General features: G+C 38.9%; 3 protein-coding genes across 5 annotated transcripts in view; 1 reads left to right on the forward strand and 2 right to left on the reverse strand.

The window, feature by feature from the left end:
• Positions 1–4,340: 4,340 nt before the first annotated feature.
• Positions 4,341–12,236, reverse strand: LOC146457080 (uncharacterized). 2 transcript variants are annotated; one of them, XM_085092379.1, is made up of 5 exons: positions 12,122–12,236; positions 9,516–9,592; positions 8,385–8,568; positions 6,149–6,252; positions 4,341–4,643 (listed from the first exon to the last, which is right to left on the reverse strand). In XM_085092379.1, the coding sequence occupies exons 2-5, from the start codon at positions 9,540–9,542 to the stop codon at positions 4,422–4,424; spliced, it is 537 nt and encodes a 178-aa protein (XP_084948505.1). In that variant the 5' UTR covers positions 9,543–9,592; positions 12,122–12,236; the 3' UTR covers positions 4,341–4,421. The 2 variants fall into 2 exon arrangements, with proteins under 2 accessions (XP_084948505.1, XP_084948506.1); XM_085092380.1 differs by having other exon boundaries at positions 9,516–9,636; positions 12,122–12,212.
• Positions 12,237–16,466: 4,230 nt separating this feature from the next.
• On the forward strand, positions 16,467–50,257 carry LOC146457081 (uncharacterized). The gene is made up of 5 exons (XM_085092347.1): positions 16,467–16,539; positions 17,414–17,482; positions 41,074–41,257; positions 45,157–45,263; positions 49,912–50,257. The coding sequence occupies exons 2-5, from the start codon at positions 17,456–17,458 to the stop codon at positions 50,119–50,121; spliced, it is 528 nt and encodes a 175-aa protein (XP_084948473.1). The 5' UTR covers positions 16,467–16,539; positions 17,414–17,455; the 3' UTR covers positions 50,122–50,257.
• Positions 50,258–54,859: 4,602 nt separating this feature from the next.
• Positions 54,860–72,089, reverse strand: part of LOC146457082 (uncharacterized) — a 26,820-nt gene continuing 9,590 nt past the window's right edge. The window contains exons 1-5 of one of the 2 annotated variants that reach the window (XM_085092345.1): positions 68,220–68,331; positions 61,017–61,128; positions 59,110–59,299; positions 57,632–57,735; positions 54,887–55,397 (exon numbers count right to left, since the gene is read on the reverse strand). In XM_085092345.1, coding sequence (XP_084948471.1) covers positions 55,179–55,397; positions 57,632–57,735; positions 59,110–59,299; positions 61,017–61,043 — 540 coding nt within the window. In that variant the 5' untranslated portion in view covers positions 61,044–61,128; positions 68,220–68,331 and the 3' untranslated portion in view covers positions 54,887–55,178. Of the gene's footprint in view, positions 55,398–57,631; positions 57,736–59,109; positions 59,300–61,016; positions 61,129–68,219; positions 68,332–72,089 lie in introns of those variants that run through there. The other variant, XM_085092346.1, reaches the window with a different exon arrangement.

Genomic DNA, 72,089 nt, shown 5'->3' on the forward strand with positions numbered 1-72,089 from the left:
GTTTGTTTTGGCTGCACCTATAAGCTTTAATAAAAAAATGGAAACATTTCACTCTTCGTTCGCGGCGATGTTGGCAATGGTTTAAATCAGTACACCTGGACTTGTGGTCACCGCTTTAGCATGGGCAGTTGGCGTCACATTAATACCGATATCATCTCGTTTCAGTCTTGAGAGGATTGGCTTGTTACTCACTTCATCAATAAATCAGAATCGACGCATGAAGTTGTCGTTCGTGAAGTGCTTAGAGCATATTGACGATTTTCCGGGTTAGCCCGCTTTTGTTTCATGAAATCGATCTATTTCTTTCTGCATTTCCTTGCTTCATCACTATCGAACAGCATAGCGTGCAGAACTATACCCTTCTATATAACTGAGAAGGCAGCATATTCACCTGCCACATACCTTCCTAACACAATTCAAGTTCAGTACAGAGAATGTAGTGACAAATGAGCAAATGCTCTGTGGCTGAGATACCGGGTCGACGTCACAAACTTGTTAGAACCCAGTCTCTCAACTGCTCCTTTTTGTCTTCAATATGGCGGAAAACGGCCTATTTTGGGCGATTTTGTCGTCTGATAAAAACAAAACGAAACATGGAATACGACTTATTTCTTCGCAAAGCGTCTTAGACATGCATAAATTTTCGAAATTCATTAAAACTGTGTAAGGGTGATAGGCACTTTAAAAACAAATAACGGTGAAGGATTTTCTAAGCATTCGTAATCATCCACTGAAACTGCAAACCGATCGTAATCATGATTGCCGTTTCTAGGAGCGCACAGAAATTAACCGGCCCCTTACGAACAGCAAAACATCTCTGTATTGTAGCTAGAAAAAAAAAACTGGATAAACATTGTAATAAGAACGCTAAAATATGTCATTGGTCGGTAGTCGTAAGGAAGTGTAAACATTCACCTGAACGAGTGTTTACAATTTCTGCAACGGACTTATACGAAATTTTGTAATATCATATCCGTAAAGAATGCCTCTGTGGTCTTTAGGACATTTTACAGATTCCCTAAAGAATACGTTGACGGTCTTTACGACCCTTTGCAACAAGCGTAAACATTGCGCTTATAGTCTCTCTAAAGACGGGTCGTTACGCATACTGCTTTCGTTACATAAAATGGCCGTTTACGCAAATGTAGAGAAGTACTCCGTAAAAATCTGTAAATTCGATCCTTACGTCTTCTCTACGGCGTCATTATGGATGAGTAAATTTGAGATTTCATGCAGATGTGTCTCCTGTTGAACAACAAATTTACCCCCTAATTGAAATTTACCGGTTACGAACTGACATTCGTCTTAGGGGCTGTTGAAATGGAGGGAGGAATATCCTAGAAAGCGAAACAACTTTCCGTTTAGTTTACACGCAGAAATTTCGGTCGGGGTGGCTACCAAGTGGAGAATGAAAAGGTAAAAAAATTTTTTTAGCAGTTGAACGCCCGACTACCGCCATGTTTATTCTTTTTGCTGCTAGTACTAGGATCTTCCGAGCAAAGGTAGTTTACATGGTGTAGGATATCTTCCAATCTCTCAGCTAGGAAGATCCTATCTCTAGGAAGATCCTAGCACTAGGGCCGAGGACAACTTTTTGCATGTAAACCGAATACAGAAAGCATATGGCACCTGGTTGTTCCGCCATCTAGGGTTGTTCCGCCATCTAGGATCTTCCTCCCGCCATGTAAACAGCCCCTTAAATTATCACGATTTTCTTTTTTTACGTACTGCTACAGTATCGTGGAACAACTGATTTGTCGATATACACGAACGATTTACATGGTTACTTACATGGTAACGATGCGAAATACTGTACCTATTTTTATGCGTGCACCGATCTATTTTGTTCTTTGACACGCGTGCGCTTTGTCTTGTTTGAAGTTAGTACGCGACGTAATATGATGAATAATTCTGACAGCTTCTTGTTGTAATACTTTTTTGTAGTAGTAATCGGTTGTAACATTTTCTTGGTAGTAAAGAGTTCAATCCATGGGTTAAATTCTGTTAGATAATATTTACATCTACAAAACTGTGAAACTCCCTCCCAGAAAAATAAAAAAAATACGAAATTTGTACGAAAATGAACAAGTTTAGGAGAGAGATTAAAAATTGTAAATTTTAATATGTTAATCCTTAAAGTTACTCTTAGATCTCTCGCATTTTAGTTCACAAATTATATTTATTTTCCTTTTATGTTTAGTTTTGTATCTATATATATTTCTTTTAATTCTGCTCGAAGACACTAGCTATCAGCTACTCTCAAATTCGAGTGAAAATAAAGTTTATGTATGCATGTTGTGTCAGTGGTAAGGCCCAAGTGACCAAAATCGTGACATGTCGCACCCGTTATAATCTTGGAAAAAAAATGATTGAACTTTCAGCGCCGTTCATTGAATGGTTGAAGTATATCAACTTTGCTGGTAGAGGCTCGGAAAAACTATGCTGAAGTGCCCTTTTTGCTCAAAGAATCGCCAACTATATCAAGTTGTTCCCACTCTAATATTATAATTTATAATCGGGTTTGCCCCGGTGTGAGAACCTGACAGATTCTTCAGTGTGTTGACGGTTATTGTTTTCCTTCGCTGTATTGTTTTGATGTTTTTGTTTCTTTGTTTAGAGTCAGCTGTGAGTTTAAGAAGTTCTTAATCCAAGGTGAAGCCCAAATAATCTTTCCCAACTTTCATTTCCACTCTTGATATTGGACTTGTAATTTCGTATTTGTAATTATTATCTCACTCTTCCTCCTTCTTCTTTTCGATCATTTTAATTTTACTAGTTTTTTTTAGATTACGCTTTACCAGATAATCGTAAGTGCATTTTTAATATAAAATGTCTTGAAAAATCTTGTTTTGATGCTAATGAGTCGGCATCCGTTGGTCTCGAAAAAAACAAAACAAAAACAAAACAAAACAAAACAAAAAAAAAATGGCTACGCGCCAGAAAAGTACGATTTTCGACGCTGCCGGGTGAATTTGAAGTCACGCACACGCACGAGTATTGATGACGCACGTTTTGAGTGCACGCCGAAATTTCCGTGACAAACGCCAAGTATGGTTTACTGAAAGAACTTGCTGAAATAACCCCACACCGTTTAGAATTTAAAATTTCCACTCTAAGTTAGGTATATACTAAAAAGAAAAAGAAAATAGTTTGTCCTACATTAATACATTTTATCAGAAATTACGTTACATGCAAACGACAGTGAATCATTCTACCTCTGGGACAAAGGATGCGGGTTTTTTTTGGAAGAATCGGATTTGTGACCTCAGATCATTTGGATCCTGGGGCGTCAAAGGAACCGACGAATCCTTGTCCGAGTATGCCTGTGTCACTTTCTAGAATAATGCATCATTCTTATTCATTCACCAGGCTGGAAATATACCATCACATTTATTTTATATGGTCTAATTGATGTGGTAGTTTATTTTCGATTTCTTTTTTGCCAAATAAGCAATCGAAACAGGTCACGTGACACGGTGAGTTCAAGTCATCAGGTTCTGTTTTAGTTTAGTGGTCTTTTAGTAAATTTCTGCACAGTTATAGACTTCCCCATGTTTGCATGGTATAACCAATGCCTTAAGCTTGAGCATTGTAAGTAAAACCCTCTTTTAAGCAGCTGCGGCGAATTTTTGACCATGTCAATAGGGGTTTTGCCCGTCGTTGTTTTCCTAGTCAACCCTATCTAGAGCTGGATTTACTTCGTCTTCTTTGGCCTGTATACTCATTTCTTTTCTTCTTTTTGAGTCTAGCGGAAGAGGGGGCGGGGGGGGGGGGGGGGGGCGCATCCGCGAAATCCTCCCATTTCGTCTTGAATACAAATGCCATGAGAATCAAACTTGAACGATAGATGGTACGTCCAAAGATCCCTTCTGTGAGATTCTGCGAATCAGAAGGGAAAGCCATTTTGGACCTGTCATTGGCCCAAGTGACTCAATGTAAGCTCACTTGACACATCGTTATTCACTTCTCCTTGGGTAAGCCCTAAACTGCTTGCTCCACAACTTGTATCTGCAGCAGGAAAATCGAACTTTTTATGTGGATGGCCACTTTCCGATTTTTGTTTTAATGCGTTGATAAGCTACCTCGTTTGCCATGTTATCCAGTTTCAGATAGAAGGTAAACTTATGAGGCCTATTCCCAGACCAAAACAGAAAAAAATCTTGAACTGAATGTCAGGTTCAAGTCGTTTAAGTAACATACTCTTTGGAGCTCCACTCAAGCCCACAGGCAGGAGTTCCACTACCCAGGACTATTTAAACTCTTGCAATTTCCCGGTATATTGGGTGTGTGGGTAGGGAGGCGCTTCATTTCGTGAATGATATAGATGAAACATAAAGAAATAAAAGCAGAGGGCTTTATTAAATAACGCTGATTTCGGCGTGTTTAGAACAGCTCAACGTATTTTCTAGTTCTGATATCCTTTATGCTCGAAAGAAGAAGAACAAATTTCGCTCGTCACTTTGATGTGTTAAAAATAACTCTGAAGAGGTTGGAGAGTTGGTCTTTGCAGCCAGATATTTTGAACTTGTTAATCCGGGCTTTTCACTGATCAATCGATACTGCCCAAAGCTCCCAGCAGGTTTGTCTTTTCGAACAACCGTGAACAAGTTGCTATTTGAGCAATCGGCACCTGCCTGTAGTTTCTGTAAACAAGAAATTAGAATTGACATTGATTAGTCACTTTAAAAAATGATCACAATAGAATCTTTCACTGTAATTGAACAGATATTATAGTTTTCAGTTAGCGCAATAAATTCCCTTGCAAAGGTATATTACAATGTCAGATGCTTATCCGCTACGTCACTGCGGACCTCAAAAAGTGGCAACGAGGACGCCAACGAGAGCGGCAGAAAACAATCTCTTAATTCAGAAAAACGTCGGTTCTGCATGTTTGTTATACGCTGAGATACATGTCTTTGCTCTTCTCCGTAAAACAGAAACCTGAAATTCCAAAATTCAAAGTTTTACAGAGAACGTAAACATGTCGTGGTCTTTTTTTAAGTTTCTGAAATGAAATCCAACACTAGCGGCTTTAGCTTCAGGATATTTTGGCCACTTTATTTGTAGTCGTTCTTGTCTCTGTTTGATGTGCACACTATTTCATTGGAGATTGGAGATTGTGTTTTGAATAGAAGTAGGAAGATTGTAATATTCTTTGATTAAATATGGTACATGATAGAACAAGAATTTTACTTAATGTCTGGGTGTATCAAACCAGATCCAACTCAGTACCAAACGCCTCATTCCCTATATGTTTTTATACAACTTGAGTCATCTATATTAATAATTGATTATTTAAGGATCAACAGACTGGGAAGTTCACTGGGATTTTATGGATTGAGAGAGTATGGCACATGAATGATACACTTGATCCTTCTTATGCTTTTTAAGAGATTTCTTCCCACCAGGAGCCTTTTAAACCAATTCCTAGCCAAGTCATAAATCAAAAGGAGAGAATTACGCCTCATCAGACCTTTTAAGACTGGTTCAATTTTCCCCTCAATGATAGGTGATGACCAAGCGAAGCATGAACAGGAAGTTACTTTAGTTAAAGGGGAAGTATCATGGTGTTTTTGACCTCTTTTGTTAAAAATGGTGAAATAAGACCTTCACTTTGCTACAAAATAATTCTAGAACAACGAGAGGAGAGAAATCAACTCAATTCCTGACAGCCGGAATACCTCGTACACTGTTCCAGCGCATTTTGGAAACAAAAATACGAAAACTTGAAAAACATTAGCCTAACATTTTTCAAGTTTCAATCCACACCGGCCTTCTCTGTCTCTAGCCGGAGGCACTAATCGATAGTTTTATTGTACTGGGGTGATAATTTATAACAAAACTAGACAATTGTTTTGTTGTTTCTGTTGTCAGACAGACATTTTTGAGTTTTGAAATGACATCACATTTTCGTGATACTTCCCCTTTAATACATATGTAACGCTGCATCACTTAAGGAGCTATGCAGGCACCCTGTTTTTTACTTAGCACGAAAATATGGAGTCTGTAGATTATTACAATCTTCCGTCAATTCTTTGAAGCCTCCTTTTCTCAAAACGTACCCTTCAAACTAATCTTATCTAGGCCGTTTGAGACACTTTACCTAGACTATAGATACAATTATACATTTAAAAACAGGCTTACTTACCTCAAAAACTATGTTAGTGGGATTAATAACTTTCAAAGAATATCTGACTTGATTGTGAGTTATCTCAAAGCATGCCGTTCCATTCGTACTCTTCATGGTCAACACTAAAAGAAAAGCACATATATTAAACATAGTCTAAGTGCAACCAACAAGTGAGCTCTTGAAAAATAAAGTTGGCAACACAGAAGGAAGGAAATAGTTATTATACCGAAAGGTAAGAATGGAAATTTGCTAACTGTTTGAAAGCGATAGGGATAATTATAACCGCCACAAATGTCATATGAGGTAGTATTTAGTTGAATTTTCCGTTTCCGTCTTCACTGCTTTTTCAGTTAATTTCTTTACCTTTATTGTGTATAGGGCAGACTTATTACAATTGTAGTTCTTATGGGCTTTATGAAACTTTTATAACTTGGAATCATTACCAGTAGCTTATTGTTGTTGCTATTAGATCAGTTGAACCCATACAGAGTAGGATATGCTAGTGGATATTTCGTCCCCCTTGCATGGTTCCCAAGTGCCTCGACTTCCTCCAGTCAAGACCTCACTGCCATTCCCTTGTAAGCTTAACACCAGTCACAAAAACAAGAAAATTCACTGAGACGAGAATCTTGAGACGTTACTTCAAAGCTTTCATTTGAATTGTCACGGGGCAGATTTTTTGCACTTGAGCACTTTCATAATGTTATGGCGTCCTTTTTTGAAGCTGGACTTTACTGGCAGTGAAAGCTGGCCTGCTACTTTTTTTGCGGGGGACTCGTTGCAAAGTCATAGTGTCGCAGTTATGTGCTTGCGCGCCGTCATTTTCAGGTTCGAAGTGACACCTAATGTAGTATCCCACCTTATCATGAAACAACGAGACTGTTTAAAAACAGCTTTTTTCGGTCTTAAGGAAAAAATTGTTGTGCTGGCATTGACATTGAAGCCGCCCTGCTAGATAACCCTAAAACCCATTAACCCTTTAAGCCAAGCAATTGAAAATGACCTGGGAATTAAAAGTGCCAACCATATTAAAGACCAGAATAGGTCGGAAATTGAAATTCTTTCGGCACCAATCACGGTAGTTGCCGGTATGAAAGTGACAGTCGTGTGCTTGGGAACATGAGGTGCCACTGTCGTAGAGTGGTGAAAGTGGCGCGAAAGAGTCATGAATTCGGAGGCATATGGGTCATTTAATCTCACCGGTTCTGATGCATCATCAGAGAAAGGTGTCAACACGGGCGAGACTGAGCTTGCGAACATCGAGGAGAATGGTGGAGATGAAGCCAAGGTACATAAGTAGCAGCCTGACAGCACACTTATAGATGGAGGAAAGGTATGAAGTGGAGGCCAGGAACCGGCTTAAGGTGCTATGCGAGCAGATGGAAGCTGTCGAAGGGACAGTTGCAAACTGCTATGGCTGCTTCGTGGCGGCAAGCTAGGAGGCTACAAAGGCCTTTTTGGAGACGGTTTACAAGCAGTTTAGGAAGGCGGAGACAGCCAAGAACCTACGCATGATTCAAGGTCAGATATAGGTACACTAACCTAGAGCAGCTTCATGAAGGGTAAGAGCAAGAACAGTTGAGCAATGGCGAAGGAGAAGAAGGCAGCTCTGTGTGATTGCTACAGAGCCATCGAGCTTGCTGAGAGAATTCAGAAGATGCCTAAATCAACCAAGACAGACAGAGATTTTAATGGGTGAATGAGATTTTCAAGGACATTCCATAAGCTATAGGAAGCTCTCCGACAGTTCAGCTCACAGTGCCCATTGTCAATGTTACTGAACTGGAAGAGGTCGAGGACTTCATTGAGTCTATCCTTCTCTATGGAACAGAGGCATGGACCCTCCTTAGCGAACAAGAGGCAAGACTTGACGGGACATACATCAGGGTGCTTAGGATGACCCTGGGCGTCTCGTGGAAGGACTACATGGCAAACGTTGGTCGGGGCGGCGGACTGCAGAAGATCTCCGAGAAGGTTCGACTGAGGAAGATGGGATTTATGGGTCATATCTTGCGGAATTTCGACCTAGGTGACTACCCCGTCATCTTTTGGAAACCAGCCTAAGGGACTGTAGAATAGAAGCGACGCAAGAGTGCTCGCAGTAGATGATTCGAAGACTTGCATGTTGGACAGGAACGATTGGAAAGCGAGGACACATGTGAACTGTGCTGTTGGAGGACCTCCCTCGGCAAAGGCCTGACATACACGAATTATTACTCGGTATAAAAATATTATTCTTGAATGTGTAACTTACCGGCGCTTTTGTCAGTGGTGTGTTGACCAGTGGCTGAAGCTTTACATTGCCCCGTTGTGTTATCACAGTCGTGGATTCTGATAAGGTTTGCACCAAAAGACGAAGCTTGTCTGATTACAGAACTGAGGCAATATCTTGTTTCCGTTGTTAAGCTGATTCCAGCGCCAACGATCCCGGCGAGAACCTTTCCACAAAGAAAAGACTTTGTACAATGGAATTGTGACTTAGAAATGGGACCAGTGAAATGTATAGAGTTCATTGGTGTGTTTACAGCTATGTCAGAGAGAATTGGCTCAGAATCCTCTATTGCAACAACGAGGTAGCATTTATATCTTTTTATTGAATTTATTGCTTTAAGCTTACAAGCTTAAGCTTAAAAGTGGACACAAGTAAAATATGAATAAGAAAAAGCACGAGGGGAAGTTTCACCTAAATGAGCACAAGCGCACTAATAGTGGGGAAAAGACGATGATCTACCTTTAGTTGATAATTATCATATGCTTGCGCCGCATGTGAAATTGGTTATATCGCGCTAGCACGAGCCATTCGGCACATCTCCACACTGTATGAGTATTATTGATCGCTCGTTTTCAGTAGCTTGCGCCATTTTCAAGCGTTAGTATAAAAATGTAAGAGCATTAGAAAATTATTTTTTGAGTAAGTGTAAACCAAGCAGTGGCATAGGTAGACATCTTGATACTCGCGCGCATTTAATAATGATCTTCTTCACTACTGAAAATAAGCATGGGCATTACCATAAAACACATTTTAGAACAGCACCGGAATCACGAGATAATGACAAGCACACGAATAAGAATATAAACATTGGAATGAATTTTACATTATTTTTAGTAGGATAAGAATGATATCAGGCTGCAACATACCAGTGTTGTCTCTTTGCTAGATCTAACAAATAACGGACCTGGTCAAAAGAGGCGGTGTCCTTCTAAATTTAAACTTTTTAATTTTTTCAATATCACAAATGTTAAAAAAAAAGTTTTTGAACCTTTAAATAATTAAAAAAATTGATTTCAGTAACATTCTTTAAGCAATTTCAAATGTACCTTTTCATTTTTGTAAGAAAGTAAAATTAATCTATTACACTTTTAAGTAACAGTGATGCTTACTTACAATTAAACTGACAGTGGTTTTGTTCATGCCGCTGCTTAAATCAGTTCCTCCGGTCTTGCAACTCTTTCGTAAGCTCTCTGATTGTGGTATACAGAAACGATAAACTTTCAAAAATGACAAACTGACAAACAAGTCAGAGAAAAAGAAAACAAGGCGATTACGTTATGAAAGAAAAAATAAAATAAAACAAACAACTAAATTCCCAAAACGTTAAATTAAGAAAGATGGAGTTATTTAACTAGAACGATCAGTTTTGATCAGTTTAACAGTTAAAAGACGTTTTTAAGTAAAGGAAACCATCCCAGTTACACACCGAAATGATCAATGACAGAATAATTCTCATCAAACCCCCTTTATATAAAAACAAACAAACAAACAAACAAACACAAAAAACAAACTAAGTAGAAAAATAAGCTGTATTGCTCACTGTTCCTCAGAAAATGGGGAAGGGGAGGGAGACGGGGGGAAGGGATAAAGGATGACATTTACACCAATTTTATGGAAGACACACTTAAATAATGTAAAGTCGCTATCCATTGTGACCTTGGTCATAAGTAGCTGAAAAATTATTATGCATCTGACCGTCGAGTTTTGCGACATCTGCATCGCTTAAGTAATAGTCCACGAAGAAATGGAACTGGTCGGTACCATCTGGGGGGAATAATTCAAAACTTTTTTTTCTTGCAAAGTGCAGATCTCTAGAGTTTGGAAATATGTAATAGCATTGGATCAGAGGTAGCTTAAGGGAAATTTTGTTACTTTCATTAAATTGTGATTCGATGGACGTGCTAGATTTAGACAATTAGCAAAGTGGTCCCATGACACTGTCTTTATGACATTTCTATCACCTCCATCAACGATGACTCCAAGTGCCATTCAATTTATTCTAATCCTCATCCCTATCTTTATCTAAAGTGATCTCGCTCTCTTACATGAATGGATTGTGTTGTGTCTTAGGGTTTGATGAATTGTACTACTCATTGTAGAGTATGCAGTGAAATTAGAGAAAGTGGTTCAAAGAATTCAAACTGCTCTCACAGTAATTATTTAGATAGTTTAATCCATGATGTTCTAAAGCAATGGATTACCTATATTGAAAGTGCTTGATGTGAAATCTGCCAACTAAAGGTGTTCAAACTGGTAAATACTTTTATCGAAGCTATCTTGAAAATAGCCTGCCAGTGAGTGAAATCTCGGCCATGTCCCCCAAATAATACTAATAGTAATAATAATAATAATAATAATAATAATAATAATAATAATAATAATAATAATAATAATAATAATAATAATAATAATAATAATAATAATAATAATAATCAAATGGATATAAATTTTATTTATCTTTGACTGGGTGGTGCTTTAATAGTTTAAACAGCATAGTATAAGCTGAATTTTCTGTCTTAGTATCCTCAAGATGGGTGATTATGCTAATCTGCTGCCTAACATAGGCACACATGATAACGAAGCCATAAATCAAGGGAAAGCAGCAACTTGAGCAATGCTATCACATTTTTTCCGATTCTACGAATGTATTCCTTTCCAAAAATGATTATGTGAATTATTTCATTTTCCAGAGATGGCAGCGGTGGCCAAATCTTGTGTTCTGGCTCACGGACTGTAACATTTTCACAAGATATTTACTTCGAATTTTATGAAGATGCTTAATTCCAAAACTTATGCACGACGGAGGTAAAACTTGAGTAATGTATTAAGATATATATGACAGAAGCAAAAAAACCTTCGAAAAAGAAGATCAAACGCTGCAAAGTCTAAGGTTCACAATTTTACTCCTTTAGAAGCCAATAAGATTCAAGGAGTCTTGAAACTGCCAAACGATTCCTCTCACACCAGAAAAGAAATTGTGGTTAAATACCAGGCAAATAGACCTTTAAGTAAGAACACTGAAAGCTGGGATACAAAAACTGCTCCTACGGTATTCTAGCTTTAGCGACTAAAATATATCACCACAAGTTCCTTTCCGCCTATAGAACGACATCTATACGATGTAACTTAGTATCCGCCAATGCCCCTTAAAGCTTCAACGGAATCGATTCCTTAACGTTAGAGAAATAAAGCTTTGGAAGAAAACACCTAAATCAGAATTTTTTTAAGTCTTACTTAAACATATTGGGTCAATTATTAAAAGACAGTTTAGACGCTGTTTAACAAAACCACGTTCTAAGCCGTTTTCAATTTTGCCAACAATCATATCTAAACATTGTCTGTTGCTGATGGTAATAAGAAGGCTTGTGTCCCAGACTAGAAAACTATTTATCTACTTAAATTAAAAGAGACCACTTATAGGTTGATTTAGAAGCCCACTGATTGTCTTAAGCCGCGGCTTAAGTTAGACTGTTTAAGTAACTGGCCCATTGTTTTTCTGGAAACCCAACCAGGGGATAAAAAATGTCGGTAACTTACAGAATACATTTCAGGTACAATCGTAATCAATTGTTTGTAAAAGGACGGTTGGTTTTAGACAAAAAAATGTTAACTCATTCATTTCTTTTGTTATCCTTTTTCTAACACATGGTCATCCTCGATTTGTGAGATTTTTGGAATAAGTGAATTTTCACAACCTATAGCTATTAAGTAAAACTTACCGTCAACTTCGAAGTTACCCACAAAAGTGTGTGCTAAACGATTTTGTTCACTTTTGATTTTATTGAATCTGAGGGTTTCGTCTCCGAGCAGAATCTGCTCTCATTTGGTTGAATGGTCATCAGTAAAATGTTATAATAAGGCAGGTTACGTTGCAAACATAATCTCAGGGTATTACGGTAAAATGACATAAGACGACTGAACGCTGTGTTCTTCTGTCACTTATACCCGTCAATGAAAATCAAACTAGCTTTTTGGAATCTTCTATTACTACAAGGAAGAAAGAGAGGGAGACTCTGGCTATTTGAAACCTTCGTTGTTTCCATTGTCTTAACGGTCTGAATGCAGTGTCATCAATCAAAGGACGGTCCCTATTTAAATCTTAGCAAGGGCTATTGAAATACAAAATAGAAATTGTAACGACAGTAATAGAATATCTTCGAGCGTACCGGCAACGGTTTCCAAGTCTGTTTCCGGATCCGTTGGGAGAAATATCCGTAATCCTGTTTTATGAATATCACCAGGAGCCATAATCGGTGATGGAGACCCGGTAAATCACGGAAATCCATGTGTTTTAGCCAAAAAAATTTAATTTTAGAAAAAAATTGCGCCACCATTCACCTCTTTAACACACGCGGATACGCGCAAATTTTCGTGGTGCTACTACCTTATATGGAAAACGAGGAGGAGGTCCAGTTCGGTGGATTGTAAACGTTCCCTCGCTTCAAGCCAGACCGTATTCGACGCTATCAAAATATATAACTGTTAAAGAATTTGTGCGCAAAACGGATTTTTTATTACCCTGTCATGTTTAAGTTCCACCCTCCATGCTTACTAAATTAAAGTATTGGGGATGATTCCAGGAAATTCTCCTGACTATAAAACATTTATTCATTACACTACAAATATATATGTATAAAAAAAATATTTTCCGCAATGCTGATAAAATTAATTTTATTTGAGAAGTCTTTCAACCATTTATTTCAAATTAGTGTTAAGTCTTGAGCAGGCGGGTTAAGGCCATTGTCTGAAGCTAGCTGTTTGCTACGCTCTCATTGACATGAATGTTCGGCGCTTCCACCATATTCTGTAAACTAGTGTCATTTTACAAGTCTATGGTTTTTACGCAATGAGCCGGAAACAGTTTAGCATAAAGAAAAATAATAATGATAATGCCGAGTGTCCGTAAAACAGGTAATGGTTAAACAAGTCAGGGATTACCGCGCGGAAGGTTGCAAAGAATTCAGTTACTTTACGGGGAGAAATTTATTAAGCGAGACGAGTAGATTTCCTTCCCAAATCAGTGCCAATTTCTGGTGGGAAATAAATTTCTCGATTACTTCTTTTTTGAAAAGCTTACTGCTTCTTGTTACGGCTGTATGCTTACTGTTCTCAAGAGGTACTTTACGTGTGACTTGCTAATTTGTGGATGTAGTTTCTATGGTCATCGAAAGGACAATAAAGCTGTAAACACGTTCTTTTCTTTTTTCCAAGTCATTGTTATTTTCAGATTAGCAGGATCAATTCCTCAATTTAAAAATACCAAACTAGCAACCCTAAGAAACCTGAAGAAGTGAAACGAAACTAACGTTAACAAACAAACAACAAGTTTTCATGCATGACAGCGAAAGTGAAAACAAATATTATGCTTAAATAAGAGAAGAGATTTTTTTACTTATTTTGAAGTATCTTGACTAAAACCCTGAAACCAATCCAAATGTGTTAAACTAGGTTCAAATAAATACATCTTTATATACGTGACACCAGTGATAAGCTTTCTTTGTGTCAGATCTCCGGAGCGCGAAGCACCATGGGTAAGACAATTTGGTAACCTATCTATTAGGGGAAATTTTGGTTTTGGTTACGAAATCATTGTCCGTCCGTCTGAAGTGAAACCTCAATTGGTTTTAAAGGGATCAGTAGTTTTAGAAAAGAACAAAACAAAACAAAGCAAAGAAAAACAAGACATATATTTTATCTAAAGTCATTTCGTAGCCTTAGCCGTCCTTTCTTATAACACATTACACATTACATTATGATTTTGGACATTTGGTAAACATATCGACATTTTAGGACCATAAGCAGCTATAGCTAGTAAATAAGACTTACCGCCAACCTCGAAGGTATCCAAAAAAAGTGCCTGCTAAACGACTTTGTCTGACGCCACTAAGCATAATCTGCCTTTATTTAGCTGAATGATAATAACTGAAATATTTGAATTTCGACAGGTCCTCATGATTATATTGTTAATGTATTGCGACTCAAAATATAATTTCATTTCCCAAATATCCTTTTGTGATATCTTTCTTATCATTTCTACGAACACGTCCATTTCAGAATTAATTGTTCTCTGTTCAGAAGCCACGATTGCCTTCTTCATGCAGTAGACGCCATTTCGAAATAAAATTTGGCGAATCAAAGAAAACATTAGCCTAATGCTTGTACATTTTGAATTAAAACTCGCCCATGTGCTGACCATGACAATCTCCCTGTACGTTGAAAGCGGAATATAAATTGCCCAATTGCTGTAGAAATGTTTGGTTACAATGGCTTAATCTAATTCACTAAGGGACCGTTCATTTTTTATGAGCATGGGGGGGCTGGTGGGATTTGGTTAATTGCCACTACGAAACTGTATGACCCCCCCTAGCATGCAATTTTTTTCCACATGGCCCCCCCCAAGCAGAAACTATTTTTTTCTGATGACCCCCCCCCCCCTCCCGCCCAACCAGAAACAAATCATACTCCTAACTTTAACAAAACACTTATGTACTGTTTATATCAAAGATAAACGTAATTGTTACTGTGATTTCTTTACAGTACTATTAACAAGTTACCGTTCTCTACTTAGGTAAAGATTTCTCTTGTTTAAAAAAACGTTTTATAGATAGCAACACGTTTACGGCAACGACAAACCCTAAATTTCCATTTAGATTCTCAAAGAAACTATAAAAATTAATCAAGCAAATGGTTAACGTGAAATTACTCCCCTTCGAGTAGAAACAATTAATACACGTACAGATCTGACTAACAAAATACGGATCGAGGCATACCAATCAACGATTACGAGTCATATTAAACAGAAAAAAACAGCGGACGCACAGATATTCATATTAAAGTACTGCTTTTAAAAATGACAGTTACAAGCTTTTCTGAAGATGGCTTACGGCTCAGATTTACCGTCAACTGAAGTCACCAACAACAGTTCTATTATTAAAACTAATCTGGATGTTCACACTAGGCATACTACTGAGTCTACTGATACTCCTGGGTTCAAATAATTTACTAATCAACAGTCTTTATAAAAGTGAGTACTATTAAAAAAAACATTAAACAATCTATTGATATAGTTCAGAGTACAACCACTTTGTAGAAAACTACTCCCCCAAGGATGATTCAATAGTGAGACTGATACGTTTTTATATTAATTTGAACTTGTACAAACATAGGTGTCTACTTCAGTTTATATTCATTATTGCTTTTCCAACAGATATGCTTCATTTCCTCAGTTGTTGCAATTGTTAATATAAAATGCAGATTTCGACCTCAGTATGTAAAACAAATTAAAAGTGGTTAGGAAAATCGCATTAAATAAAATTGAAATAATATTCAATTTCTTCATCTGTTTCTGTGTTGAGCCACTTTCAATTTCCCCTACTAGCCAATTATTGCTGGTGACCCCCCTCTTTCACTCATTTTTTTTGGTAGCCCCCCCCCTTTAGTGCCATTTTTTTCTCGTGCCCCCCCCCCTAAATCCCACCAGCCCCCCCCCATGCTCATAAAAAATGAACGGTCCCTAAAACTGATCTACCACACCAAACATTTCCCAGATAAAAATCTGAAAAAATAACAAGGTTTAGTGGCGTTTGCTCATATATTCAGAAAAAAAGTGTAAACGGTCAAAGTCGACCGTGACGTGCGTAGAATTCGCCCCACCCTCCCAGTCTACAGATAGTTAAATTGCTCTGATGGCACACCGACTATACACTAAAAAATGAAACCGCGATAAGGCAATGAAAGTATTAGATAGGCAAAGAACCCTTTATTTCAATGACATTTTTTTCTTTACAGCGGTATAAACTCACTGAAAGCTCTTTTTTTATTTTCATTGAGAGTTGCATAGATATGGATTGATAATAAATAATATGAATTGGATTTAGGGCAAATCTAATCGCCGTCCTTTTTACTGAGCTCATGATTTTTGTGACAGAAGAACAGCGCGCCTTGTCATTTCTGTCATTTTAGGAAATATGTCGACATTATCTTTGCCTTGGAACCTGTGACAATTCAAATATTTCAAATAACCTTTCTACTAAATAAGAGCAGATTATGCTCGGTGATGACACACTCAGCTTCACTAAAGTCGCAAGTGAACAAAGCCGTTTGGCATTCACTTTTGCGGATATCTTTGAAGTTGACGGTAAGTTTTATTTGATAGCCGTATGCTGTTTAAGTCTTGAAATAATTATTTTTTTGAGCTGAGTAACATCTCATAAATCAAAGAACATTTTTTACAGAGGAGAAGGACTAAAGGAATTAAAAATTTCAGATGAAAGTTTTGCCTTTTTTATAATGGCCCCTTTACTAAAGTTTGGTTACGGTAATGCCTGAGGTTTAATCTCCAACTTACCGAAATTGCATTACCCTAAGTTTTCATTCCTTTAGTTTTGTTTGCTTTTTTGGTTTCGTGGTGAATCTCATTTTTTCTCCATGAATGTAGAGTGTTATCGACAAGAATTTACGCTTCTGCTGTTTGAAGTAAAGTGTGCAGTGTTTGGCACGAAAATGAAATTGGTTGCCGACCACGATGGCCGCTGGTTTCAATGATTTAAATTAAATTAGGAAATTACTCTGTAGACTGCAAGGAGAAAAGGAGATTTCTTTTCGTTTCTGGTCATTTTTGCCTAAAAAAAGGTTTATTCTCCGATCATACTATTGTACGCGATATGATTAAATTAAAATTAACAGCAAAAATAGCAAACCTATCGTTTGAAGATGGCAAAGTCTTGACGTTTCCTCGCATTTGAGAGATTTCATATATCTCACATATATAATGGCTGTGATATTTCCAGGATGTAAACTGCAATTGAATACCTTTTAATCACTCCAAAACTGTTGGCCTCGAGGGCTTTTGATCTGTTCTTTAAGGACATAATGTTCAAGGGCGGATCCGGGAAAAAAAAAGTTAACCTGATTTTCAAAACGTTCAACGCTACTTGGTTAATGGTTGTAACTTACACTTCCTATACTAACTGTTAGTGAGATGCACAACATATTGAATGCACTTTTGGTAGGAAGCAGTCTCAAGATCAGAGGTCCCTGACTTAAGCAGCAACATGGACAAAATCTACCTCACTTTGGTTGTAAGTACAAATCACTGTTAATTAGGAGATAATTAAAGAATTTAATTGTTCACATTTCCTAAAATGGACCAATTCTTCATTTTGATTTGTTTCAATAATATTTTAAAAAAGTAGAAACTCTATATTACAGGACAATCAGTTTGCATATTATATAGTTGACATAGTGGACAATTGTTATTGATAGCGACGCTTGAACATTGTTATACTACTATAACTTTCTGAGAACTGGGGTGGTGGTGGTGGTGGTGGGGTAGGATGGGGCGTGGGGGGGAGGGGTAGAGCTGAAGGAGCCTGTCTTGCAACCTTAACCGTCTTTATAAAACTTTGGTAATGTTTGATCAAAGCCAACAAAATTCCTGACTTTTTCAAAATTTACCTTGTATTGCTCTAACTGCCTTACACCTTGGGGATGGGTAGAAAAGAACCTGCCTTGCCAACTTTAAACGTGTTAATAACATTTAATACACATTTAGTATTTGATCAAACGCCACCAAATTTCGTGACTTAAAAAAAAACGCTAATCCTGCCGCTGTAATAAGAGTAATAATGATAAAATTTATTCCTTGATATTGCGCAATTTAAGATACTAATTCATTATCAAATGCGTATCACAATAAAACTAGAACTCGCTCAATCTGACTGTACAGTTACCTGGCCTTTTCTTTGTTTCAAGGTTTTTGCAGTAATCTTTGGCGTTGAAATCAGTGCAGCAGCGGGAATAGATGGGTATTTTCTCAGTTCTTACCACCGGTAACAGTTGAATGTCCCAGGAAATCTCAGGATTCGGGATTGTGATCAGACACCATTCCAGTGTAGAGCAATATTCACTGCCAAATACCATACTGACCCAACAGCAAGTAAATGACACATTCAAGGATAATATTAGTTTAATTAATAGTAATTCATATGAAGTAGAATCCCCGCTTTCCGGACACCCTCTTTGCACGGACAGCTTCGTTTCTCCTTATGAAAAAAATTCGTATATTTTATTTTATTTTATTTTATTTCATATGTCCCCCGAAGAAAGACCAAAGATACGGTTTTTAACGTTTTTTAGATCAGTTTTAAGCCCCTTTTAACAAGTTTAATCATGAACACTGATCGCCAAAAGAGCAACATTTTATTTTACAGTAGCCCCCTTAATACGGACCCCGGTAATTGATACGGACGGAGGCCTCTTTTATGGTACCCGAGTGACACGCCCTTGCATTTCTTTCAAACTGTGTGTTTTAGTCTTCGTATTAAAGGGGAAGTACCAAGCAAATTTGCTGTCATTTCAAAACCCCAAAATGTTTGTCTATCAGCAGAAACAAAGAAATAATTGTCAAGTTTGTTGTAAATTATCACCCAGCGCAATAAAACTGTCAATAAGAGCCCCTAGCCAGAGACAGAGTAGGCCAGTATGGATTGAAACTTGCAAAATGTTAGGCTAATGTTTTTCAAGTTCTTACATTTTTGTTTCCAAAGTGCGCTAGAACAGATCACGAATCGTTCCTTCCAAGAATTGAGTTGATTTCTTTCTTCTCGTCATTCTAGAACTATTTGGCAGCTGATTGAGTGTCTTATGTCATCATTTTTAACAAAAGATATCAAAAACCCCATGACACTTCCCCTTTAAGAAAGCATTTGTTGGCGGCGTTCATTCTGAGCGTCTGATCAGGAGCTGCTTGCAACGTCCGTGTTAACAGGGTTCCACTGTGATTATATTTATTTACTTGTTATGTTTTGTTATACTTGTTTTTGTAATATTTAAAACACGAGCAGCAGTGTTTTATCGGGGTCGTTATATCGGCAGCCGAGTGGTTTTAGACCCGATAAAAAACGTGGTGCGATTTTTTGAACGGCTTTAGAAACATTCCTGGAAAAGCGTATGTCAAGAGAGTTCATAACAATAATGCTTTTGTGAACGTTGGAAATTAGCATACGAGAAAAACATTAAACAGCGCATACGAATAAGGTGGAGGTTTTATTGGGTTTTAAAACCACTGCACGGTTTTATCGACCATTTGATAGGTCAATGGGCTTTTGAATTATCAATAAGTTTTTGAATTACTTGTTCGTAACTTTTCGACGGTCAGTCTACTGTCTTCAACGGCTAAAAATATGTGATGAAATAAACCGTAAGGAAAACTTAAATATCTAGAGAAATATGCATAAATTGAAGTGTGCTTATAACTAGATATGATTCAGTCGCTTATTTTCGCTTTTAAATTTCCCGGGTTGCTCTGTTGTTTCACACAAGAGAACGTCTGCTTACTAACAATAGCGGCAACCGTATGACGTCACAAAATCCAATATGGCGGCGCTCGGGAAATTTAAAAGCGAAAATAGGCGACAATCATATCTGATTTTTAGCACACTTGAACGTTTTAACTTTTTAAACTAAAATTTAGAATTTAAACACTATTCCCAGCAATTTGCCGTCCATTTGCTGTCAGGAGTGAAGGTTTCCTTTAAGGGGGCTCGCAAGAGGTTTTCTGGCATTGGGGTGGATCTTTTCATAAATAAATATTTTAGATGGAAGGTTTGCTTTGATTACTGTCATTCTACACCACCTTTGCAACTAGATTATGTTTTTGTTAGTTTCCAATCTAATACATTTGAGTTTTCTCTCTAAGAACTCAACATGAAGACGAGCCAGGATGGTTTTGTATGCTTTGAGATAGTTTACAAACAAGCCACATATTCTTTGAAAGTCATTGAAAACGTGAACATAGTTTTTGAGGTAAGTAAACGATTTGTAAATACATAAATTGTATCAAAAGCGAAGGCAAGGTGTTCCAGACTGCCCCGGAAAAATTGTTATCAAAGGCACATTAGAAGAGCTGATGACGCTTCAAACAACTGAATAATCTGCAGACCCTCAAATTGTCATGTAAAATGACAAACAAGCAAACAAAAAAGCGGAGTCTTCACCGGCTTCTGACGCGATGCAGCTTTATTAAGGATGGTGCTTCGCTTTACTACTACGCATGCGTTCTTTTAACCTCGGGATGGTCCTGGCAACTCTGATTTCTTAACTTAGCTGAAAAAATGTTAACAATTTAATTGCAGTCCACAATGAAAAGTGAAAGCAACCACGTATTTTGCAGGGATAATTAACTTTCCATTTGAAAAATTTCCATAGATTGTTATGTATTTAAATACTTTTTAAAATTATTGCTGCCCATTTATCTATGGAAAATGCGAGGTTACCCACAGTTTTTTGTTTTGGATTTTAATATACCTTACTGCTGTATTTGGGTTAAGATCTGCTTACCCCACATGTGTGTGAAAACTTTGCAACTGAAAAAAAAGTATACCTCTCTATTAAGAGGCAACGTACTTAAGGAGCTTTCTTTTCTTGGTGAGTCGTCCATCACTAAACGGGAGTTGTCACATATTTGTAGTCTCACTTCGAAAAAAAAAGTATTTTATACGTATGGAAACGTTGAAGGAATGTTCGTTTTTCTTAACAATAATAGCCTTACTTGTTCACGTAAACTAACGTTAATTATCGTTGACTGGATGGTAAGGAATGAAATGCATTGTAACTTAAAAAATGGTCCAATTTGCTCAGGTTTTTCCTGTGTATTTTGGATAAATCGTTAATTAATGAAACGTAAATATAGTTACAATTTTTTAGAACGACCTCTGGCTAAAATGACTAAGAAAGCTGGGAACTTTAATTCATCCGTTCCCCCCAAAATTTGGAAAAGATATGTTGATGATAGTTTTTGTATCATTAGAAAACACTACGTCTCAGCCTTCCATGACACATTAAATTCAATTGATACAAACATCTCGTTTACCATCAAGACCGAATGTAACGGAAAGATTTCCTTTCTCGGCACTCTGGTCTCCCATCATCGCTGTTGATGTTTACAGAAAGCGCACCCATACAGACAGATAATTAGATTTTAATTCCCATCATGACAGTCAACACAAGGTCAGCACAGCGTCAACTCTTCTACACAGAGCCCTAAATCTACCCAATTCCTCCGAAGGAAAAAAGCGGGAACTTTATTATGTTCATGCAGCTCTGGATTCCAACGGTTATCCACCTTAGTTTATCCAAAACATACAGGCTAAAAAAACCCGATCCTCAACAACAAATGTATCCACAGAGGAACTTGTTGGAATGTTTTTTCAAGATGGTCGAACCAACCAAGTCTCTCGCTTCTCTCCCTTACATCAAAGGAGTAACTGAACCTTTGACATATATTCTCAAAAAACACGCTGTCTCAGTTGTAAACAAACCATTTACCACACTACAACAACAGTTCCCAGCTCCGAAATTTCGACCTTTGATGGAATCGCAGACCAACGTCGTCTATAAAACTCCTCGTACAAATTGTTCGTGGTGTTATATTTGGGAAACCGGTAGAGCTTTCAATAGCCGAAAAAAAAGAACATTTGAGAAACACCAAAACTGCGGCCAAAGGTTCTAGAATTGCTAATCATGCCTGGTCCAACAACCATGTCATTGATTTTGAAAACGCGTCAATGATTGACAAAGGCACCTTCAGAACCAGAAAAACATTACTAATGCCAGAGTGACACCTAACGCAGATAACAGTTCTTGCCCGTTACCTGGACAATACAACACTCATTTTAACAAACATTCATTACATTTCATTATTTCGGAATTCACGCTTTTTGTTTCAATTTTTCTCACCGCTTTCCTATCATTCATTTTACCCGTCGAAGACTGCAGTTCGGGCAGTCGAAGGCTTGTAGTTTTTTAGTCATTTTAGCCAGATATCGTTCTAAAAAAATTTAACAATGTTTCACCCTGGCTACGGCCCCCCAATATTTTTACGAAACGGAAATAGTTTGTTTTTCCTGGAACACGATGAAAAACGTGGAGTGAGCATTTTTAGCATTTAAAAAAAAATGGATTTATTATCTTCTGTTTTCGCTTTAGATTTTCTGCCTCCCCCGCTTTCATTTTTGTATTCATGGCGTTAAATGTTTGCCTCAATATTCTTATTTAAACACCTCTCCTCTCTGAAGACAGCGATAGCGACTTTGAAAACCCAAAGTGGCTGCTTGCAGGAAAAAGGGGCGATAATCATGTTCAATTTAATGGTTATGAATCGCTATCTCCACTTTGTAAACTAAAGCCCCATTTACACGGCAGAAAATTTTAGGCACGGCTCGGATGAAAGTGGTACGCGTACCAAAAAAATAGTACTGATTACTCATTTACACATCCTTTTTTGTACCGTGCCAAACGATGAGAAATTATGATTTGGTACGGGTGAAAGGCTCAACATCTCGGCCAGCGAACTCGATTCTTGCCTAGTGCGCATGCTGCTTGCTCTGTAAAAACATGGCGGACGAAAAGTTCTTAGAATTTCTTCTCTAAAGAAGACCGCGCGTATCGTTCCAGCAGGAAATTTGGAAATCGACCTTTCTCTCGTCTACTTTACAGAAGAATAGAAAAAGGCGGAGGTACAGGTTGTCATTTATTGCATCAGTTCTCGCTTGCACTTCTGTTGAGCGACGGTGTTGGACACTGACACGAAGTGGTCAGTGGTTCGAGATGGTGGAGACAGCGTTCACAGAAAAAGAGTGGTATGACAAATTCCTTAACATCTTGGTCCTTCCATGCTATCCCGCGAGATTTTCTCGACGACTTTTGCAGCGTCTTCCCGCTATGCGCCATCTTAAATGAATCGCGGGCCGATTTGCACATGCTCTCCCAAATTGGTGTTGACCAAAGGCACGAAGGCTCGTCAGAGAAAAGTTAGTTCTGCACGGCTAATCGTTTACAATGCCCACTTTATCCGAGCTGGGCTAGATTTTCAGGATCGCGTACCAATTTTATCCGTGCTCGGACTACCTCTCGACATGGTCCGAGCACGGGTAAAATTTTGGTCCGGCGCGGATGGCGCAAAGTCGTTTACACGACAAAATCTATCCGTGCCAAACCAAGTTTTTTGTTACGCGTACTTTTTTCATCCGAGCCGTGCCAAAAATTTTCTGCCGTGTAAATGGGGCTCAAGTTTATATTAAGCGCGCGCTAAGGTTGTGGTACGCAAATACGGCGGTCGATAAAGTGAATTCTCAATTTCGCATGAAATGGATAATAAAGTTAAATATTCCTAAATAACTAAGTTTCTCGTTTCAGGACTTCTTTTGTTTCCTTTTTTTTTTTAGCAAAAATGTCATTCGACAAGACCTTCTTTTTATCTTTGCCATGAAACCCAATTAAAGCCACGCATGCGCATTTGAACAAAAAATTGTGACTCGTTGTTTTCGTGGAAGTGAACTTTTTTCTAAGGAACCGCTCATTAGAATTTCGTGACATTTGGCATAAAAATAGTTCCCTAAAAGCGTGACTCGCCTGCAAAGAGAAACCTGAATCTAACAGAGGATATCTTCACAAAACATTAAAATGCAAAATCAATATTTACAGGAGATCTCTTTGTTAAAATCACACAAAAGTAGTGCAACTGTTTCAGTGTTTTGTAAGTTTTTCTGAATACAAAAAGGGAAAAAATCTAATGAGTACATTTTCTAAAAATAGAGGAAACCTACTATTTATGAACGTTTAATAGTTCCCTGCGTTGCCATGGAAACGGTACTTAGCTCAACAAGACGTACGAAAATACATTTCTTCTTAGTTAGTCTTAGACCATACCAATTTTGGGCGTCCAGAAGTACAAAGTTCCAAATAACGTGTTCTAACGCCTGTACACTAAAAAACCGGATTCGGCCACCTCAAGACACTATTTTCAGTCAACAAACGCAATTTGTTATAAAAGTGAAGTCTCCCCTGAACTGAAATACAAAATATGTATACCATTGCATGATCATATCAGAAAACCGTTTATCAATTTCAATTCTATTAGTCCGGAAGATAAGCGTAAAATTGTTCAAATACGTGATACAAGTACCAAATTTCGCATATTTAATCCTTTTTAGGTAGGAAATAATAAGCGATAAGGATCCACTTATGAACTTAACTTATTCACTAGTTTTTTTGCGGTTAATAAGTTCTCATATGTTTCCTATAAGGCACCACAGGACACCCAATTCAGAGGGAGATGATTTTTTATAAAAAAAGAGCCATCCAAGCTATGTTTTCCTGTAGTTTTTTATTTGAAAACTTTTTCCCATAATCTAGCATGTAGCTCCGTACAATTACACGTATTTTGAGTCTGCAAAGTCGTATTTATAAAAGCACAGGACACCTAGCCCGTGATAAAAAAATAACTGAAGAGCCATTAAAATATACTGTTACTTTTTGTAGGTAATATTTTGATCGCAATCTCGCTTACGGCACATTCGCCTCAAAGTGTCTACAATCTTTTTTAACAACACACCGTCACGCTGTCTCATTTAAATTTTGCCTGTTCATTAAAGAAATAAACGAGCCATTTACGCTATATTGCCATATGGTATTTGAAGGTAATTTTTTTTTCACCTCAGTCTAAGCTACTGTTCTATTCGGTTTTTTTTAAGGAAAAAAGTGTGTTTCTCTTTAAGTTTGGTTTACTCTTGATAGCAACTGCCATTACATGTACACAGTGCTGTACAGGGAAGGTTTGCCCTTGTACATTTACAAAGTCCCCGGCATGCCTGCTTGCAGTCGCATCTGATCAGTTCACAGCATGCTTTGGAGGCTTCAGGGAGTGATGTCCAGTGCGGTACCCATCCGTCTGAAGATTTAAGCCAGCCCCAATCAGATGCAGTGGGAAGTTCCTGGATGGAATCAAGTGAACGACCCCAGACATGACCAGCTTGAAATGCTGCTCTCCTTACATGTTGCGCCAGGGCCGCTTGGGTTGGCGGAATACTCTCTATGCTTCTGGTGCCTTGAGAAAACATGGACTGTCGTGCCGTGTTGACGTCCTGGTGGGGGGCTGTTCGGCTATACATTATAACCACGAACCGTTCCAGCACCTTAGATTGCTCCTCGGAAAGCATTGACTGTGGCGATGATAAACTGCGAAAAACTTCGGTCGCCTCGGGATAGCACTTCCATGCTTGAAATGCGGTCTTCTTACCCTTTCCGGAAAAAAATGATACCGTATCACATCCGGTAAGGGCATGAAAGAACGGTAGCCCCTCGCATTGCTGTTCGGTAAGAGAACTGGCTATCTTGTGGATTGGCAGGTAGCGCATGTGCTTGCCGACGCCAAAGGCAACCCACAGCTCATCTAATTCCAACTTGCGCTCAAGTGCGATCGCCAATACAACCACGTCTGTATCAACGGTTCGCACCAGAATCTTCTTCATACCATTCTCAGAGGCATGCTTTACATGAATGAATATACGAGTATCTGCTTCCTCGTGATTACAAGGTGCCAGGCCCGTCTTGTCTATTGTGGTGGAACTGATTACATCCACATCCGCCGTGCTTAATACCACTACATCACTTGCCTCGAGAGATTGAACACTTGCGGCGAGATACTGGAATAACTCTTTCTTGTTGTCATCGAGCCTCAAAGACGACTTCCAGTTTAAAGGAATCGCTGCATTGTCGCACACACGTCTGCGAGCTCCTGTGTCTCTGGCCTCTCGAGTGCCTTGCTTGAGACTGTTTTCCAGGTAGCGATCCCACACCAAATCGATTCTCTTTACATTCTGTGCACGGTAACTGATGACGTAGGGGATAAAAACAGTTTCTGCATACTCCTTGAAGGTTTTGCACTTACCAGGCGACAGCATATTTACAATAGCCGTACCATCTAGAACAACAACATCAACCGAAGGACGCTCCAATGTTGTGTTAACTTCCACGCATGCGATAAGCTCCGATTTTTGTCCTGTGCGCATCTTGCCATTACAAGAAAGTGCAGGTGGACTTGAACTGTTTTCGTGCTTGAAGAATTCCTCGAGATTTCCCTCCCTTGCTTGGCAAGCAATATACAGCCTAGAAAAGAGGCGACAGTAACTCTTGAGATTGGCAAGTAGATTACTGGTCTTACTTGATGGTCGTTTCTCTTGTGTGCCAAACAAAGGTAAGTTGCAAAGTCGTATTGTGTCAGTGATTGCTTTGGACCGCTTAGTAAGTCGCTCCTCAACATACGTGTCATACATTGACTGTCCCTTCTCCTTGGCTGCTGAAACAGCTTCCACGACAGATTTAGGAACGATTTCTTTAGTGTCCAGTACTAGGAGATCGATACTTTCTTCTCTGAAAGGGTTTCCCATCTCGTCAATTACTTCAATCAGGTTTTGAACGTCTTTGGCAAAAGCTTTCTGAACAGATGATACTTGTTCGTGGTGACACGTGTTGGCAGGTTTCGGTACTTCAAATGCACTTTCGAATTCATTCACTGCTCTCGCTATTTCTAGTCCTGCTACCATCCAGCGCCGAAGGGCTGCAGGACTTCCTGTTAGTCCAACTGCCCCACCATCCCCTTCAATCATCTCGTTCTCCTGCTCGTGGTTGTGGTCTAGAGCAATCTTGGAAAATAGGTGCTGAGATTTCTGAACAACGAACTTTCCTTGTTCGAACTCGGCGAATACTGATGGGTGCCTCTCCTTCAAGTTGACTAAATCTCTGATGTGGATGGGTAGCCATCTCGCATAATGAATTTGATCGAGAGCAAACATCCACGGAACAAGCTGTGCAAGACTCTCTACGTACATGGAAAAGTTGCCTTCTCTTATAGACCTGACGAACTCGAGAACTAACAGTTCCAATTCAAGTGCTGTTGACCAGAAAAGAACATGGGGATGTTCCTCACACTGCTTCTGCATCCAGGTATTAAAATCATCTGGTTCCCTGATGGTCTCGATACTAGCCATGTAAGCCCGTCGCTGTAAGATGTAAAGTGCGCATGCACTCACTTGATGTGCATAGCGAGATCTGGTTATGTGCACCGCCTTAAGTATAGCATCTGCCCTTCCACGGGATGTGATGTCTGCCTGGACCAATGCGCTGTCCCACCCACTGTTGGTCAACCAATGTCCGACCATCTTCAGTGAGGCCTTCTCAATGTGAAGCCCACCCATCATCACTACATAGCTGCTCTCCCCATACGTTTCTGCCCTTTCCCACTGGATCTGTTTTGCGAGAGCGTAAAGGGGTTGGTCCATTCCAATGACTGGCGTCTGTCCCGGATTAATGTATGCGATCGCCTCCTTTACTAATTTCATAGAATGTTGGATCATTGCTTTACTGTGTGCGTTGTCTTCAAATAGGGGTAAAAGCGATGTAATAGCAGTAGGTGAGAGAGGAGCGGTTTGCAAAGAAGCAAAGTGAGCAGACCACAACAGATATTCTCTCTCCTCTATCTTTTCCCTCTCCAGCAGTTCCTAGACCTTGGTGAGCCACTGGTACTCGCTTTTCATATTTTCAGTGACGTCATCTGACTGTGGTTTGTTAGTATTACATCCTGCTGGAACAAAATAATCTCTCTTTGATTCTCGTTCCCCATAAGGCTGAATAGCAGTGTATGCTTCGGGTAGATTACACACTGTTTTCCGTTTTGTAAGGTCAGGATTTATAAGAACTCGATTTCTGTCAAAGCCGCCGAAGTCATTAGTAGGGTGCTCGGTAAGAGAAATTGCGGTTCCGTGAAATGAGTCCTTTGCTGTGCGTGAACTCGGATTATGGTCAATGTTGTCCACACTTCCAGTAGTAAACAGTGACTTCTTTAACTTTGAAGGGCAAACCACGCTGTCATCTTCAAACTGCGCACAGACGCTATTTCCTAGATCAGCTGAAATTTGCATCACTCGGTCGTACGAAATAGACATTCCTAATCTGTAGAACTTATCTACTAAAGTTTTCTTCCTGGTTTCGGCGTGGACTAACTGTCCCAGATAGACGGGTAATGGAGGCTCTCTATTCGGATCATGCCTGACTCCTGAAACATCAGACTGCGGGTCCCTGTGACGTTTCACGGCGTTAAAAATCAACAGCTGAGAAAGCGCTACACCTGTATTGGAACCCATTACTGTACCTTGCTCATTTTTGTTCATAACGCTCGGACCCTCTAACATCATGTTAACAAGCGCAAGGAGTAAGTCTGGTACTGCAGAGCGCTGACATTCGGTATCGAATGTACCATTAAGCATTGCTTTTTCGCAAATAGCTCTTTCCTAACAAGCATTGCGGCTTTAGCAAGATACATGGCCTCACTGTCGTAGTCATGAATTTGGGCAAACTGTAAAGCCGCACCAATGTCGGTTGTAAATGCTAGCTTTACCTCCTTTCCTTCCGTATATGCGCCAAGCTCTGGTATTTGTGTGAGCAGGCGATCCTTTAACCTTGTGCTGTTTACACGGCTAGGAACATTTGCCCCGAGCTGTTCAAGTAAACGCGAGTACGTTTTTGCCAAATCTGATAACAAAAAAACCATTGGTTTTGGAGCTTCCTCTATATACATGACAAGTTCAGCTAAAGCGATAGCCTCCAAGGAACTTTGAGAATTGTTTTCATTGTTTTCTTCCTCTTTTGAGGGACTGATGTTTCTAACTCGATTATAAAGAGCTGTCAGACATGGTGCATGGTAGTATGCATCCTGTGCATGCATATCACCAGCTGACAACTTTGACAATAGCTTGTGGTCTTGAAGCTTTGTGGCTGCTGCTTAAACATTGCTATCAATAGCAAGCGTCGCTGCTCTACGAAGATTCGTACCTGTTATGGAAAATATTTCGAATTATCTAAATTATGAATTGACTTGATTTTATTACCGTTGCTTCTTTTATGATCTCACTCTTTTTTTCAGTTTTAAGTTTAATAGATATCATGTCACATGTTTAATTTACACCAGGACTATCAGTGATTTTATGTGATTATCGACTCAGTTTTCTTAAATGTTTTCAATATTTTTAATCTATGATGTCATGCAAAATGCAAAGACAACTACTTTGACGGTCTTTAAAAGAAAAGAAGCGAATATTGACTTGTTGCAATTAATAAAAATTAACAAATCGTCTCTACTTGTAAATTTTCTCAGATATTTCACCCATCCAAGTTGCCGCTTTTCTATTATGTGTTGATGTCCAAAATTAATTATCATGTGCTCCTTACCCAATTCATCACAAAAGAAACATCGCTCTGTGCCATCTTTTGTCGAAGGCTTGGATGTTTCCCCATGGCCAAAGGTTGTACGTCTCGTTTTGACCGGACTTGGTTGTTCCGAAGTCTCCTCGTCCGATTCCTTACTGGCCTCAGCATGCTTCCTTTTCTGAGCTCTGGTCAGCTTCGCACTGCTGCATTTATTAAAGCATGTCTTGTGCCAAGAAGCTTTGTTAACTCTCAGGTTTTCTTCAATTCCTCCTCCATCGTCGAGAAGAGACAAAGGCACTTGAATTGGCCATTCGCCAGCTTCTTTAAACTTTGGAAGATTTTCGGCCAAACTTTTGTATCCAGATCCACGATCTTTTCTTTTATCATACACTGGAGAAACAAGCTTTTCAGTTGTATTGTCAAGCTGGCACAAAACACACAAATCCCAGTTAATAGAAAACCTCGTGCGATCCATATTGCACCTTAAAACAACCTGTTTGTACGTGCAAAATCAGTCAGGCGTTCCTTGCTCACACCAACAAAATCCGTCAGGCGTTCCTTGCCGCTTTTCACACGATTTTTATAATTTATCATTTTAAACGGGCTAAAAAGGACTGTTTGAAGTTAATTGAGCAAAATCTAATTCTTACGTTTATATTTAGGCATTTTGGGCGTATTTTCATTAGTTTTTGGTAAAGATATGGCTTTTTATGAGCCCGCTGTACGGAGCCGCTGACCGCCGCTTGAACACGTCTTAAAACACATGCTTATGATTAGGATCCAGATAAAGTCTCAACGGAATGTTAATCTACAAGGTAAAAGAAACTTATTCCGAAAATTTCACACTTGTATCACTAATTTGAACAATTCCGCTATTTTTTGTCACTAATCTTCCGGACTATATTACCTATTTTTAGAAACTCCAGACAGGTGCTAACTGCACAAGTTACAAGCCAAACTTGTTCAAGAAGGAAAGGGTTGGAAATACACCTAGGACTCGGCTCATTAGTCAAAAACCGGGGCTAAAATGTGCTAAATATTTGGCTAGTACAGATTCAGGGGCCTTGTATTTAGGAAATAAACCTTGTGACGGAGTTATCTTCACCCTTTTTAGACCTCGTACGTAAACCATAGCGTGATACCCTTGTCAACATTAGCGTCACGTCGTCATAGTAACAGTACTCTTATTTAAGCGTCAATTTATTTAGCACCCCACTAAATGGGGGATTATGAATGACTGAATTAAAAGAAATGATGCGACTTAATAAAAGTCCAAAAAAAAAAAAACATTGTAAAGTAACTGAAGTTATTCCCTCTAATATGCGTGACATTCATTGGCTATGTGATAGTCACTTGACATCTTACAATAGAACTGTTTCTGCCAGAGGCCAATGAGAGTGTTACATTGCGAAAGCTATGACGTAAGAGGTTAACAATGAAATGTTAGCGGCGAATGTTGCTGCTTTTCCAAGTTAATTAAAGGGTACTGAGGGTGGCGTGAAGTTATTATAAGATTCAGCGCAGTTCTTTAAAGATTCTTCGGAAGCGAATTTTACTGTTTCCGACGAGATCGGTCATTGAGTGTTTATTATTATATGGCTAAGACTAGTGGCCAATATCACGCGTGCTTTGATTGGTTGCGAGGGAGATCAGAGCAGGGCATTACGCACCCGTATTGCCCACGGGCTGATTACGGATTATTCAAATTAGGGTTAGGCTTGAATTGAAATCCTCTTTTACTTCTTAAAAGAAAGCCAAAGAATAAACACTTTAAGAGTAAATGTCTGTAAGAACCAAAGAAATCTGGGACACAGCTCATACTTTGTACATTAATAGGCCCTTAAAGTACCACACTTATGAAAAGGACATCCATTTTACCAAATAACCACTCGTTTACGAGAAACAAATTTAAATTGATCGACAGCGTTTTTGGTCAACAAAACCTCAAAAAATTGGGAACATTCATTACGCTACTTAATCAGGCAATCGTAACTTTTAAATCGCTTTCATGCAAATCCTGTTCATTAAATGCTTTTTAGTTTTCTGACTTGTAACATAGCTAGCCAACTCTTCTTATAAATATTTGACGATTTTTTTAAAGGAACCAAAGGCTTCTCTTAAAGGCTTCGTTAGGACCTCCAAAAAACTAGCCAAAAATTCCTGCGGTACGCAAAGAATCGCACCGTAAAACCACAGGGATCCCACACAAACTGTGTGACCGTTTGTATTTTGAATTTATAGAGGAAATGTATGAAAATGTCGAAAATCCTCGTATTATTGTACTAGATTGCGATAAATATTATCATTTAACATCAAAATAAACGTATTTTTACCTTAAATGTTGTGTGTTGTCGTACAAAAGGTTGAAGACGGCGATTTTAGCAATTTGAAGGGTTCGGCGTTGAACGTTCACTCGAGTGTAATAGTAGAGAGACAAGGGAGGAGAGCTCCCAGTCGAACAAATCATCATCGCACGGGTTCCAAACCACGCACCAGTTAAGTTGAAAGTCCCTCCTTTCATCTCGTACCATTTGATTTGAAATCCGTCCAAACCTTTTACAGGTAGACCTAAAATGAAACCCAAAAATTTAGCAATCCAAGCTCGATGGAAGCGTAGCTGGACTTTCGTGTGCCGACCGAAAACTGTCACCCTGTTTGCTCCTCGCTGATTGGATGATTTCAAACAATGTCCCTTCAAAAATCCGTCCCGTTAGAGCTTATTCCCAATGTTTGCGTGACACTTTTCAGAACTTACAATGCCATGCCATGATGGAGACGATTCGGGGTGACAGAAGTTACCCCACCTTTTGCTGGTCTTTTCCTGGTCTCCAAATGAATCCTTCACCCTCAAACAAGTAGGATTCCGTCGTGTGGAATGATGTGACAACTTGGTAACCTATCGATAAGGGGAAATTTTGGTTTTGGTTATGACGTCATTGTCCGTCCTTCTGAAGTGAAACCTCAATTGGTTTTAAAGGGACCAGTAGTTTTAGAAAAGAACAAAACAAAACAAAGCAAAGAAAAACAAGACAAATATTTTATCTAAAGTCATTTCGTAGCCGTAGCCGTCCTTTCCTATAACACATTACACATTACATTATGATTTTGGACGTTTGGTAAACATATCGACATTTTAAGACCATAAGCAGCTATAGCTAGTAAATAAGACTTACCGCTAACCTCGAAGGTATCCAAAAAAAGTGACTGCTAAACGACTTTGTCTGACGCCACTAAGCATAATCTGCTTTTATTTAGTTGAATGATAATGACTGAAATATTTGAATTTCGACAGGTCCTCATGATTATATTGTTAATGTATTGCGACTAAAAATATAATTTCGTTTTCTAAATATCCTTTTGTGATATCTTTCCTATCATTTCTACGAACGCGTGCTATTTCCGAATTAATTGTTCTCTGTTCAGAAACCATGTTTGCCTTCTTCATACAGTAGACGCCATTTCGAATTCAAATTTGGCGAATCAAAGAAAACATTAGCCTAATGCTTGCACATTTTGAATTAAAACTCGCCCATGCGCTGACCATGACAATTTCCCTGTACGTTGAAAGCGGAATTGGCCCAATTGCTGTAGAAACGTCTGGTGACCATGGCTTGATCTAATTCACTAAAACTGATCTACCACACCAAACATTTCCCAGATAAAAATCTGAAAACATAACAAAGTTTAGTGGCGGTTGTTCATATGTTCAGAAAAAAAAGTGCGCAGAATTCGCCGCACTCTCCCAGTCTATAGAGAGTTAAATTGATCTGATGGCACACCGGCCATAAAATAAAAAGTGAAACCGCGATAAAGCAACGAAAGTATCAGAAAGGCAAAGAACCCTTTATTTCAATGACATCTTTTTCGTTACAGCGATATATCTCACTGAACGTTTTTTTTTATATTTCCATTGAGAGGTAAATAAATATATATTGAAAATAAATATGAATTGGATTGAGGGCAAATCTAATCACCGTTCTTTTTACTGAGCTCATGATTTTTGTGACAGAAGAACAGCGCGCCTTGTCATTTCTGTCATTTAAGGAAATATGTGGACACTATTTTTGCCATGGAACCTGTGGCAATTCAAATATTTCAAATAACCATTTTACTAAATAAGAGCATATTATGCTTGGTGATGACACACTCAGCTTCAATAAAGTCGCAAGTGAACAGAGCCGCGTAGCAGTCACTTTTACGGATATCTTCGAAGTTGACGGTAAGTTTTGTTTGATAGCCGTATCTTGTCTAGTCTTCAAATAAGTATTTTCTGAGCTGAGTAACGTCTCATAAATCAAAGAACATTTTTTACAGAGGAGAAGGACTAAAGGCAGGAAAAATTTAGGATGAAAGTTAAATTAAAATTAAAAGGAAAAATAGCAAACCTATCGTTTGAAGATGGCAAAGCTTCACGTTTCCTCCCATTTGAGAGCTTTCATATATCTCACATATATATATAATGGCTGTGATATTTCCGGGATATAAACTGCAATTGAATACTTTTAAATCACTCCAAAACTGTTGGCCTCGAGGGCTTTTAATCTGTTCTTTAAGGACATAATGTTCAAGGGCGGATCCGGGGTAAAAAGTTAACCTGATTTTCAAAACGTTCAACGCTATGTGGTTAATGGTTGTAACTTAACTTCCTATACTAACTGCCAACGCAGAGAACTTAGGAAGCAGTCTCAAGATCAGAGATCTCTGACTTAAGCAGCAGCATGGACAAAATCTACCTCACTTTGGTTGTAAGTACAAATCACTGTTAACTAAGAGATAATTAAAGAATTTAATTGTTCACATTTCCTAAAATGGACCAATTCTTCATTTTGATTTGTTTCAATAATATTTTAAGAAAGTAGAAACTTGATATTACAGAACAATCAGTTTGCATATGATAAGGTGAGTAGATAGGAATTGGGGGTTGAGCGTACCGGGAGGAGGGGAGGGTGAGTTAAACAATAGCTGGGGTGGATGAGTAAACAATAGCCTAGAGGATGACATCATCAAAAACGATGACATCATAAGCTAAAAATAGAGAAACCGGGGGGAACGGGAGGATGAGTAAACAATAGCCTAGAGGATGATGTCATAAGCTAAAAATAGAGACAAGGGGTGTAATTTCCTCCCCTCCCGGAAGACAAAGTAATAAGCTAAAAATAGAGAAACCGGGGGGGTTAGGGAGGTAGAACGTCACAATAGCCCCCCCCCGGTTGACATCATCAAAAAGCGATGACATCATCTAAAAATAGTATAGTGATATCATTGAGGTGGAGGAGTATTTTGCTCTCATTATAAAACAATGATCTCATAGTTTAAAAATAGAATAGTCATAAAATAGTTATAAACCTTCCCGCTATGAAGTAGGAAACACAAACTGTGATGGCTTCCAACCAGTTATTTACCATCAATGAGTTTAAATCAATCACTAAGCCTTGGTTGGAGGTTTGAAATTTTTTGCTCCACGGAAGGTGAAAGCCCTTTGGCCTTTCGCAACCTACACTTGGGTAGTGTGAGGTCATTATTTTGCCTGGCGTTCCTTTGGTGAATTTTTGAACGGTGTTGAAATCATTCTCGAAGATAACCGGGGGTTAGGTTGTTTATTCATTTGGACCATTTGAATACAGTAGCCTATTTTCATTGTCCGTAAGCGTATGAAAAAGCGATTACTGCCAAGCACATTATTCACGAATTGTGAGTTTCAGTAGTAATCATACATTTTGATGCTATTTTGGATGCATTTGATCGAGATTGTGATTTTGTAGGTTATAAAAGGTGAAATCATACATCAGACATCGGACGCGTGTTTCGATTCACGCACCGTTACTTAAGCTATTATGTTAATTAAGTTGAGCTTTGTCGGGGATTAAACAGTAAAAACAGTCTTTTGTTGTCTTTTGTTTACCAGATTGCTCCGAATAAGAATATTATTACATTTGATCGATTCCTGGCTGCTTAAATTAATTTGCATGTTATGTTTGGCGCGCACTGGAAAAATAAAACACTCTCAGAATTTACTGAAAATTCTTTATTTAAATCGTTCAACAATTTAAGTACAAAGCAAAGTTCTTATGACAGCGTTAATCATCTTTATCCTCTCCATCGCTAGGGGGATAGAATGTCATTTTTGATGTCCTTTCATCCTTGTGTGTGATTGCGCCACAATCATAACATCGACGGAGAGAGTCCTTCGCGTGCTTTCGTTCAAGAGGAATCTTGTGATCACATATAGGGCAAACTTTACAGTTATCTTCCCAAAAGCACTTAGGACATTTCAGGACTACGGTAGCATATCCATGTGAACCGTTGCAGTGTCGGCACGGATCATGAACTTTTGCCTGAGCTATCGTTGAATTTTCAACTGAGTCGCTACTATTCTCGACCTCTTCTTCCCAATCACTTTCCAGGCCGCTGTTATGAGACTCTTCAGGTTGACTATTTTCAGAACTGGTTTCCTCCTCTTCACTGCTGTCCGACAAGTTTTCATCATTAGCCTCATTACCTGATTCGTCCTCTTTATCCTGGTATCCTCTTTCTTTTTCTAACAAATCGCTTGGAAGTTTTTTATTTTTGATCAGTCGCTTATTCACTCCGAGCTCTGCCAGCCCATCTAGGAAAGTATTGAGCGTACGGGGTTTGGCGACATCTTCGTTATGAGGGAGTAACACATACTCGACCAGCTCTGAGATGTTTGTTACTGGTATTGCGCGCTGGTTTCGGAGTAACAGTCCACTAGGTGTCCAGAACAAGATATTTTTAGAAGTAGCCATACTATGCAATAGCTCAGAAGCGTGCTTTCTGGAAACGGCATTGGAAAGGTCGTTCAAGACATCTTTTATCCGGGGTTCTTCATCGTCACTTTCCTCATCAGAGGTTGAGTAATCCTCCATTTCACTTTCCTTCTCTTTATCCCAATCCATCTTTCTTTTCATATCGACCAGCACCCGTTAAAAGAGGGACACAAATGACCAAATTTCAGAATCCACGGTCTCTTTTATAACATAAGATACCCCAAGCTACTAATTGCAGGGGTCAGTAATTCTTGTATAAACCCACTGCCCTCTTGCACAAGGATGCGTTTCTTTGTCTTGTAAGGAACATTTCGCTGAGCAAGATTTAGAAGAGCATCCTTATGCGAACGCAATATGGCCCTAACTTCTTCAGACACTGGTATGTTTTCTGTAAGTACATTATAAATAACTTGCAATAACGCATGCAACTGTTGTGGAGTAGCTGTTCTCAAGAGAAAATGACGCTGCTTGGAAGGGCAATCAGAAAGGAGCTGAAGGAAACCCCGGTTGTTCTTTACAACGCGAGACATGATCATGGAATGAGTTTAAGAAAGTAACTTCCCCTTTTCTTGTGTAGGATGTGGGGGAAGTAATAGACTTGAGGAGAAGGAGGAGGTGCTGGAGGGAAAAACAATAGAAATGTGGTGGTGGAGTTAAAACAATAGAAACGTGGTGGTGGAGGTGGGGGCGGTGGTGGTGGTGGAGGGAAAACAATAGAAACGTGGTGGTGGTGGTGGCGGTGGTGGAGGGAAAACAATAGAAATGTGGTGGTGGTGGTGGAGTTAAAACAATAGCAACGTGGTGGTGGAGGTGGGAGCGGTGGCGGTGGTGGAGGGAAAACAATAGAAATGTGGTGGTGGTGGTGGTGGAGTTAAAACAATAGAAACGTGGTGGTGGAGGAGGGGCGGTGGCGGTGGTGGAGGAAAACAATAGAAATGTGGTGGTGGAGGTGGGGGTGGTGGCGAAAACAATAGGGGTTAATTCTATGTAAATGTGACACATTCGACGTTTTTTTCAATCTACGTTAAGTCTTCGCCGAAATGACATGAGTTGGTTCTGTTCTTTCTGCGAAAAATCCTTTAGTAGAAAAGATAGTATGCAAAGACACGTGATGTCTAAACACCGCAATGCTGGTTTCACTCCTTTCAGAGCTATGCCGTTTTCTGTAGAAAAGTGTCAGCGGTTTCAATTTGTACATCCATTTACTTGTATGGTTGCTGGGATGACCGGATCGGGAAAGACTGTCTGGGTAAAATCTTTGTTGCAACAGGCTCAAAGAGCAATCAACCTACCACCAGAGAGGATTGTTTGGTGCTATTCGCAGTGGCAGCCTGGTTATCTAGAATTGATGGCAATAATGCCAAATATAGAATTTATCAGAGGTATTCCTTCCAATCTAGAGCATGACTCCTATTTTGACATCCACCAACGCAACTTAATGGTGATCGATGATCAGATGGCTGATGCCGGTGAAGACAAGCGAATCGTCAACCTGTTTACAAGAGGATCCCATCATCGCAACCTAAGCATAATTTACATTGTGCAGAACTTATTTCATCAAGGAAAAGGCAGTCGAAGTATCAGCTTAAACAGTCACTACTTAGTCCTTTTCAAGAACCCCCGGGATAAACTTCAAGTGCTGACCCTGGCTAAGCAAATGTATCCCAGGCACACCGATTTCTTTATTAATCACTATGAGCAGGCCGTACAGAGGCACTTTGGTTATCTCCTAGTTGATCTTAAAACCACCACTCAAGACAACTGTAGATTGCGAACGAACGTTCTACCTGGCGAAGAACGATTTGATAACGTAGCGGTACCGGACAATATCTCGCAGGAACTACTACAGTACCTCAAACAACAGAACGTAATGACTCCCCCAGTAGTTCCAGTAATGAAGAAATTACAAGATTCAATGGATGGTCTTCTCTCACGATCAGACCTTGGAGATGACGAAAGAGCAAAGCATTACATGCAGCTGCAAAACAAGTATTTGACGTTTAAACAACAGTTGAATGCCAGACTCAAAGAATCAAATCCACCCTACTCTGAAGAACAGAGACAAATTTCTAGCAATCATATGCCAGATCAAGAACCAGTGACTGTACAGGCGGCCGCTGTCCAAACTCCCACGGTTATACAGGCGACCGCTGCCCAAGAACCAATCGCAACACAAGCGACGCCCGCGGAAGCGTCACTTCCCTCGTCCATCTTAACGCCCCCTCCCACAGTACCCTCACCTACGCAGAAAAGAAAAAAACCACCTCGAATTCGGTTTAAAAACTACCTGGATGACGATGATCGTCCCTCAAGAAGATCCCGGCGAACTCACAGAAATCATCCATATAAGGCTTCTCAAGAGGATGAATTTTAATTAAATTGTGGCGCAATCACACACAAGGATGAAAGGACATCAAAAATGACATTCTATCCCCCTAGCGATGACGAGGATAAAGATGATTAACGCTGTCATAAGATCTTTGCTTTGTACTTGAATTGTTGAACGATTTAAATAAAGAATTTTCAGTAAATTCTGAGCGTGTGTTTTTTTCAGTGCGCGCCAAACATAACATGCAAATTAATTTAAGCAGCCAGGAATCGATCAACCGTAATATTCTTATTCATAAACAAAGACAACAAAAGACTGTTTTTACCGTTTAATCCCGGACAAAGCTCAACTTAATTAACATAATAGCTTTAGTAACGGTGCGTGAATCGAAACACGCGTCTGATGTCTGATTTCGTCTCTTATAACCAACAAAATCACATAATCTCGATCAAATTCATCCAAAATAGTATCAAAATGTATGATTACTACTGAAACTCACAAATTCGTGAATAATGTGCTTGGCAGTAATCGCTTTTTTTACGCTTACGGAGAATGAAAATAGACTACTGTATACAAATGACTGAACAACCTAACTCCCGGTTATCTTTGAAAACGATTTGAACACCCTTCAAAAATTCACCAAAGGAACGCCAGGCAAAATAATGACCTCACACTACCCAAGTGTAGGTTGCGAAAGGCCAAAGGGCTTTCACCTTCCGTGGAGCAAAAAATTTCAAACCACCAACCGAGCCTTAGCGAATGATTTAAACTCACTGATGGTAAATAACTGCTTGGAACCATCATATTTTGTGTTTCCTACTTCATAGCGGGAAAGTTCTATAACTATTTTATGACTATTCTATTTTTAAACTATGAGATCATCGTTTTATAATGAGAGCAAAATACTCCTCCACCCCAATGATGTCACTATACTATTTTTAGATGATGTCATCGCTTTTTGATGATGTCAACCGGGGGGGGGGCTATTGTGACGTTCTACCTCCCTAACCCCCCGGTTTCTTTATTTTTAGCTTATTACTTTATCTTCCGGGAGGGGAGGAAATTACACCCCTTGTCTCTATTTTTAGCTTATGACATCATCTTCTAGGCTATTGTTTACTCATCCTCCCGTTCCCCCCGGTTTCTCTATTTTTAGCTTATGATGTCATCGTTTTTGATGATGTCATCCTCTAGGCTATTGTTTACTCATCCACCCCAGCTATTGTTTAACTCACCCTCCCCTCCTCCCGGTACGCTCAACCCCCAATTCCTATCTACTAAGGTGATGTTTCATTCAATTATATAGTTGACATAGTGGACGACGCTTGAATATTGTTATACTACTATAACTTTCTGAGAACTGGGGTGGTGGTGGTGGGGTAGGATGGGGCATGGGGGGGGGGGTAGAGCTGAAGGAACATGTCTTGCAACCTTAACCGTCTTTATAAAACTTTGGTAATGTTTGATCAAAGCCACCAAAATTCCTGACTTTTTAAAAATACCTTGTATTGCTCTAACTGCCTTACACCTGGGGGATGGGTAGAAAAGAACCTGCCTTGCCAACTTTAAACGTGTTAATAACGTTTTCGTAATATTTGATCAAACGCCACCAAAATTCGTGACTTTTTTTTAAAAAAAACCCTAATCCTGCCGCTGTAATAAGAGTAATAATGATAAAATTTATCACTTGATATTGCGCAATTTAACATACTAATTCATTATCAAATGCGTATCACAATAAAACTAGAACTACCAATACTAACTAAACATATATGAATATAACGAATAATTACATGAATCTATCTCAGAGAAAAATATAATAATAATAATAACAATCATAATAATAATACAATGAATCTTTTATTTACCTCAAGTCTATTAAAATTAATTATATCGAAAAGAAAATGTATATGTATAAAAAGAGAGTAAATTTAAGTACGACAATATTGAATTAAAAATTGTATGCAAGTCGAAAATAGCGAGTCTTTAACTGTTTCTTAAAGACATTATAATTGTCCTGCTTTCTTATGTTTTCCGGTAAAATGTTCCAGATTTTAGGGTCAGCTTTTCTAAAAGCTCTTCCTCCTGGTGTCTTCTTTCATCGCGCACCACTTTGTTTGTCTAAGACGGGAAAGCGTATGAGTCTCCTTAGATGAGTCAGTCTCCCCTGCGTTATAACTTCATATACAGATAAACATCATTTCAGTAAAAGGAACGGTATTTCTCCAGAATACTAGCAGAAGCTGGCGGGAAATTCGTCAATGACATTAATGACTAATCAGTAACATGGATGAGTAATCAATAGGCCACAAAATAGTTTGTCCTCGATTAGTCATCGATTATTCACTGATCATCGGCAATAATCAATGACTAATCAGTGGATTACTCATTGATTACCCATCGATTACTCAAAGATGTCTTTGATTATTGATGAGATATCTCTGGATCTGATTATGCTCAAGCCCTCGCTCAATCTGACTGTACAGTTACCTGGCCTTTTCTTTGTTTCAAGGTTTTTGCAGTAATCTTTGGCGCTGAAATCAGCCCAGCAGTGGGAAGAGATGGGTATTTTCTCAGTTCGTACCACCGGCAACAGTTGAATGTCCCATCATATCTCAGAATTCGGGATTGTGATCAGACACCATCCCAGTGTAGAGCAACATTCACTGCCAAATACATTACTGACCCAAGAGCAAGTAAAGGACACATTCAAGGATAATATTAGTTTAATTAATAGTAATTCATATGAAGTAGAATCCCCGCTTTCCGGACACCCTCTTATTAGAGACAGCTTCGTTTCTCCATATGAAAAAAGTTCGTATATTTTAATTTAGTATAATTACTCAGGTGATCATAGAGATTCTGTTGATTTGATTGGTCGAGGATTGCGTCATATCCTGCTATAATCACCTCGCGCGAGGTGATCATAGCGGGAGCACTAACTTTCAAAATGGCCGCTCAGCTATTTGTTGACATTTCTGAAAAAGAAGTAAATAGGATGAAAGAAAATTCAATTTCGAAAAGCACTAAAGATGCAGCTAAGTACGAGTTGATACCGTCGAAGGCAAGATATGAACATTTTGCTAATTGTAATAAAAAACCCTTGTAAATTGCATGTTGTCGATCTTGATGACTTAAAATAAAGACAACAAATAAAGTTAAATTCAAGCAAGATTTTCTTTATTAACAAAATGATTTTACAAACAAAACGAGTTTAAGACAGAATTTGAAAGCATGGAAGTAAACAAGATGAATAAATGTCTCTGTAAGTTTTACGTTTCAGTTACGAGAAAAGAAAACAGTTTTTATAATCTGAAAACTAGTTTGTTGTCGGTTCGAGCGGCTCTCGACCACCATCTAAAGTCACCGCTTCACAACAAAATATTTTCATCTGCGAAAACCGTGTACTTGTTTAGTGAAGCCAACAGATGACTTAATTCCTACCTGAGGCAGCTTATCTCCGAAGGCAATTTATAAACGTCCGTTAACCGGCGAAGCCATCATGTCAACAAGAAATTGTGCAATAAAATGCTATCGCTAGCACATGTGATCCCGGCTCGAGTTTTACACCAAACAGCCTGGTTCATCTCCATCTATTTTGGTAAACGGGTCGGAGAAACCCAACATTCATTCACAGAAGTCAGTGCTTCGTCTCAATGAAGCGGTAGTTAAAGAATACTGACCTTCTGCTTGAGGCCGTGTGCAGTTTATCGATTGCGCATGTGATTTCGATTGAGCATGTGATCGGCAGACTGCGCGTCTCTGTACATTGACGCGTGACGATTTGAAACAAACAAACAAACAAACACAATCGACATTTTTCGAACGGTACCTGTTTTTCTCTGATAATCACCTGAGTAATTATACTAAAACAATTATTCGCCTCAGGCTCAGTAAATATTTAACAATTATCCTGCTCAATCTTGCGGAATATCGCCTGATACTTAGCCGACGAGGCCGTAGGCGGAGTTGGCTAGAATCAGGCGATATTCCGCAAGATTAAGCAGGATAATTGTTTTATTATTCAACACATTGATAACAAAGCACAGGTTTAGAGCAGAAAAACTGGAGGCGATCTTTATTTGTCAAAAAAATAAACTTGTAACATTTTCCCGCGCGCGGACGGCCTTGAATGAAAGCGTCAGCTTTGTTCAAGTTTGAATGAAATCGAGAGCGTTTTGCATCAAATTAAAAAATTGAGTACTCGTCTAGCGCGCCAATCGCTCCGGCAAAATTTTCCACAAATTTGTAGCCTCAAAAGCTAAAACCAAACTGTATTTTGAAGCTGCAAAGGATTTGTTGGTCAGCCGGGCCGAGCTGAACAGACTGGAAAAGCTTTTCAACGTTTTCTCGGGTGAGTGTTTCTTTGTTTACTACGCAAGCAATTACACGATCTTTCCTCAGTGTTTTGACAAACGTATCTAGTGCCTTGTTCCTTGCCAGAACTCTGGATCTTTTATGAAACTAAACGGTCTTTCAAGCGGCTCTGATGCTTCTGAGAATAATTACTTTTTACTCCGTCTATCTTTTTGTCTGCCAGAAAGCTGAGAGCTCGGATTTTCTCAGGTGGTTTTCTCCATCTCTTCAAGACGAATCGAGATCTCTGTTTAACGGTTGCAAGAACCAATCTAAGGAAATAAATGTACTATTTGTAATTTCTGAACCCTAGAATACGGGACAATCCAAAAGTCTAGCGAAAAACATATCAAACGTTTTTGCTGAACTGTAATTTGCCAGTTCACAAACACTAACCATTACAATTCTTGACAGCAACCTTGGTTGTCTTTTATGTGTTCAGTATAAGACAGCGTTATTAATAGTTTGGTGATCTTGCGTGGTCGTTTATACTTATTGAAAGCGCTCTGCCATTTTTCTCCCCGACTCACGAAAACTACGTATATCGCAGGATATCTGTTGTGTGCGGACGACATATATTGAGTTCAACATGACCATATTTGGGCAGTGTCACAATGAGTTGAATAATAATGGTGAATATTCCTCTCGACTTCGTCTCGGGGAATATTCACCAATATTTACTTCGCCTTCGGCGAATAATTGTTAATTATTTTATGTCCCCCGAAGAAGGACCAGCGATACGGTTCGAAAATTTGGGAAACTTTTTTAATTTTCTTTTAGATCAGTTTTAAGCCTCTTTTAACAAGTTTAATCATGAACAATGATCGCCAAAAGAGTAACATTTTATTTTACAGTAGCCCCCTTAATACGCACCCCGGTAATTAATACGGACGGAGGCCTTTTTTATGGTACCCGAGTGACACGCCCTTGCACAAAGTAAACCTCACTTCACGTACATTAGTTATCTGCGCACTGTATAAATTGCCTAAACTTTAGTCGCCTGGCTGAGCCACAACTTAAAAATGCCAGAAAGAACAAAGCTACAGACTATTTCAGTATCGTTGTCGATCGCCCTTCAATGCAAACACTGAGAGAACATTGATTTTAATGCGAGGCTATTTGAAGGAGCGTAAGCTTTCACAGTTTGAACTTAAGTTACTGTTTAGGCGCTTCATATCATTAATTCTATTTCTTTAAAATTGTGTGTTTTAGTCTTCGTATTAAGAAAGCATTTGTTGGCGGCGTTCATTCTGAGCGTCTGATCAGGAGCTGCTTGCAACGTCCGTGTTAACAGGGTTCCACTGTGATTATATTTATTTACTTGTTATGTTTTGTTATACTTGTTTATGTAATGTTTAAAACACGAGCAGCAGTGTTTTATCGGGATCGTTATATCGGCAGCCGCGTAGTTTTAGACCCGATAAAACACGTGCTGGAAAAGCGTGTGTCAAAGAGAGTCAATAACAATGATGCTTTTGTGAACGTTGGAAATTAGCATACAAGAAAAACATTAAACACTGCATACGAATAAGGAGGAGGTTTTATTGGGTTTTAAAACCGCTGCACGTCACTGTTTTATCGACCATTGGATAGGTCAATGGGTTTATGAATTATTACTGAGTTTTTGAATTACTTGTTTGTAACCTTTCGACAGTCAGTCTACTGTCTTCAACGGCTAAAAATATGTGGTGAAATAAACCGGAAGGAAAATTTAAATATCTAGAGAAATATGCATAAATTGATGTGTGCTTATAACTAGATATGATTAAGTTACCTATATTCGCTTTTAAATTTTCCGGGTGCGGCCAACTTGGATTTCATGAAGTAACACGGTTGCTCTGTTGTTTCAGACAAAAGAACGTCTGCTTACTAACACTAGCAGCAACCGTGTGACGTCATAAAATCCAATATGGCGGCGCCCGGGAAATGCGAAAATAGGAGACAATCATATCTGATATTTTAGCACACTTGAATGTTATTTCTATTTTTTTAAACTAAAATTTAGAACTTAGACACTATTCCCAACAATTTACCGTCCATTTGTTGTCGGGGTAAAGGTTCCTTTTAAGGAGGCTCGCAAAAGGTTTTCTGGCATTGGGGTGGATCCTGTCATTAATAAATATTTCAAATGGAAATTTTGCTTTGATTACTGTCATACTACACCACCTTTTCAACCAGATTATCAATTTTAATGTTTTTGTTAGTTTCCAATCTAATACCTTTGAATTTTCTCTCTAAGAATTCAACATGAAGACGAGCCAGGATGGTTTTGTATGCTTTGAGATAGTTTACAAACAAGCCACATATTCTTTGAAAGTCATTGACACCACGAACATAGTTTTTGAGGTAAGTAAACGATTTGTAAATACATAAATTGTATCTAAAGCGTAGGCAAGGTGTTCCAGACTGCCCCGACAAAGTTATTATCAAGGGCACATTAGACGAACTGATGACGCTTCAAACAACTGAATATACTGAAGACTTCAAATTGTCATGTAAAAAGACAAAAAAACAAACAAACAAACAAACAAACAAACAAACAAACAAACAAAATGCGGAGCCCAACTCTAATTTCTTAACTTTGCTGAAAGAATCTTAACAATGGTAATTGCAATCCACAAAGAAAAGTGAAAGCAACCGCGTATTTTGCAGGGATAATCAACTTTCCATTTGGAAAAAATTCCGTTCATTGTTATGCATTTTAAGGGCAGCTGGCTGTAAGAATCGAGAACTGCATTTCAGCGACCACTCGGTCGAATTTCTGATATTTCGTCTGAAGATACCCTTGGATTAACTATTTTCGAAAATCATATTTTAAAGTTCCAAGGTATTTTATATTTTGAGAAAATTGCAAGAGTTTGAAATGCGGCCAAGGTGCGGTCACGGGCCGATGAAAACCGCGAAAATTTAGGTCAAAGGACGAAGCCCCGTTCACGGTGTAAAATGACCCAATGAACTTGAAACTTTACACAAACCTAGACCAACCATCTCGCAAGAGAATTAATACAATAAACATTCCAAACTCGCTGGCTGCTTTCTTAAGCATGCAGATTTGTGTACGCTACTCAAAATGACCTTGAAACTGATGCCTATTTTCATTGAAATAAAAGTGCTTCTGGTATGTCATTTTCTCTAAATTAAATCTCATATATCGAAAGACCAAGAAAAGAAATTTATTTGCACCAAGTTTCAAGCTCTGATTCGAACTCTTTCCCACTCAAGGAAGATCGAATATGCGTGCGATACTTGCGGCTCGCAATTCACGTCACGAATTATGAGATCAGAACCGATTCACAAACACTTGACATATGGAGCCCGTGAATGTTTCCAAACATCACATATTGGGCCCTAAAACTAATCAGACGGACTGAAGACAGCCATTCAATGTTTTTCGATCTTTCCTACTCTGCTCTAAAATAATATAGTTATTCCGGTCAGTTAGCCTACGAAACATGTGCAACAAATTTGCATACCATTTCGATGTCGCAGAAAAAAGTAGTGCAAATCATACTTTACAGCTCCTTTATCTTTTTAAATGAGGAAGTTGATCAGTAAAATGGAGAAAAGCGTGTGACTTTGTTCCTGTCGTGTTGTTTTGAGTGTTCGTGTTTAGCAGCGACTGCTCAAATCAATAAGCCAGTGTGACACTGATCAACCGTAACTCGATATTCCCTTCGGTGATGTGGGTAACGCGCACGTGAACTTGTGCGTTCAGGGCGCTTTTAGAAAAGTATTGCTCGTGGGCCAAGCTACGACTACCCTGGTGATGATGACCTTGACGAGCGTGAGGACTGTCCAAGAGATCTGAGAGCCCACACTTTCCAGCCTTTGTTTTTTCCGCGAAAAAAATCGACGTTCAAGTATTAGTGTCAGTTTTTTTTTTACTTACAGTAATGCAGATCCCGGAACGTGGATTTTTTGCGAAAAAAATCTAGCCATAACCACCATCCCCACAATTAATAATATAAAATTTGAGGGTATCAGAGTAGTCTGAGGGTATCAACTTTGAGGGTATCAGAGTAGTGAATTCCCCACTGACCAACGCGACCTCCCCCACCCCCATCCCCTCTGGCGATAAGCGTCAATTGTGGTTATTGTTTACTTTCCCAAACCGGTTTTATCGTTGTTCCTGCCGGTTTCTTTCAATTTTTTAGAAGATAGGAATCTTGCCAGCCCTGGTCTGTCTGGTGATGGCCACGAAAACTAACTTATTGCTAGCGCAAGCGGGTGAGGGCCGTTACTACCTTATTATTAGTGGGCGAGGGCCGTATTTTGCCTATTCATTTTCCAATTTCAGATTTCATGCTATTATTTTTTTCACAGAGTTGAAAGAAACTGGCAGGAACAGCGACAAAACGGTCTAGGAAAGTAAACAATAACCACAATATTATTGACGCTTGTAGCTAGGGGGAAGGGGGAGGTCGGGGGGAACTCACTACTATGCTCTCAAATATACAGATTACATACTTTTAATTGTAAGGATGGCGGTAATGGATGTTTCTTTCTTTCTTTTTTTTTTCGCGAAAAAAAAATCGACGTTCCAGGGTATGTATAATTGAAGTTAAAAAACGAAACGACACTAATACTTGAATTTTTTTCGCGAAAAAAAAAATAATAAAAATCAAAGCTGGCAAGATGAGCTCTCGCATCTGTTGTACAGCCTTTTAGCTTGACAAGGTTTTCATCACCAGGGTAGTCGTAGCTTGGCCCACAAGCAGTACTTTTCACTATTTACCGTTCCTAAAAGCGCCCTAGCTTGTACGCGCAGGATTCCATACCGAAATGCCTGGCCAGGATCACGTGCGCGTTACCCACATCATCGAAGGGAATATCGAGTTACAGTTGATCAGTGTCACACTGGCTTATTGAATTGAGCCGTCGCTGCTATTACACGAACACTCAAAACAACACGACAGGAACAAAGTCACACGCTTTTCTCCAGTTTACTGATCGACTACTTCATTTAAGAGGATAAAGGAGCTGTAAAGTATGATTTGCACTACTTTTTCCTGCGACATCGAAATGGTATGCAAATTTGTTGCACATGTTTCGTAGGCTAACTGACCGGAATAACTATATTATTTTAGAGCAGAGTAGGAAAGAAATCTCGGATCGAAAAACATTGAATGGCTGTCTTCAGTCCGTCTGATTAGTGTTAGGGCCCAATATGTGATGTTTGGAAACATTCACGGGCTCCAGATGTCAAGTGCTTGTGAATCGGTTCTGATCTCATAATTCGTGACGTGAATTGCGAGCCGCAAGTATCGCACGCATATTCGATCTTCCTTGAGTGGGAAAGAGTTCGAATCAGAGCTTGAAACTTGGTGCAAATAAATTTCTTTTCTTGGTCTTTCGATAAATGAGATTTAATTTAGAGAAAATGACATACCAGAAACACTTTTATTTCAATGAAAATAGGCATTAGTTTCAAGGTCATTTTGAGTAGCGTACACAAATCTGCATGCTTTAGAAGGCAGCCAGCGAGTTTGGCATGTTTGTTGTACTAATTCTCTTGCGAGATGGTCGGTCTAGGTTTGTGTAAAGTTTCAAGTTCATTGGGTCATTTTACACCGTGAACGGGGCTTCGTCCTTTGACCTAAATTTTCGCGGTTTTCATCGGCCCGTGACCGCACCTTAGCCGCATTTCAAACTCTTGCAATTTTCTCAAAATATAAAATACCTTGGAACTTTAAAATATGATTTTCGAAAATAGTTAATCCAAGGGTATCTTCAGACGAAATATCAGAAATTCGACCAAGTGGTCGCTGAAATGCAGTTCTCGATTCTTACAGGCAGCCGCTCTTAAGAATTATTGCTGCCCAATTATCTATGAAAATTTTAAGGTTACCCACAATATACATTACTGCTGTATTAGGATTAAGATCTGCTCACCCCACATGGGAGTAAAAACTTTGCAACTGACAAAACAAGTACCTCTGTGTTAGGTGGCCCCATTCACGGTGATTTTGCTGTATTTTGGTCGAAACTGCTCAAATATTTGACGAAAAACCTTTTTGCTAACATGAAATTGCTCTTAGAACACCGCGAAGAAATATTTAAGGGATTTCTCCAAGGAAGAACTAACTATAATCAGTTTTTATCGACTTCTCTAAAATACACAGGAAGAACTTGCCTAACCATTCGCAGCCAAACACTTTTCTGTGCACTTGCAGGGTTATTGTTAAAGAAACTGAACCATTATTTTAATGATTCCATTAATTCAAATTTGTTTTTGGCCATTCAAAGTGGTGACACTAAAAAGGTGACACTGCTCTTTTAATGGGTTTTCTTTTCTTGGTCAGTCATCCATCGTTAAACGGGACATGTGACACATTTGTAGTCTCACTTCGCAAAAAAAAGTATTTTATGCGTATGGAAACGTTGAAGGAATGTTCGTTTTTCTTAGCAATAATAGTCTTATTAGTTCACGTAGACTAACGTTGATTATCGTTAGCTGAATGTTAAGGATTGAAACGTGTTGTAACTCAAAAAATGGTCTAATTTGCTCAGATTTTTCCAGTGTGTTTTGGAGAAATCCTTAATTAATGAAACGGAAATGAACACGAAGAACAAACGTGGAGTGAGCATTTTTAGCATTTCAAAAGAAAAATGGAATTTATCATCTTCTATTTTCGCTTTAGATTTTCTGCCTTCCCCGCCCCCTTCCATTTTGGATTCATGACGTTAAACGTTTGCCTCAATATTCTTATTTAAGTACCCCTGCTCTCTGATGCCAGCGACAGCGACGTTGAAAATCCAAAATGGATGCTTGCAGGAAAATGCGCGATAATCATATTCAATTTTTAGAGCACTTAATCACTAATATCTCCACTTTATAAACTAAGTTTTAAAATTAAGACACTATTTTCAATCAACTAACGCAATTTGTTGTAAAAGTGAAGGTTCCCCTTAACTGAAATACCAAAGACGTGTACCATTTCATGATCATTTTAGAACACCGTTAATCAATTTCAATTCTATTACCTATTTTCAGAAACTCCAGACAGGTGCTACCTGCACAAGTTACAAGCCAAACTTGTTCAAGAAGGAAAGGGTTGGTAACACACCTAGGACTCGGTTCATTAGTCAAAAATCGGGACTAACATGTGCTAAATATTTGGCTAGCACAGATTCAGGGGCCTTGTATTTAGGAAATACACCTAATAACGAAGTTATTTTCACTCTTTTCAGACCTCGTACGTAATCCATAGCGTGATAGTCTTGTCAACATTAGAGTCACGTTGGCATTATAACAATACCCTTATTTAAGCGTAAATTTATTTAGCACCCCACTAAATGGGGGATTATGAATGACTGAATTGAAAGAAATGATGCGACTAAATAAACGTACAAAAATAAACTTTACGTTTTGTTTATTTCATTTGCCAGTGCTCAAAAAATCCATTGTAAAGTAGCTGAAGTTTTTCCCTCCAATATGCGTGACATTCATTGGCTAGGTCATAATCACATGACATCTTACAATAGAACTGTTTCTGCCAGAAGCCAATTAGAGTGTGACATTACGAAAACTATGACGTCACAGGTCAACAATGAACTGTCATCCGCAAATGTTGACCGCTTTTCCAAGTGAACAAAAGGTTAGTGAGGGTGGCGTGTTGTTATCATAGGATTCAGCGTGTTGTTTTGTTTTAAGATTCTCAGGAAGAAATTTAATTGTTTCCGTCGAGATCGGTCATTATTATTATATGGCTAAGGCTAGTGGCTGACATAACGCGTGCTCTGATTGGCTGAGAGCGAGATCAGAGCAGGGCATCACGCACCCGTAATGCCCACGGACCGATTACAGATTATGTAAATTAGCGTTAGGCTTGAATATTAATTAAATGCTTTTTATTTCTGAAAAAGAAAGCCATATAATAAGCAAGTTAATACCTTCGACCAAAAACGTCTGAAATTGAGGCCTTGCCATATTGACCTCGCTACGGCAAGGCCTCAGTTTGAGATTTTCCCGTAACGCCCGAATAGTCGAGGTTATTAAGTTGTTTACTATATGGCTTTCGTTTTAAGAAATAAAAAATCATTTCAGTCGTGGTTTGTGTTTTGGTCTGGTTAAGTTTACCTTTTGTCTGAACCTGGTTATTTTCTTGCCAGGAAACGCGGGCGCCTATCTGCGCATTTACCACTTTGAGCAAAAGCTAAAAGAATGGATCGACATGAAAGAGCTCCATTTCCCCGATCGGATTCCTGTTTTAAGTAAGCCAGAAATAACTCTTACCGTAACTTACGTGTTTCATATTATTTTCTAATTCGTGATTTTCAGTATATTTTGATTACTTGTTGGTCGATTTTCATGGTTTTGTGAGGTTTCTGGGGGGAAGCAAGATGATTCAAAACATTTTCTGCTGACGCGTAAAGAACTTTCACAGGAGAGGAACCTCCTTCTCCCCAATCCTTCCTCGTTCACTTTTCCACTTGCATAAAGTTACTGTCACTTTCCGCGCGTGATTTGAGAAAAAAGCAACTTTAATTCCAAATTGAAGCTTAATTCTATCTACAACGGGCTTTTTTTTTGCTTGTTTTTGTTTTTCTCTTTTCGGACCGGGGGTTGCGGATCCGCCCCAACCCCTTCCATAGAAGCCATGGCAATGACGCTTGGAGGAAAGATGTTTCCTTTGAGGTCCGCAAAGGAAATTTATGACGCCATATAACGTGCTGGTTAGACTGCAAGCAGTCCTTTTCTGGTTAGTCGAGAGCATGCGCTCACAGCGCAGCGAGACTGGAGCGAGGAGAAATAAATGAGAAGAGACTGGGGGAAAGGCGGGAAGGAAAGAGACTGCGCTCTTAACTGTAACCAACGCGTTCGAATTTTTGGTCGCACCAGCAACGAAAAATTCCGATTGGTCCATAAACAATAACTGCTGTCAGACAAGTTGGATGTGTAATTAACTTCTTCACACGTTTGGATGTCAACATTTCAGATCACTCGGAAAATGGCTTCAGTCGTTAAAGAGAGTAGCAGTGATGTCTTCGTAAATTTAAGCGATCAACTCGGAAGCTTAGTTCTCAAAGAGGAACAGAAGCTAGCAGAAGAACAGAAGCGCTCTTGTCAGGAAAAGATGTAATGGCCGTTCTTCCCACTGGTTCGGGAAACCCATCATATATCAAAGCTTTGTAATAGCGAAAACCTTCGCCAACACGGCTTCGATCGTGGTTATTGTTTCGCTTCGCAGTATTATCAAAGACCAATTGCAGTCAAATGACTCTAGTTTAAAAGCAGTTGCCCTCGAGAAGATCCCAAAATTATTGAAGACATTGGCGCCAACAAGTACAATGTAATTTTTGCATCTGCGGAACAAGCTTTGTCGGCAGAATTCACCGCAGGATGCTTAAATATGATATTAACAACAGCTTTCGAGTTGTCTTGCGCCACGTTCTTAATTACACCTCGGGAGTTTGTGTCGTCGATTTCTTTTACTCTGGACCACAAAGAAAAATTCAAATGCACCATAACTTCTAGAGATTTTGGCTTTTCAGAGAAGCTCAGATCAATCCCCAAGCTTGGCGATTCTTCCTCTTTGCTCCTAAAGTTCTGGTCATTGAATAACAATGCGGAGTTGTTATTTATTAGCTGCCATATTTAATTGGAATTTTAATGGGTTTACATGTAACGAATTGTGGGTGGAGTTACCCTGAACGCATCTGTTACAGCTAAGAGCGCAGTCCCTTTCTTTTCGCTTCTCATTTTTCCCGCCTTTCTCCAAGCCCCCCTCCGCTCGTGCGCTCCATTTTTTTCGCGCTCGGCTATTTCGCGCAACCTCTTGACTATTCAGAAAGGGACTGCTTGCAGGCTATGTCATGGTTGGCAAACGGCGACCATCTTGGACTCTGAATTTCCTTAAAACTTCAGGAAAGCGAATTAAGCGAAACGTAATGAAAACCAATAAAAGAACACCACTACTAAGCTAAGTCAAGAAAATTGCTTTTTTTCATTTTTAAAAGTTTTTTCATTTTCTGCTTAGACTACCTGTCAAAAATTGATTGCCATGGTAACATAAAATACAACGAACACTAACCGACCACACTAAATTTTTCCCGGATAAATTTCCAAAGAAGTCCTGAGGTTTCGTGGTGTTTGCGCAAATATCCAAAAAAGTAAGTTATCAAGCATCAAATTGCCCCCTCCCCCCCCCCCCCCCCGAATTCTAGATAGGGTTTACTATATAAGGAAAGCTTGTCGGCGCCATTCTGCAGAACACATGTGCAGTAGCAATATGAGGCAATGTTTTTGGTTAAATATATCTAGATCGGGGATTAAGTAACAAATTTGATCCGGACCGATTTTCAAGTTTTGATACATTTCTTTTCAGTTACTGTACGAATAAGACGTCAAACGATCTGATGAGACTTTTTGTGGAGGACGTAATGACACGACGGCGAATTTTTTCTTTCTCCTTGTAGACGTGGGTGCGTTGAGAAAGAATTCATTTCCAGGAATTTTCACATACATTTGAATTTTAAAGACAGTTGGAATAATGGAACGACGTTTGAAACAACGCGAATTCTTTTGATAGTGACCTTTTCCTTCTGTCGCTGTCATCATGTCTGCTAAGGCCTCCCGAAGTGTAAGTAAACGGCTTCGAAACTCATGACTTTTTTTTTTCCCTAGCGAAACGAGGTTAATAAATTTGTCGGGCCGAGCCGGCCCGAGCGGAGCTAAGCCGCGCGAATTCGAGCAAAAATATATTTATATATATGTATGTTTATATATATCTTTGAGGGTGTCCGCACTGTTGCCTGGCACCAGTGTAAAACAAAGTATGAATGACGTCAGACTGCCTGGCGTCGTCTGGAGCAAAATTTGCATACATCGGAAAAAATATGCGTGCATGATCAAATTTCAACTGCAATGTTCATCAATATTCACTGGATACAAAACTATCTCTCCAGAATCTTTTCCCTTTCTTTTAGAAATCTTTTTTGTGAAAGATTGCATTGAAGAAATTACACTTTTTGTGGCCGCGGTAAAATAATTTTCCGTGAGAAATAAATTCATCGAACACGACAGCGCTGCACGCCCGTTGTACATTACGTCCAGCGTCAGAAATAGATTTTCAACCGCAAACTAGCCTGTGGGACTTCGAAAAGACCATGCTCATCAAAAAAAAAAAAAAAAAAAATTCCTATGCCCCTTTTAATCTCCTCATTTGATGCTACAATACGAGTAAAGAGGGCTTTCCATCCAGCCCCAGCTTCGCGAGGTTTTGCGAGCCACGTATTTCTAGTATAAATTTACCTTGGGTTAATTTGGAGTAATATATCGTGTAAGTTTGGCAGGCTTTTTTTTTTGTTTCTCATAACTCAAAATTAACTTTCGTACAGAAACATTAAAGTTGTACAGGATTTTTTAATGTTGGTTTTGATTACCTTTTGGTTAATTTTGGTGTTCATGAAGTTTGTAGGAAATCTTGCCTCTACCCTCAGGTGGGTCCCTCAAGACGGTTTCAACTGGATGGTGAGCTAATAGATTTAAATTGTCTTTTTAATAATGTAAACTGAAAGTTAAAATTAAAGTGTTTCCATTGAATAGCATTGTGCGCTGCGCATAAATTCTTGCGGCATGCGCGGGCCTATAGAGTTTACGACAGGGAAATAAATGATCGCCATAGAACCTCGCTTACCGATCACTCACGGGCATAAATAACGACACCAGGAGCACGCACGCAAGTAACGGTTTGGGTCAATACTACAATATTCTGATTCATACATTATATGTGTAATTTTTTTTTCAAGTTCTGCGTCGGGGTTATATGTGTCATTCTTTACCACAGGAGCTACAAGAACTGGTTACAGAGACTCATATTTTGGTGGTCACTTGAGTTGATCGCTGTTCTTTCTACTATTTAAATAATACGCACTAGTTAAACAATCGGTTGAAGTCTGAGAGGAATGCTACAACAGAGTTTGTTTCGAGGGAATCACCTTCAAAAGACTATCATTTCTCGTTTAGCTATAGTTTACAAAAAAAAAAATCGTCTCCCCAATGACTTCAACCGGATTTGCCACTTTTAAGTCTAAAAATTGTCGAAATTCGTAGCTCAATCTTAACTCAAACTTATCTCAATCATAACTCAAACTCATTTTATACACAACTCATAGTCAAATCAACCCGTTACGCGGTGAATAGTTGATCCCGTTCTTATCGCCGTATTTCTTTGTTTTGGGAAAGATGATGAAATAAAACAGAAACGCATTTGCTTGACAGTTTATTTCGTACTTAATACGGTCAAGTGACAATATGCTCTACATCTGACGGCGTTTATACCGAATAAAAGTGAAAAAATTTCGCCTGTCAATTGCGTCATCATTTAAGAATAAGGCACCCGTCGTCATTTCGGAAGCTAAATATTTTTTACATGATAATCCGATCTTTTGACTGATAAACCGCGTATATCGCCCTATCCACGCCTCCTTGAACAAGCTTGGCCTACTATTTGTGCAGCTACCACCTGCCTGCAGTTTCTGAAAACAAAGCGTTAGAATCGAAATCGATTAACCACTTTATGAAATGACGTTATATTTTAATATAAGTGAACAAGATATCGCAGTGTTTAGACTAGTTAACCCAATAGGTTTACTTCAACGCCAGATACCTTCTCATTACGTCTCTAGGGACCTTAAACAACGACGTTGACGACGGCAGTAAGAGCGTCAGTAAACGGAAGTTCCATATAATAATAATAATAATAATAATAATAATAATAATAATAATAATAATAATAATAATAATAATAATAATAATAATAATAATAATAAATAAAAAATCACAAGTTAAAAGTAGAAAAAAGAACTATTAAAAACTATTTACAATTCATTTCGATGAAAAAAGGGACAACTTTCAAGCCGAAATTTTTTTCTCATGAAGTTACCATGTTATTCTTATTAAAATCTTAAAAAAGGGAATAAAAGTCAACATCAAATGGAAGGCTACCAAGAAAAATAAAAAAAAACTTAGAAATAAAATTATGTTTTCAATGTTTTTAACGGATGTTTGCATGTTCTTCTCGATGTCAAAGTCAATGTCCGTCAATTCTAGATGGATCCTCCTTGTAGCTTGCGAACCTCTTAAGCATAATAATAATAATAATAATAATAATAATAATAATAATAATAATAATAATAATAATAACGGTTGTGCGCATGCGTTACACGCTGTGGTACATTTTTGTCGTTCTCTGTAAAACAACAACCTGAAAATGTCCAAGTGCAAGATTTTAATTCAAGATTTTATGGTAATGAACATATTACTGATCAGTCAGTTTAATATCTCTCCCTACACGTTAATGCTACCAGTGCAACTTTGCCTTCTTTATATTTGGACCTATTAAAGACATGTATTGGAATTATCATCATAGTGAAGAAACGCTAATCAGTAGTCTGATAAGAATATTTTACTCCGGATTTTTGCGGTGGATTCTCATTAATTTGCGATGACATCATAGTGTGGAGATGACGTGATTGGAAACTATGAGATTATAACCTAAAAATAGGAGAGTGACATCATCGAGGTGGAGGTGTACTTTCTCTTTGCCTCAAATCTAGTTTCGCAGGTATCGCCTAACAGCAAAAACTTACATTGTTCCCTCGAATGAAACTAGGATCTACAATTTCCAAGCTAAAGAATCTGTATTCAGAAGTCTTCTCAGAAGTTAAATTGGAGAGATTAATACAAATAAAAACTTTTCATGTAAGGTGTATCTAATGAGACGACGACGACGCCAAAGAAAAGGGGACTTAAAAATTACATTCGCATTTTCTGAATTAATTCGCAACAGTTTCTACTCATTTATTTAGTGTAATGTGGCCGAACTATCCAGGGGCTAACGTCGTAGGGAGGGCTTTGAAGTTAAGAAAGAGAAAAGATAAGAAAGGAAGTTAATCATCTTGCATTCACTTTCTCCATAGAACCTTGAATGTGGTTGTTTTGCAGAAAAAAAAAAAAAAAAATGTAGCAAAATTTACAGCTCACTTGTAGAACCAGTGTTTTGCTAATTAAAACTATTGTTTTCTAACGTTTTCCTTGCCGTCTTTGTCGTGGCTGTTTAGGGTCCCTAATATCTGATTAAGGCCCTACTATCACACTTGGAGAATACTGTATTTCGAATATCGAATCGAGGACCAAGGCATGGGAAGTTCGGAGGTGAAGGGGGTGGGTGAAGAGTTGGGAGGTTTCTTAAGGGAAATCCGCGTGTGTGTTTCGACTCCTGGAGTCCCCAGACCGAAAAACCGAAAAAATCTTCATTATATGCTTAGATGGAACCTTAGCAGGGAAACAATGGACTCCTAATACCTACATTTGGGTGTCTTAGAATCTCTTAAACAGGAAAGAGGCAATTGTAATAAATTCGAATTCAGCCACGTATAAGGTTTTTTGTCATTAAGAAACGTTTTAAACCGATTTCCAGCAATTCGATTTTTTTTAATTATCAAGAAGTACGTACGAACGTATTTCCCCTAGATAGATGGATGACATAGCAAGGAAATAAGGTTTCTTAACAACGCGGAACAAAGTAATGGCTGGCTGGGCGGGGGAGGCTTATTTTGTATCTCGCATGAAAATATTGAAACTGGATTATAAAAACGTTTAATTGTTTAAGGTTGCAGTTTCCCGAAGGGACCGTTGAACCAAATTTTGTTTTGGAATAAATTGCATACACTAAATATGAAATTATTTATCTCAAAAATAATTAACTCACCTCAAAAACTATTGTCGTGGTGTTAACAACTTTTAAAGTATAATTTGCTTGATTGTGAGTTACCTCAAAGCAAACCTTTCCACTGGACGACTTCATGGTCAATCCTTAAAGAAATCAAACACACACCTATATTTAAACATATATTTACTTTTACAAGCGAACAATGTTTTAGATGTTTTCATTTCCTGTGGTAAGGATCTCCTGAGTTTTGGAGAATAAAATACTAAGGGACGTTCAACATAAGATGCGGTAGAAAGTGTAGGAATTTAAAGGAAAGGGCTTGTTAAGATGGAGACAGTCGGCAAAAACATTGAAAACTGGTAAGCAAAGTGGTCGAATAACTTGGAGAATGTCCAATAAGAACCATGTAGTTTAAAAGCGAAATTTTCAAATCAATTGGTGCAATGTAGATCTTTCAATGCAGGTGTTATTTGGTGGGGTAAAATGAGCTCGAACCAATACATTAATTTTTATCCGCTAAAAAGCGACTTATCCGCTGGATAGAGCCCGCTCTTTGAACAGTTCTTGTGTGATATTTAGTTTCTCCAGATAAAAGATTGTTGCAATGATCAAATCACGTTATCGCAATAGCCGCCTTTATCAGCCGTTTCAGGTTGTCTTGCTATAAAAATCTCCTCATGCGGGCGACGAATCTAATGACTAAGGTAGTTTTTTTTTTAATGTTTGATTGACATTTTCAACTTGACTAAGTTCCTTGTCCAAGGCAACTCCAAGGTCGCGCAATTTGTTGGAAACTTTGGGTAATAGTTGTCTTAGCAAAGAGGAAGTTTCCTTTTCACAAAACGGGAAGTAAACTGAATGACTTCAGATTTTTTGTCATGGTTACATATAGAGGCATGTTGTTGGTATTTCAAATTTTGATCGATGTCATTGATGCAGCTTTTAAGAGCATTCAGTGCAGAAAAATCGTCCATTAGCGTTGATTGCGAAGTATAATTCAGATTCATCGGCGTAGAACATATGGTGTGGATTATACGCTGTCACTTTGTTACATTCACTGAGCTTAAATAGGAGAGGCCCTAGTATTGATCCCCGATCGTGGGGGTGCAACAAATTCCAAAGTGTACGATCAAAAACCAAAAATTGTGTCGATTCTGTGGATTAGTATGCTATGATCAAGCGTATCAACTGCTGCAGAGAAGTATATAGCATCACTGAGACGAAGTCGCTATGGCGATCGATGCTCCTCCAAATGTTATTATCTCAGAAGTGCAGTTTAAGTCGAGTGGTTTCTATGATTTGCAGACTGCATGTTGGAATTGACGCATTCTGGTCCAAATAGGATTAATTTACATTGGCATTGAAATGGCATGCAATGGCCTAAAGACAGCCCGAACAAAGAAGTTTGCCCTTTGGTTACACAGGAAACCACGAAACTAGAAAATATCCAGCAGATCAAGGTGATTCCCTTCAACTTAGCCCACAATAATAATACAATTCGTAAATATGTCACTTACTAGCGTTTGTTTCGCTGGAAGTTCGACCGGTGGCAGTAGCCTTACACTGTCCTGTTGTTTGATCACAATCGTGAATCTTGACAAGGCTACCGCCGCCCGACGGATTGTGTCGTCGGATGAGAGACCACAAAGCAACTTTTCTTTGAGATTGTCCTGAGCTGAGTTCAGAGCCAAATATTAAGACGAAAACCTTTGCACAAATAAAAAAAAGACAGAAATTAGCAGTTTCAGCAAATGTCCACTTTGGACTAAACAAACAACATCGTTCCCACTGTCTCTGGGAACGAGTTTGCTCATTGAATTGAGTAAAATTCCAACACAAACAGCGATATGTGTCATTTTTCTTTCATCTATCATTACAAAAGGCTTAAAATAGAGTTGAGGCGGATGTATAGTTATGGACAGAAGGACGGATGATAACCCTACGGAAGTGTGGCGGAAACACACTGATAAGGGGGAACGGGTTGAGGAGTTGTTGTAATTTTGGAATTTGTAGGTCAACAAATATTTCAAAGATTTGAGTTAGGTTTAATTATTGTCAAAATGCTTGAGAGTCTGCATGTCCGCACTAAAGCGCGAAAAAACATACACAGCACCTTCAATTGTTTATGATTAAAGTTCATTTTAAATGGTTGGTAACGTCAATCAAGCGATAAAAATATGTCTTCAGAAAAGGCGGGAAGAACAAAGAGTATGTTTTAAAAGCCGTGGAATAAGCATAAGCAAAACTGAATACAAGGAAAAGAAAAGTGACTAAATTGTATCCTTGTGTCTGTCCGCACAGCCGGTTACCACTTAAAAAAAAAAAACAAAAACAAACAAACACATGCTCGGTGATTCAGAGAATTCACTCTGTAGTGTAAGATAAGGTGCTACGTCTACCCTTGAAAATTCCTACTGAGAGTTAGTCCTAATGAGGAAATGTGAGACCGAACGAGGAATGAATGAATGAATAACTTTATTTAAACACGGTCATCTCATCAGGACTTAAAAACACTATTTCTGTAATAAAATAAAACTACTATTATGCATTAAAATTATCATTACAAATCTATTTGGACTAGGAGACTGCTTTACATGAGTGCCGTGTAGATAGATTTTAAGAAGTGTTGTTTGTAGCAAGCCCTGAAGGCCCCAAGAGAACTCTGAGGGAATCGACAATCTCCGCATTTGATCATCAGCTGCTCGGCTACAGACTGAGCTACGAGGTTACATGGGAAAAAAGTGGTGGGTGGTGATGGTGGTAATTTCGGCGATGTGAATATGACATAAGCACGAGTGCCATTGACAGAAGGACAATCATAGGAAAAGAAAAGTGTCCTTTTTTTGTGTTTGTGCTGATGTTTTCACTCGTGCTTATTTTTCACGAATCCACACAAAATTCTCCATTTAAGAAGCTTATGCTTATTGCATTTGTGTAAACCAGGCTCAATTTGGCAGTAGAATAAGCAGAAACCATAATAACCATATGCACTTAATATTGACCTCTTTTCCTATTGAAATAATTATAGGCATCACCAAGACAAAAGATAACAAAAGCAGGGGCGTCAGATAGGGATCCTCTAGAAAAAAAAAAAAAACGTGGAAAGTGGTAAGAGGACTGGTTTGTTCTGAGTTGCCGTCTTTGCCCCAAGAGTTTTTTGTAGGGTTTCCGGGTAGACCATGCAGTTTTTTTCTTTCCTCTAAAACCAACATATCCAAACTTCGATTTGAACCGTAATCCGAGGTCCACAGGTTTGTAAGTCGTGACATAAATTTGATTCATAGATATTATTGCTTTAATGAGTATTTAAGCGTCCCCTCCCATACCCCGACAGCAGGAGACAAACACTTTATCCTCCATACTTGTTTATTTTACCAAGAGTGACAAACTATTAAAATTTTAAATTGCGGTTATTTGTACTTACAAGTAAACTGAGGCAGATTTTGTCCATGTTGCTCCTTAAATCTGGCCCTTTGGTCTTGGTAACTTGGTCTTTGGTAATTCTTTCGTAAGTTGCCTGGGTGCTACGGTGTGTTCTTGAAAAAATGCCGAGAACAAACGTTACTTCTACAGGGATCAAGGGTTTTAACCGGTTATTATTTATTTACGTTTTCTCTTTTCAACTTTTACTTAAAAACAATGTCGTACTACATCACAGTTTATAAGCGAATGAGGCGGGGGAAAACGTCGGTCTGCTGTTGGCATCCAAAGTTAACTTGGCCATACGTAAGTGAAATATATATACATACACGATTAATATAGATATATCCAGCCGAGTTTTTGAAAGTCATTGGTTATACTAATTTTGTTCATTTTAAGTTCTATTACTTACCTCCAAAACGTTATTAGCCATGATATAGAACCGTCGAATCCGCTTTCATTTTTGTATTGTTTTTTTGTTAAATATTTTTTTCCGATTTAACGATAATTCGAATTAGTTACACTAATTTTGTTCATCTTGAACTTTGCTGCTGACCTTCACAACTTGAATTAACTTCACTCCTTGATCAAGTTGTTAGCTATTAGATAGAGAGATCTAATCGCTTTAATTTTTGTAGTTTTTTTTATGCTTATATTAATTAATTAACGACAATTCGAATTTGTAAACACCGCAACAATAAAGATTACATGCACCCCACTTGAAAGCTGTTTTGACTATAAGCTCTTGACTTAATGAAAGCAACCCCTTATTGTTTTAAAGGGGGACAAGAACATAGCTTTCTTAACATTTAAATCGAATTTACAGTGCCAGATACATCTGGGCGCAGAGTCTCTGCAGAATCCCACCCTCACCGGTCCACCCACCGAGGGAGCTCCGAAAACCTGATGATGCTGAAAACATTATATAGGACGCGACAGCGTCTTTCCTTCCCATGTGGGACACATTTTCTTAGACGTGCACGAGGCACAGCCCCCCCGTTTTGATGCGAAGCTTGTTTTCGTCCTATAACGCCATAAAATTACTGTTTTCGTTCACAACTCTGACAGAAGTCTTGAACTCGTGGACTTCTTGACATCTTTTAGGTTGATGTCGATTACATCAAGGGTTTTCTTGAAAATGTTCGTCTTAATGCTCTATTTTTTCCTATTTCACTTCATCCACTGCATTTGTACCCAGAGCCATTTAACCGAGCAGCCTCGACTTGTAAAAAGACGCATTAATGCTCCAGATCATTGCAATAAACAAACTCAAGTGACTTAAAATTTACACTCAGGTTTTTTGGAAATTGGAGAATTAAACACCCCCCCAACCCCCCCCCCCCCCCCCCTTCCGCCGAATAAAGGAAGAGCGATCGCACAATGGAAAAGGTATCTAACTGGAAGGTGAAGCTGCAAAAGATGATAACCTAAAATTTATCCTTCCTCTTGTAGAACAGGGCATGGCTAGTTTGATACTCGAGCAAACACCTTAATCCAGAATCTTAGCTCTTTGCATATCCTAACTTGAGATTTTGACTCGAAATGGCAGGTTATTTAAGTGAATGGTGAGAAAAGAAGTAGGTCATTACCTGCAACGTTATCAATCTTTTAAAAAACGAGTCGTAATCTGTTTCTGTCCTTTGCTCTGACATCAGCCTCAATCGAAAACCTCAGTTTTTGAGTTCTTCTTTTTGAAGCTGATTAGTAACGAGAAACGTATCCTGACCGTAAGACCTCACAATGTTTTCTTCAACAATTTTAATTTCTTAGTCATCAGTTACAGGGTAATTGACAAATGATAGATAAATTTATTTAAGAGCCACTGTCTGTAAATATCGAGAATCCGGCGTCAGTCGTGAAATTTTCAATTTCTTCATATTTTGCCCAAATAACCTCTATAGTGAGTTATTTTCGAAAATACTATTCAAAGGACCTGAAGCGCTTTAGTTTTTTCAAAATCTAAGAAAGTTCGAAAAACGCCATTTTGGCCTTCCGGCGGCGTCGAAACTACAATAAAATTATGCATTTTCTTTTCGCTCGTTCAGATCAACGCAATAACATCTATCGATGTACTTTGGTTCACTCATAACAGAACTCTTGATCTCCCTGAATCACTAAATTATTTTGAGAAAGCTGTTGAAAACTGCTTGTTTTTGGCTGTTACAATTACCCTTATTACAGCGCTTTAGCGGATAAGGTAATTTTAGCTAACTTTAACAGCAACAAAAGCCCACTGGTACATGTAATTTGAAGTTGAAACTAGCATGGCCTTAAAGCCCATTCTTTATAGTTTGTTGTGTAAAAATTGCTAAGGCGGCCCGACAAAAGTGTCCTGTCGAGAGACGGAAACGTGAAGTGTACTTTCTGGAATTTCGACCCTTCACGAAGCGAACAAGAAGCATCCCGATTCCGAACAGAACCGCACATTGTAAAATCTACCGATGGAAACCTGTTTCGAAATCCTGGATGCATCAAAACAGTCTTGTACTCAAAGCTACAATCCCTTTGGATTGAAAATATTATTATTTTAACACTTGTGGAAAACAGGAGACGTGTAGTTCAAGCCGTGAAATATGTAATTTAACGCCGCGCCGAGCAGATATCTACAGTACCACGCACGTGTACATGACGCAAGATTGCTATTTCGTTCCGCTATTATTTTACCGTTAAAAAATAAAGAGAAGATCCTCAATATCATGCATATTGTCGTCTTCCTTCGTTCATTCTTATCTCGAGATTTTTAAGCTCTGAAGGGAACACGCTACACGCCAAAAAAAAAAAAAAAAAAAAAAACAAACAAACAGGGCGATCAAATTCCAAGACAAATGCAAATACGGTAGCTACAAATCCAGGCCCGATAAATTTAGTATTCAGTTGATTAACGCACATTTATTTTATATTCCAGTGATAAGGCATAATATACATCAAATGATTTCGTAAACAAAGTAAAAACAAACTTTCAGCAATGTCAAAGTACCGTGGGAAAGCAACTGTTAACAAGCTTTTTAAATTAATTTGTAGTTGGAAACAAAACAATGTCAACCTCACCGGTCTTTTGGCAATCCTTGAGAAAATTAGTGAATCCCTTGCTTCTATTGCTATGTATGACAAACTTGCTCCTATATGTAAAGTTAGAAAACCGGTAGACTTGTTTCCTCCAAAGGCTGTGAATTTACACTGGAGTATTGCAATTACCTTCCGTCAAGTACAAAAGTTACTTTTATAGTTGACCAATCACGCCATATGGTCCAGATTTTTTCCTCTACAAAACGTTCCAGAACGTCGTTTGTGGCCAGATTTTGAAGTAGTTTTGTTGGCCTGTCCCAATAACTTTTGTCCTCTGGGAAGCTTGCAAACGGGCACTGTTATGGCCTTGTCGGGAACGGTGTGTAAATATTCGACTTGGTGCCTGTGCGGCTCCAGCAACTGTGGAATGCGTGACAGTCCATCGGGGGTCCAAGGGCATCTCGCATTTTGCCAAGAAAGGACAGTTAGCGACGATTGTGGAGTGGACAGTGAATCAAAATTGCTGCTTTCCCAAGCAGGTAAGGTGTCAAATGATTATAAACTTCACAGTACACATTGTCACGGTTTTTAGCGCTCAAATCAGTGGAGCCGCGCGCGTTGCGCGTTGGGAGGGTGTAGGGGGTGGGCAATTGAACTGGAAAGTGGAAAAAAAAAAATCACAGGAAATTTTTCAACAAGGCTGCTGCTAAGGCCTTGTTTTGTTTGGCCCCTGTGTTTAAATGCAAATGGTTCTTTTAGGACCTACAAATTAAAATAAAATTATTTCTAAGAGAAAAGTTTAAAAAATCCAATTGGTTAAAAAAATCGTCCGTGCACGCGCCCGAAAAGAAAAAGGTAAGAGGAGAGAGCGGTCGGTCCCTTGGATGATTAGAACTTCTAGCTAGCAGGATTCCAGCTTGATTATAGCTTTCAGAGTTATAGCCCTTGCTCTGAAATGAAAATGATGATGATGATGATGATGATTTAAATATGAGCGAGCACGATACACTCCTTTTTTTTTAGTTTGTAACTTTAAATTTAAAGTGAAGTAATTTATTTAATGTCAAAATCATAGGGATTACTTGCGCAATCTCCCGAGCCAGAGGCGCATGATAAAGTGCTTCCCTATAATTATTAGTAGATTGGAATTCAATTTGATTTTTGAGGAGAGGGGAAAATCGGAGTAATCGGAGAGAAATCTCTCCAAGCAAGGACGAGAACCAACCATTAACTAAGCCCTCTTATGAAACTGAGCACTAGAATCGAACCCGGGCCATATTCAAACCAAATTTCCGGTATAACTACCTACATGATAATGACGACGAGCTGTGCTCCTTTTTCATCTTTTTTCATGTCCAGCCAAGCCTGACGTTTCGGCTCGTTCGATGGATGCCCGATGGCTATGCCATGCTGATGAGCCCGAAACAGTTGTCTACAAAGGACTACACACTCAGAGCAAGAGAGGGAGTTGTAATCTTCCAAGGGACCAACCGTTTTCTCTTCTTACCATTTTTTGTTTGTTTGTTTGTTTGTTTTTCGCGGAGGGTAAGGGCCGGGCCTGATGCTGATGCTTCTGAGCAGCTGAATTTGTTTTTCAACTTTAGTTTTGGGAATAAGTTTTTTTTTAGGTCCTGAAAGGACCATTTGCATTTAAACACAGGAACCAAAGAAAACAAGGCCTTAGCAGGAGCCTTGTTGAAATTTTTCCTTTGACTCAATTTCCACCTTCTTGTTCCAATGCCCACCCATACCCCCACTCCCCCCAACTCCCAACGGGCGCCTCCACTGATCTGAGCCCTAAAAACCGTGACAATGTGTAATCTGAACCTTGCAATTATTTGACATCTTACCTGCTTGGGAAAGCAGCAATTTTGATTCACTGTCCTCTCCACAATCGTCGTTAACTGTCCGCGAGATACCCTTGGAAGTCCTTTTTACACCGCGCGATAGACTGTCACGCATTCCACAGTTGCTGGAGCCGCACAGGCACCAAGTCGAATATTTACACACCGTTCCCGACAAGGCCACAACAGTGCCCGTTTGCAAGCTTCCCAGAGGACAAAAGTTATTGGGACAGGCCAACAAAACTACTTCAAAATCCGGCCACAAACGACGTTCTGGAACGTTTTGTAGAGGGAGAAATCTGGACCATATGGCGTGATTGGTCAACTATAAAAGTAACTTTGGTACTTGACGGAAGGTAATTGCAATACTCCAGTGTAAACTTACAGCCTTTGGTGGAAACAAGTCTACCGGTTTTCTAACTTTACATATAGGAGCAAGTTTGTCATACATAGCAATAGAAGCAAGGGATTCACTAATTTTCTCAAGGATTGCCAAAAGACCGGTGAGGTTGACATTGTTTTGTTTCCAACTACAAATTAATTTAAAAAGCTTGTTAACAGTTGCTTTCCCACGGTACTTTGACATTGCTGAAAGTTTGTTTTACTTTGTTTACGAAATAATTTGATGTACATTATGCCTTATCACTGGAATATAAAATAAATGTGCGTTAGTCAACTGAATACTAAATTTATCGGGCCTGGATTTGTAGCTACCGTATTTGCATTTGTCTTGGAATTTGATCGCCCTGTTTGTTTGTTTTGTTTTGTTTTGGTTTTTTTTGGCGTGTAGCGTGTTCCCTTCAGAGCTTAAAAATCTTGAGATAAGAATGAACGAAGGAAGACGACAACATGCATGATATTGAGGATCTTCTTTTTAGTTTTAACGGTAAAATAATAGCGGAACGAAACTGAGCAATCTTGCGTCATGTACACGTGCGTGGTACTGTAGATATCTGCTCGGCGCGGCGTTAAATTACATATTTCACGGCTTGAACTACACGTCTCCTGTTTTCCACAAGTGTTAAAATAATAATATTTTCAATCCAAAGGGATTGTAGCTTTGAGTACAAGACTGTTTTGATGCATCCAGGATTTCGAAACAGGTTTCCATCGGTAGATTTTACAATGTGCGGTTCTGTTCGGAATCGGGATGCTTCTTGTTCGCTTCGTGAAGGGTCGAAATTCCAGAAAGTACACTTCACGTTTCCGTCTCTCGACAGGACACTTTTGTCGGGCCGCCTTAGCAATTTTTACACAACAAACTATAAAGAATGGGCTTTAAGGCCATGCTAGTTTCAACTTCAAATTACATGTACCAGTGGGCTTTTGTTGCTGTTAAAGTTAGCTAAAATTACCTTATCCGCTAAAGCGCTGTAATAAGGGTAATTGTAACAGCCAAAAACAAGCAGTTTTCAACAGCTTTCTCAAAATAATTTAGTGATTCAGGGAGATCAAGAGTTCTGTTATGAGTGAACCAAAGTACATCGATAGATGTTATTGCGTTGATCTGAACGAGCGAAAAGAAAATGCATAATTTTATTGTAGTTTCGACGCCGCCGGAAGGCCAAAATGGCGTTTTTCGAACTTTCTTAGATTTTGAAAAAACTAAAGCGCTTCAGGTCCTTTGAATAGTATTTTCGAAAATAACTCACTATAGAGGTTATTTGGGCAAAATATAAAGAAATTGAAAATTTCACGACTGACGCCGGATTCTCGATATTTACAGACAGTGGCTCTTAATTGCTAGCTTGGACTGCAGTAAAACTTACAGCCTGAAAAAAATATTGTTTATAGAAAGACCTTTAGTCATAGTATGAACAATAGTAACAACGTGGTAAACAGCAGTGCTTTATGTCTCAATCTTAGTAAAGGAACATCATCTCTTCAATGTAAATTTTAAAGGAACACGAGGGCAACGTGTTTGCCTTGATTGGAAATTATTCAATTTTAGTTTGCATCCCCGCAAATATTATAGTCATTATATAGTAAGACTATGAAATAAAAACGTAAAGACGCTCCCACTTAGAAAAAGAAAATAGTTTTGCTTAATTAGTTTTGCCATTAAGCTTTATCCTCTAGAATAGCATGGTCGGACAGTTACAGTGTTTGTTTTCTCGCGATATTGAAGTAAAATATGACAAAAAAGAATACAAGAAGCACACAATCTAATCGCTAACAATCTTCCCGAAGAGAGAGGAAGAGCCTTCATGAAATCCAAAAAGTGAAGAAAATTAAACAAATCCTAGGGTATCCACTCTTCTTTATAACACATTATGATTTTCACACTTATGAGATGTTTGGCAAACATATCGATATTTTAATACCTTAAACAGCTACAGCTAGTAAATACAACTTACCCTCAACTTCGAAGGTACTCCACAAAAGTGAATGCTAGAAAGACTTTGTTCAGTTCTGATTTTATTGAATCTGTGAGTTTCGTCACCAAGCATAATCTGCTCTAACTTGGTTGAGTCACTGTGGTAATAGGTGAACTATTTGAATTGCAGACACGTTATATCAGATTGTCAGCGTATTACCCAAAAATGGCGAAAATGACAAAACATTGTGCTCTGTCTGTCTTCCGTTGCCAAGCATAATCTGCTCTTATTTAGTTGAATGGTTTTAAGTGAAATATTTGAAATGTGACGCGTTATGTCCGACTGTCAGCGTATTGCCCAGAAATGTCGAAGATGACAAAACGTTTTGGCTCTTCTGTCACAGGAATGGCATGGTCATTAGCTCAGTAAGGTAAAGTAGTTTTGGAGTATGTACCCTAAGGTCTGAATAATTGGTGGTCAAGAATTATTTTTCCCGTAAATATTTACGTCAATACGGCTTTTTTGGGATTTTACACCACTGTTACTAAGAAAAACTGTAGCTGAAACGAAGAAGCCTCTGACTGTCAGTCTAAAACATTTTAGAGAGGCAGGTCACGTCACGCAATGCCTGGAGCCAACCAACCAACTAACTTAAAACAGGTCAGGCCACTGATTTTCAATCCAGACCTTTATATTGGAGTACGAATACCAGATTGAGTTCGAGTACGAATTTCAGTTCCTCAGAACTCTGGCGCCTTCCTGTTGTCTACCATCAGATAAAGAGAGTATAGGGAAAAAATCGGTCTGGAAAGCGGATTACCTGAAGTAAAGCATGTAAAGTGATTTAGAAAAGTTACACTTGCACTAAATCTCGTCCATGTGCTCAAATCAAAGCTCCCTAGTTTTCTACCAATCTCTTCGAGTCGGGACAATTCTCCCAATCCTGCCGTGTGTCACAAAGCATGAGATTTCTCATACAGCTTTAAAAGCATCTCTTTGTGTTGAGAGCGTATAGGTTATTTTAAAACTAGAAATCATATGGTTGTATTTCTAAATATGTTCGGCAAGAGGTTGAAGTTAGAGTTTTTAAAGCCGACGTTTAATCAGTAATAACGCCTCAAACTAAGTTTTCTGTCACAAAAAAGAAGAGAATCTGACTGTCGGAAACCTTAATTGTTTTTATGCTTGTTTCCATTGTATTTACGGTCTGGATGCTGTGAGACAGAGCCTTCTAACAGAGAGACAATTTTGCTCAGTCCGGAAATACACGGGAAAACTAAATTTTAACCCCTATAAACGTCTTTTTCCTGGACAGGGATAGGTTGGCAACAGGAGCCATAATCAGGGATGGAGACCGTAACGAAATTCCATTTTGACTTGGGTAATATTTCCTCCCTAGGTATTATTATTCATAAGGTGTAGATACGGTATGGGGAATCGCTCTGGCCTGGGACTAGCCCAGACCAGACGAAGGTAAATGTGGCAAGGCAAGGTTCAACCCAACTGACTCGAAGGGAGGGAAGGGTGGGCAGCTAAACATGATTTGAGCTCGCGGCCTCAAGTTGAGTGACAGAGTGTGACACAATGCAATCTATTATATAGCATATTCAAATAATCCCAAGGGAGTTAATAACCAATGCAAACTAAGTTTGCATAGTGTAATATTTTCTCCCTAGGTATTATTATTCATAAGGTGTAGATAAGGTATGGGGAATCGCTCTGGCCTTCCCCTAGCCTACCTCCATACTTTAACCCAAAGTAACACACCAAGGGTATGGGCCAACAAATGTTTATTCCAGTCCTTGCCATTAACTACAAACTCGGCCCGCATGCAAACACTACTGTTTCCCAATCCTTACTTAAAATAACCAAAATAAAAATATTTCTTATACAAAATCCTATAATAGAGAAGTCCAAGATGTTAACCTTATTCCGTAGCCAGTCTCTAATCCGTTCTTCCAGGGGATGGCCTTTTAGAATATTTTCCCACCCACCAACATTCTGATGCAGGCCGCCAACCAATAAATTATCGGGGTCTCTTAATCGTAAATTCTGAAGAACTGGAGATACACCCGACAAAATTACATCTTTCCAATCGGACAGTGCTGCTAGCTCCTCCAGATCGGGAACCCCGGAAATATTTACCCACTTGAACGACCGTCGCAGTTCAATATTAAGTGCACGATTTCAAAACTCCATCCACGGGACTAAACGTGAAACATTCCCATTTTCATCAAGCGGGATTATCTTTCTCTTATGTCCCACATACTAACGAGGTGAAGAAAAACTGGAGTTTAAACAGGGATCACGCAACACGAAAAATGGAAGAGCACCAAACCAGAGCTAAACCAGCGACTACAAGAAAGCAAATCCCGGGGTTCCCGATCAGGAGGGAGCAACTTCAACACGTCTGAAACAGAACGTCTGGTGGTCACCGAGAGGTGCGGTAAACCAACAGGAGTCACTCACCCCGACCAAGAAAAGGGTATAACGAACCTATACCCAACCGAAAAGGCCTACAAGGTGCGAGGGAAAATAGCTAAATGAAATTAAATAAAACGCGAATGACGTACCGGGGATTAGCAACCAATGCACTATTTACAAATAGATTTACTTGAGAATCGAGACAATTTATCACACAAATTAGAACTAAGGTAACTGAAAGAAAAACTAAAGCAAGAAAAAACTACGCGAACACTAGCCGAATCAGCCCATCTCCGATCGGTAGAACAATACCTCCTACTCACAATCTAAAGCTAAATTTCACAAATTATTGTTCATCATCGAGGAGGTTGAATAAACGATTATTATTATTATTATTATTATTATTATTATTATATTGTTAATTTAATCTATTGGCGTATCTGCGGACGCTTAAGATCCTAAGCAACATCAAAAAGACAAAAACCGGCCGCATTAGGCAACAGCAAAGCATGAATAATTACGGCCACTTGAGGCAAACCCCACTGGAAGCTAAGTACAAGAGGCAATTAGAACTAAACAAATATCACCGAACCAGAACCTTACAAGCAAATTCATAAACACCTCTCACGGCTTTCGGCATTTCAACAAACAAATTCAAAACAATCCAAGACACCGCGTTTCGGTAAATCACAGTATAACACAAGAAAAAAGGAGTCTCGACGCAAAAACTTGTCAGAACAATTCTCAATAAAAGGTATAAAAATTTTTTTAAATTTTTTTCAATAACGCGCCAGGCAGCAATACACATCACAAGTAAGTTTAACACGTGGAAAGAATCTCGCCGCTACGACAAAACCACATGCAAAAATATTCGCAATCATAGACAATATCAGCCTTTGCTTATTTAAAAAACAATTACCACGCCGACACAAACGACTCCACACAGGCAAGGCTAGTGAACACATGAAAATACTTCAGCCACTTCAGGCAAAACCACACAGGCAAACAATCTCACAATTCCCGACGCCGCCACAGGCAACACCACACAGGCAAATTAAAAAAACCACACAGGAAAAATACTGCGGCCACTCCAGGCAAAAAAACACACAGGCAGTTCACGCAATTTCCAACGCCGCCTCAGGCAACACCACACAGGCAAATTTTACCCTACAGGTAATACTGCCACCACTTCAGGCAAAACCACACAGGCAATTTAAGTAATTTCCAACGCCGCCCCAGGGGATGATACGGCACATAAGCAAATTTTACCCCACAGGTAAGACTAGACGACTAGAAACTATCGCGCCAGACAGTCAAACAAATTCTAGATACCTTACTGTTCATGCAAAAATGAACAAGCACAACTTCGGGTATCTCGCCACTACATGCAAACTAAGAACAAACTCGAGGAATTTAACTAGTCTGCGGCACGAAACAAGCTAAACCTCCGAAAAGTCTAAACGAAGGTAAGAACTTAACGTAACT

This window comes from Pavona decussata, unplaced genomic scaffold (assembly GCF_977016875.1).
Source record: "Pavona decussata unplaced genomic scaffold, jaPavDecu1.1 SCAFFOLD_248, whole genome shotgun sequence".
NCBI classification, from domain to species: domain Eukaryota; kingdom Metazoa; phylum Cnidaria; class Anthozoa; order Scleractinia; family Agariciidae; genus Pavona; species Pavona decussata.

Excerpts from the sequence above, each read along its gene's own strand:
- LOC146457080 (XM_085092379.1), bottom strand. The coding sequence starts at position 9,542 with ATGAACAAAACCACTGTCAGTTTAATT. Across the intron at positions 8,569-9,515 it reads AAACCACTGTCAGTTTAATT|GTTCTCGCCGGGATCGTTGG; the intron begins GTAAGTAAGCAT and ends CTTTGTGGAAAG. Across the intron at positions 4,644-6,148 it reads CCACTAACATAGTTTTTGAG|AAACTACAGGCAGGTGCCGA; the intron begins GTAAGTAAGCCT and ends TCTTGTTTACAG.
- LOC146457081 (XM_085092347.1), top strand. The coding sequence starts at position 17,456 with ATGGACAAAATCTACCTCACTTTGGTT. Across the intron at positions 41,258-45,156 it reads CATTACTGACCCAAGAGCAA|AATTCAACATGAAGACGAGC; the intron begins GTAAAGGACACA and ends TTTCTCTCTAAG. Across the intron at positions 45,264-49,911 it reads CCACGAACATAGTTTTTGAG|AAACTCCAGACAGGTGCTAC; the intron begins GTAAGTAAACGA and ends ACCTATTTTCAG.